Below are 72,089 nucleotides of genomic sequence, written 5' to 3'. Positions count from 1 at the left end.
TAACATTTTGTCAGTTTACCTTTCAAGATTATTCCAATGTATTACTTGTAAATAATTATGCAGGTACTTATAATTTAAACCGATTTTTCAAAAAATATTTGATCATCTCCCATAAATCTTTGGAGATCGATAGAATAATATACCTAATTGTACGTACAATGTATATATTTAATATTTATACTCTTTTAACGGGCGAGTGAACTAAAATCACTTTAGCAATGCTAAACATTTTATTTCGAGTAGTTACGTAATCAGTGTTTCAAATTAAAAACAATCTCGAATCGCAAGGATTTTTACAGGACGATGTTTACACTGTTACCTAAATGTGCACGGTGTCGGTATGGTGCACACGTGTGGATGACCTTCGTATACTAGACCACCGCACAGGTTGACGCAAATTCACGTACAGAATAAATAATACGTATATTATTTCGTCGGCTGTCTTCAAAACGTAAGCAGATATTATTATATGCTGTACACCCATGTCGCGCGTTGTTCCACAGATCTCGGGCAACGCGGTGGAAAAAAAATAGTTCAAACTCACTTGGGCCGAATTGTAGGTACCTATACGCTGTACATAATATACAAGTGCGAAATAGTGCACGTATTTTAAATTATATAATATGGGCACTTACGTTATTATATTATATTTATTTCTCGTGTAATTCAATCACGTGCGATAAAATTAGCGGCTATAATATAGCTCGTAAGTAGTATAATATATACGTATACGTACAACAACTATCGTCGCAGTGGCTTTGCTTGCTCATTATAATAAATCTTACGATATCGAATTCTCCGGTGCTTATAATCCCGCTGCATAGTGGACGTCTATACCTGCAGCTATAATATAATACACGTCTGCGTACATTTGTTTCATTGGCTTCGACGTTAAAGTAAACGACTGCACGACCCAACTTACACATCACTGCGTATATAATACGTTGTACGTATGGTACGCCACATAGTATTGTACAGTTGCGTGTATTTTTACATATTCCGTGTATAATAATATACTACCGGGGCGACGTAACCTGCAGCGGGAACAGCATTTTGCACTTATATCTATACGGACGTACTGGCGTTCAAAAATATACGGTCGCGTTTCACTGACAATAAAATACCTGCAAAAGGACTAGTGGAGACCGGCCTTGTCGTTTTCGACTAACGTTGGGCATTATTTCCGTACCGCACTGCAACAGCAGTGTACTGCACCGCTGTACAGTAGGTTTCATTCATAAATCGGACGTTGAAAAAACAAAACGTATTATTATATTATTGTGATCGCATAACTCGTTGTAGCTTTTGCGGTCCACAGAGTATACAGGTACAATATACTACATTATTTCATAATATAAAATTAAATCAAAGTAGGTAAATTACGGCTCGATTCGTCGTACCTGTACAGAGGTAGTGAATATTTTTCAGCAATAGTTTATTGTAATACAATATTATACACGAGAGTACAAGACGTACGGGGGGTAAACGATAAAATCGAAACAAAGAAAACGATCGCGGCGGCAGTCACGTTATCGATACGCAATACTATTATTATTACTATTATCGTAATATTATAATAATATATGGACGCATTAAGTGTATTGATGGTTTGTGCGTTGCACGTCGAGAAAAACGAAATAATAAAAAAAGACGGTAGTGCGGGATGTAGCCCGGGGGACACTGCCTGCACTTATATATATATATATATACACATTATACACTAGAATAAGATATAATATTATATGTGTACATATATACAAAAGCCATCACGGAAAATCTTTGCGTAGGTCACACACACACTCCCGTATATTATATTATAGCACGTTGTACTGGTCGGGTGTTAACGAATCCGAAACCGAAACACGTGTTAATAAGCTACAGTGTCGGGTCGATAATTAATGACGTGCGGACGACGACTACGACAACGACGACAGACGGACAACTGTAATGTGCGCTATAGACGACGCGGTCGTGCCTATATATTATTATATCACTACGTGTCCTATAACATTATATTGATATGAGTAATAGTCCTTTTATGCTCTCATAGCGCTCTGCCACTGCGTCTGGCTGGTCCTCCAAGTCTACATCAGTCGCGTTCCCGCGAGGATTTAATGCGCCGAACGCGGTAACGACAATAATTTACGTATATGAACTCACCGAGGGGGCCACTACACAGCCAACGCGATTTTTATGCGCACCTATTGGCCTTACAAGAAACAGTCGCACCTTACCGCTATAGATGTTACGACAGTGTGCGCTCAAAGAAAAAAGTAACATTGATGGTGGCAATATTATAGTTTGGTATCGATAATTGATACTAACAAAAAATTACCATAGGCACGTACATTTCAGGCCCGTTTCACGTGTGCCCGTATCATACGCGACGTATCGTACTCGCGCTATTTTGGTTACGTTGGTTAAATACATACGCGCCACTCCGCGGCGATGGCTCGTTTTCCTCGCCGGTATGGCGCGTATGAACTCAATCAATGTAAACTAAAAATGCGCGCGTATGATACGCGTCCGCGTGAAATCAATAGTAATAATTTTACTGAATTCGTAACGATCATACACAGTAACCTCAGCTAGTGTTCTTCGGGTACATTCCGTTCACTTATTTTAGATTAAAACACATATTACCTATTACCTTTATATATCTACGTGTACAGGGCCCGTTCATTTCCTTATTATCTACACGATGATGATGATGATAATAATAGTATGCACTGTCGTCTGTCTATGTGTATAAAATAATGCCAATAATATATATTATATTCCTTTGGACGATTACCGCGCGCCGGTCGCAATCCGTTTACGCGGGCAGAGGCCGGAAGTAATTCCGCGCGCGATTGTCCGATATTGAATTTCCATTTGGTTCAATCAGCTGCCGCGGACCGGTCGGGCCTTTATATTGTTCGTTCGTGTCTCGCCCGAGACACTGTCGTGCACAATCCAATATCGGCGACTCGTTTATTTATATTATTATATATATATATATGTATGTGCGCGCAGGCAAATGATGTGCAGTGCTTCAAAGGCGAACGCGGTCTATTTATTTCCCAGCGGGACGAGACGCGAATTCGGACGGTCGCCGTGTGCCCGCGACAAATTGCCGGAGCTCTCGCGTGCTCCGCTGCCCGCGTACGCCTCACCGCCATATCTCATCGTTTGCCACGCTCGCGGTGAGGTTGTGCGTCGCTCGTCCCGTGTGTACGTCACATTATCCATATGCACGTGTCTCGCGTTTTAATATTTAGAATCGGGAGGAGGGGGGGAATTCTGATTTCGTTCGATTTTAACGCGTGATATATGGTATCTGCACGCAGGCCCGGATTAATACAATCGTAGGCCCTAGGCAAAGCCGTAGCTGAAGGAGGGTCCAGACCCCTCAAGATTTTTTTAAAAATAGAAATATTTTATAGCGATGAATAGAGTTAATTTTCAGTGTTTATATTTAAAAAAAATGTTGAACCCCCCTCCCCACTACGAAATTTTTTTCAGTTGCAGCCTTGGCCTAGGCACAGTGCTTTTAATACCTATGCGATTTACGCCTTATACAGCACTGCGGTGTCCAGTATTTAAATGGGCATAAAACCTTCTGTTTAAGAGAGGAAGTGTTGAATTTCGATGTTAATCCTTTAAAAACAAAAAATTATCAAATCTATACTTGTAAATGATAATAAATCTTAAAAACAATAATTTTACTCAATCTACAAATATATATAAAATTAAATTGTTAAAACCATAAAAAAAACTTATTTTACGCCAATTTGAATATTTCTTTATCCCTCGTATTTAAGTATTAAACAAGATAATTGTAACAAAAAAAATAGTAGCCACACATTTTATTTTTGTAGGCCCCAAAAATGTTCGTGGCCCTAGACACAGTGCCTATAGTGTCTATGCGCTAATACAGCCCTGTCTGCACGGCGTTCGGATTATCACAGAAACCGAGATTTATGCATTTTTTTAACGATTCACTCGTATGCACTACGGTCATTCGGCGTTATGCTCTGACGGTCTGTGTCTGCCTGGACGTCCGGCGGCCGCTCAGATTTTGTTTATTTATGTAGATATTATATTATTATAGTATATTATAACATCGTAATATTCAGTGTGTGTACTACTAATAATCAAATGTGATTATAAATTCATTATAATCTACGGTAAATAAACATAACTGGTGTAACCTTGAACCGTTGTGTGGCAGCGTAGTGCGTTGCCACTACGGAAACCCGAATTTATAGCTTTACACCTATATTATAGCTGACGTCATAATGTAATGTATACAACGATAATATATTAATAATAATAGCAATTTTTTCTCCAAAATTGCATTACTCCGTAATAATGGACCGAAATTATTACTTTGCAGGCCGCTATTATTTATATATATTTATTTTTATTTATTATTATTGTCCAGTTGCTAGTTAGTTATTACTGATTAGTATTGAGTATATTGATTCATAAATTGAAAACCATTTACCGATTTGCTTGTTTAATTCGAAAAAACAATCACATAAATAACTACCAAGTTGTCCGATTTGAACCCGCGCATTTTTAACGGTGGAAGTCGGTACCACGCGTAGGAACTGCATATACATATTTTTATCATATTATTATGTACAAATATACTTATTATATGCAACAATTAGATTTTTAATTAAAAATAACCACAAGACACACGAAAAGTACTCGTTTTGAATTTATCGTCGTCAATGTAGTGCACCCATTTTCAATTCCACATAAACTCGTTGAAGCTTGTGATTGTATTGTTTAGCTGGACTTGAGTTAATATTATATAGGAGGTATATATGGATGCTATCGTTATACCTTATACCGTTGTGGTAGAGATAATCGAATTGAAATTATTACGTTATTCTGAGAACGCGAATGATCAAAATTGAACTGGGATAACGGAAATAAAAATGCATAATCATACTTAGCAATGCCGATAAGCGTGTGACATAAATACATAATGCAGCCGGTTGCGCTTATCAAAATATTTAGTGTGCATTTTGTCGTTTCATCCTATTTTCGCCGGACCCGCGTACCGCCACCTTCGCAGTCGTTCGGCGTCGTATTGCCGGACGAAACCCTATACGATAATGTATTATACATTCGCCATCGAAGACTAGTTTCCATTTAAGGATATATGTTTGGTTTCGTGTTAATTTATCAATACACGTATTAATATGTTAATTATATTATATTTTTTTCATGGGTTCAATTTGTATGTGTTTCGATTGTATACGAATAAAAATCGATTAATTATCACCGTCTATATAGGCGTATAGACGTATAGCGAGTATCTATTGCCAACAACGAAATTAAATACAAAATATTCACGTTTTTGTTTATAAACGACGTCAACAGTTTTGTTTTTATTCTACAGAAGTGAAAAATGAGAATACTTCAAACTCGAAAATAAAATAATAATATTATGATCTGCTCCAGCTGCAGGGTATAATAATATAATAATATGCTTATGCGTATAATAATACGAGTATGATATGAGATCAGTCGTAGCTTCTTTAAATGTGTCGATGAAAAGTTTTCGGTGTAGGTAGTTGGTACCTGCATACACGTCTACATAAACGAGATACCGTAAGAATATAAAGTGATTGTATTACTATGATGAACGAAAAAAAAAAAAAAAACCGAAAACGCAATTTTAGCGTTGCATCAATTCATATTTTAAATGAATAATAAATGATTTCGTACATGTATTATATTATAAAATATAATCGAATACTAGAAAACCAAGAGTACATTTACTCATAAATGTTTAGTCTTGACGTTATTTACTGTAAAGATAAAAAAATAAACACAGTATAAGGTACCTTGTAAAAATGCATTTTCTTTGATATTTTCTGTTAAATTTGACTTTATAAAAGTGTACTTTTATACTGCAGAGCACTTATATTTAACATAAATTATGGTCATTTAAACTTATAATGGAATATAACTAGCACATTTTAAACATAAACGTAAAAAATTGCCCGATGCTGATTTTATAGGCCATAAATTCAAATATGTTCTTTTTGTATAAAAAAATACAGAGGCTTTTTAAGTAACCGGTGGCTAAATCATGATCAAATTGGACGCTCAAATTATAACAAATGATAATAACACGAATCCTATTTACGTGCAGCAGTAGCAGCATCAACAGCAATCGCTTTTGATTACACGTATTTTTTTTTTCTCCCCGAGTCCCCGACCTAATCGATTATTTCGATATTTTCGTATCCGAGAAAATATTTACGTAAAAATCGTATACGTCAGAATTACTCGATGAAATTACGTGGGTCGGACGAACAAAAACAAGGGTTCCGTCATACCGTTTAAATTTAAAAAGATCGCACCCTTTTAATGTCGTCACGGTGGCGACCGCCCATAGCAGGGATTAGTTTTCGATGAAGAAAAATCGAACATTGTTCGAATTTGACCACCCATGCCACCGAATTTATTCATTCCGGATGCAAAACACCACACGTATCTTTAATTTGAAAACGTCGATTGACGGTTGCCGACAAACACGCACCCGCACACCGTGATACAATAATATACGGTCCCGTCCAAAGTCAAGTCCGTCATCAATAAGCCGAGGGATATACCTGTAATCGCGGAGGAAGTCACTCGCAGATTTAAACAGATGCCCTTGTATATACCGAGGTAATTGTGAAAACATGCAATACAAGCAAATCACATTACCCCCTCCCGATTAAACCAACGAGTACACAACGTCTGCACCGTCCTCCATATAATATCGCAATTACTTTTCACAAAAGCATATTTATTTTTTCCACTCCCGTAACGGTATATTATCCTTATCTAATTACACGGAGCAAAAAACACGAGGGAACCCGGGAACGTGTTGTTATCGTATCGTTTAATTAATCGAAACGTACCACGTAAACGCACACTGAGTAGTATTTTTAAATATTTTAAGCGGAGAACAATATGCCATTATATTATTATATCAAAGTAATATCCGTAATTTGTATATCGAACCAAAATATCTCCTGTCATTGCAGCCGAATATATTGAGTCAGGAACAATAGGCGGATTAACGACGAACTATCGATTGTTTCCAAAATTATTAGATTAAATTTTTACATTAATTTATGTATACATATAAATTATTGTGCGCCAGTGTCACTCAGTGTGTTGTTAATATGGCATGTTCTTTAACCTCTTCACTACTCTTCTCTCTAATATAATATAGTTATATAAATATTATGATGTTTTCAACGGTGATCCTTTGGATTTAATTATTAGGAAAACATTTTCAAAAACATTATTTGGTGTTCAAAAATCGAATACCTAACAAAGAAAACATCTTTGATTCAATTGGAGTATATAATATATAAAGGGTGTAAAATGTTAGTATTAAATAATTCTTATCTATTATTTTATAATTTAATTCGCACTCAAATTTTTTATTAATTATATAAGCCACAAAATATTGTATTTCAAAGTTATATCTTATACGGTTCGTTGATTTTCACATCCGATTTTTTTTTCAAAATAATTAATCAAAAATAAGATTATTAGTTAGTGCACTACTCAGTTTATTCGGCGGATCTCGATTTTATAATGTACCTCAGTCCTCAGTTCACGTGAAAATCGGTATCATTATATAAAAATATAATTGAAAAAAAAAAACGACGAATTTCGTTCCGAACGTAACTTTCCGCTTACCGTTACGATTTATCGAAACACATGAAAATAATTTCTATACTATAATTACTGATTATTAATCAGCTATAAAAACACGGCGTAAACATCACTATTTTCGGTATACGCAGATATGTATTCTTAGTTTAAATGCAAACTTCACACGACCTATTTAATATAAATTTTAAAACCGAAGTATTTCAAACAAGAAATTTATTTAAATATACATATTGCATAATTATATAAGCGAGAGAAATGAATTTATCGTAGTTCAGTATCAGGTGCGCTTGTATAACGTGAGTGCGTAGAAATATATATATAGGTATGTAAACTTTTCTATTACAAAACGAAAGTTGACGATTCTTTTTCATTTAGCTTTCCGAGGAAATGTACTCGGTTTGGTTTTAATAATTGAAAACTTTGTAACAGTTTCAAACAAGTTGACTCGCAACTTTCAAAAGCCTTGAGAAATTCATGAAAATTTTTAGTTTTCAATGTAGGTACCTTGTTGTAGGTACATTTAATTAGTACACTCACTGTTATACACGAATAGTATTATATCAGATTTTTAATTTATTCATGCGATTCGTGATATCTATATATTTACACTGGCGAGCGTGTAGTTCTTGAAATAATTTCCTATTGGTGTGATATTTTAATGGATCTAGATCTAGACAAATTTTTAGAATGTTTATGTATATTATATTCAATTTATGTTGTCTTCAAAATTATGGTATCGTTTTTGGCACCCGTCGCGACTGAAGTGCGTTTATGTGTTTTTCTAATGAATTAAACTTAAATCGTATTATATTGACGCAACTGTTTGAAAGTACTGCAAAATGACTTTAACGATCTCTCAAAAGTCAGAAAAAGAGGGTTAAGCTCCATAAAATTACAAGGAAAGTATAAAAGTTCATCCGTCTACATAGTAATTGTTATGAAAACTTTACCTTTTTCTAAAAATAAATGTAATTGTATAGTATAATATAATAACATAATAGGTATATAAATATATACATAAATATATATTTCTACGAGTTGACGTAATAGTTAGATATATTTTCAAATGTATTACGTTTAATAATATATTCGTTGAATATTGATCCATTACCTACCCATGTAATACTAGTTCTTTTATATAACTTTGATCTATATAATCACGATTGAACTACACGTTTATTAAAAAAAGTCGAGAAATCGTAACGTCATAATATGATTTTAACCAATACTTTCAGTACATAAGAGATTTCACACTATACTAGAGATTTATGGTTTAAACAACGAATAACTCAATAAAAACAATAAAATAATATATTATATAGAATAAATTATGAATATTATATACATTTTATAGAGCTCTCGAGTCGTAACAAAAGTATATATTCTTGATTATTACGTACGTACGGTGATAAATTATTCCAAAAATCGGTACTAATCAATGTATAAGTAGTGGTAGTGGTAGTGTATAATATAATATATTTATCGTGCACGATAAATCTGACCACTGGCAATCGAACGAAGCATATATTTATTATTAATCGGTTCTGCGCGAGTCCCGTCGGTTTTAACAGCTCGTGAAGTTTATTTTGTCAGAGGGGATATTTCGATGCTGCACCCGTCAATAACCCTACATGCAGTGACTGTAGTTGTGATGGGCCACTGGCGGACAACATTCTAGTTTATAGGTAATATACCTATGTAGTTGTAAAACTATAAACTCACAACACTGTACTATACATTGTGTGTGGGCACGTTTTTCGGGTTGGCCGGCGCACGACATTTACACGGAAGTGTGGATTTTAATTCAGAATGATATGAGACGTGTGCACTGTGTGCGGGTGCGGTTCTGATTTTTTTTTCCGGAAAAATGTCGATTTGACGGACGGGCGGACTCAAAGGGTTGACCGCGTTCGTGCGGTATTATATTGTGGTGACGCGATTGACGCTCAATACTTGGATAACATAAATACGAAACGTATGATGAGTACATATTATATATACATATGTTTATTGAAAGGAAAGAGGTGTCAGGTCAAACACGACGGTCATCACATGTGTGTGTATATATATATATATATAAGCGGAGGATCACCCGCGTAGTCGAAAGGAAAAAAAAAACGAAAACGATATAATAGGAAATAATACAATCATTGTATGTGTCTGCCACAGCGATTCTACAATATGACACGGTAGGTTATATTTCCCAGTGTACACGAGATGTATCTGTGTGCGCGCGCGCTATATAAGTCTGCCGCGTGCATCGTGGGCAAATCACTCGGCTTTTATGTATGAGTAGGATACAAGTTGGTTCACTGAGCATGCTCAATTCCATTTTTATTTTCATAATGTATTTGTTCGAATTCAGATATTTGACAATTTTAAGTAGGTAGGTATAATATAACATATATATATATATATTATATCTACTCGAAGACCATATTTTCAAATACATACATTTTCTATGTCTGTTTAGTGTTCTGTGGTAATTTTTTCAAATTAAAACAACTTTTTTTACTATGATTTGTTTGTTAAGCAGACAGTTTTTGTAAAATGATTATTATAAAAATAATCAAAATTCGAACGAGTATTTTCTGAATTATTAAACTTTATGTACTGAGAACAATAGTCTGTGATTAAATAAGTTTAAAAAGATGTGGGAAATATGAATAATAATATTGATGGTTTGAAAATTATGATAATAATAATAAATATTTTATTAGTAGTAAGTAGACTAATATAGACCTCTTTTATATTTGATGTAAAACCATATTATTATCAAGGATTCAAGGATTATTATTAGGCGGGTATAATCGTTTTAATTTAAATTAAGATGTATCAAAAACACTTCTTAAATGGTATGAAAAATCCAAGTATCTGAGAATTATCGAATTATGATGTTTAAGAGGACGCTATATCCGCATATATTGTGTCTGTCTTACTAGCGTACATTATAACAAATTTGCGTAGAGTAGAACACATTTTGTGATGTTAGCTTTAATATTAGAGTAAATGTACCTATTATCAAATTTAAAAGTAAGAAAATTATCTAGAAAATTTCGATAAAAATTAAAATATAATTTTAAAATGAGTTATAGCCATGTGAAATATTACAATTGTCTGTAATATACTATAATATTATATCGAACCGACCGAAGATGAGATCGACTACACGTCGAATCTAGGTGTACCCTATTATAAGCTCTCTAATTATTATTTTTATTTATATCAGACTAGTGGACGCGAATTCTTAAAATCATCAAATTACATTAACTCAATAATTGGTTAATGCATTTTGATGATGTGGTTATTATTATTTTTTTAGAACAGATTTCCTCCCCCTCTCCTTTTGAACTCACTGTCGTAGTCGCCACGATCACTTGCAATGACGCCAAAATATTATGTAGTGTTATAATATTATTTCTTGTATAATATAGCTGCTGGGTTGTGTACCCTTCCCCTGACCATCCCTCCCAGCACCTCTGCAGAAACTTTAGGTGTTTTATTAACTTTTCTCATTAAACATCCTTCGGGGGACAGTTGATGGTAAGTCGTATACATATATATTTTTTTAATTTCTTAAAATCACTTCTAATAACGAACCACAGTATAATGGCGACAACATCTCCATCTGGTCTTCATACTTCATTAATTCGTTATAGCTATCCATTGTATACTGCGCCGCGGTACTATACACCGTTCAAAAACGACGATAACTGTACGTGAGTTCAAAAATCGTTTTGACGAACTTGGTGAGACCCGAGTGAAAAATGTTTATACCCGAATTTATACAGAGGCGATTATACGACGACGGTAAAATGAAAATCCAAATCACCAACGCATCACAGGGTATCTGCAGTTAATACTTCTCGTAAGCGTAACGAGTTTTGTCGATGATTTCTATTCTACACTATTATGATAGTATTATATACGACATATACATTATAATGTATTGAATAAATTGTCAAGGACGAACGTTAATTATAAATAATGCGATGATTTTCGGTCCATAATTATACAAATAATGTAATACATGACTGAAATCGATAATTTTGATCAAATATCGTCTCGTCGTCTGTTATTAAAAGAGTAAAAGACTATCGTAATACTTTCAGTTATACTCGTCCGAGAATATAAGCTTATACCGTATATATATATATACATAGTTATAAATGTTATATTTATTTCAAAAACTAAAACCATTCAATAAAAAAAAAACCTCATTAAAATAGACGAATAGGTTTTTTTTTATAGTTTTTTATGGCTTATAAACATCTACTATAATAATATATGATCATCTCCCAATACGTATAATATTGACATTATAATACTTACTTTTCCAACACATAATTGTTAATGACTTTGTAAACACTGAATCTATAGGTCACAGGTGCTAAGGCGTATATATATATATATATATAGTACGCGTTGTTTTTTAATCTTATCAAACAATATTATTTCGTTTCAAATTTCATAATTATTTTCTTCACACCATTTCAATAACCGTTGTGTACCCGTGTTTTATTATACAGCCATATATTTTATAAAATTCTGTTTGTCTATATTTTTTAAAACTGTAGTCGGGATGGGTTTTACAACAAAGCATTTTTTGATTTAGATAAGTACACGTTTTTAACAAACGTGTTCTAAAAGTTAATGTAACAAAAACACTTATTATATGATAGTTCGAATATCAATTGTGACGTTTATCAGAATATTTAAATGTTTTCTAGTGTCAACAAATCTCAACCAGTATGAATGTATAATAATTAATTAATAAACATTATCGACTAAGAATCGTAACAATAAGAATATCGAAAGCCGAACCATTTTTGAAATTCCTCGATTAATGGTTATTGGATTCCAAAAGACAACGTCCAAACTACAAAACAGCCACAGTGACCTACTCAAAACGATAATAAATTTTCTAATACACTATATAATGCATGTAAAATGTACACTGTACACACGATATATATCATTATTTTTACAAATATATAATTAAAATAATATTGTTTGAACACGGCAAACGCGTTCGAGCCTTATCGTATAATATGTAATATATATTATCATACCCGCAGTGTCAGTATACTCTGCAGCAGTGTACACACAATATATTATACTTTCCAATATAATATATTATATTTTATATGTGTACATTATTATAATGTCGTACTGGGAATAATCTATAAACATTGAACGTATTACCGTTTGATATAATCTTTTTTTTTTAAAAGTGAATTTATTACCATTTAAAGCATTGGCGTTGTGTTACGTATTCAAAAAATTATTCATTATTAAATGATTTTTTATAGCGCACGCGTATAAACTCACACGCACACAGACAGACTTTTGTGTTCGAATCGTATATTACCATTTATTTTTATTGCGTCTATCTCATAAAATTAAATACACCTACCCAATTCCAAATAATAAAATGCAAATTTCCAATAATTTAACTTCTACAATTTAAATATTCGGTTTATCTAAATAAATAGTCCATAGCTTAGAGCAACGTTCTATAGTTAATTAATACGTCGTCGTTGTTATTAAATAAAAACCATCAGTCGGCAGAGCGAGTTGTACTAAATTATTGGTGTCATTGAGGGGAAAAAACCAGTTTTTGTAATTTGACTGGTTACAATGAGTCGAGGAAATTCAAGAGGACACACTTTTAAATAAGGTGCAAGAACTGAATTTAAATTAAACTTGTCAATCAACTTGGAGTGCGTGTATTTATAACGACCGCTATGTGTAAAGGGAGAAAATAATGTATATTTTAAAAACTTCACTCACATTACTACGTATGTATTATATTGTATACATATTATTATTATTACGTCGAACGAGAATATCGCTTTATACATAATCGGTGTGCACATCAAAACAAATATGCGTCTGACTTGTCATTAATAAATTAAAAATTTCAAATAGTCTTTTGAAACCGCGTGTAAGAAAAGTGAACGGACGTATTATTATGATAATAATATTTACCTATACGAAACGCACTGCACACATTTAAATATTCATGTTACAGCGTATTCAAAGTCGATAAGCGAACGTAATATAATAGTGTTATACCACGACTTGTGCTCGATTAATTTTTATTTCATTTCGTCTTAAACATACATGATACATCAGCATGATAACATTATATGTTAAAGGTAGTCGTTTTAACATCTAAAATACAAATTTCAATACATATTTGTTTAACCTAGTATATTATAATAATACAGTAATATTCGAGAGTGCCCGTGAGGCGTTTGCGCCTTTTCCGTAAAATATATGTACATTAACCCTGTGACGCGCGGGTCCCGTCAAAAAGAAAATACGTCATGGGCGACCGAAGGTCAATCGGATTCGGAGTTCAAAGGTGAGATCAGCCGGAATTTACTAATACACCGTGAGTTGGTCGGTCGACATCCCATCACGTTGATTTTTTGATTAGTTATTTTGACTTTATTGACCCACCGGCCACCACCGGGTGACTTAATTTCCCACAGTCCCAACCTGAGCTCTCCTGTGCTCTGCAATCTAACTCAAACACCGCCACCCACCCCTCCTCCACCCTGGTTACTGGAGGATAAAACAAACACACACACAACAAATCGTGCCTAATTGCGAGAAAAATCATAGATACAAACACACGCGTGTACACACATATGTGTGTGTGTGTAAAATGCATACATAAGTAACCAAGTAGGTAGCTTCCCCCCTCCCAAATAAAAAATAAAATTGTTTGGGCACGATTCCGGTGTGCACTTGACCGTCTACGTCGTCACCCGTCCACGTCGTCGTCATGCCCAGTGCAATTACCGCGTGAAGACCGCGAGGTAGGTACTTACATAAAGTATATATATATATATATATATATGTATATTGTATATAGTATATAATACATATATATATACATTTTTTTATTCATTCTCTTTATTTTAAGGATCTCATTTCAAACGAGTAACGATAATAACAGGTCAGTGACGGGATAATATCCTCAAGTCTATATACGATGATGAACTGTGTGTGTGTGAGTGTATACATACCTTGTTAGCGCACCGCCCACAGCCGGTCAGGATTTTTAGGCCACACGTCGCCGTCTTGTTACTTTTTTTCTGTTTTATAATGATTCCCTGCCCGGGTTAAGCCTCATCACATACTTAAATTGGTAAAGGTTTTTTTTTTTTTTTAATAATATTTTTTTCCGTTTATATTACGTATATATGTGCGCAGGTACACCGAAGGACACGATTCGAATTCAATAACCGATTACTCTTGATTGAGCTCACCTCATTGGTATAGGTAAATACCGCAGGGTGGTGGCTGGTGGCGGTGGCGGACTATATCGTAGCACATCATCATCATGATGACTTCCCCAACGACGAGAGTAACTAAACATTATAATATTATAAGTACACTACACAAACAATGCGCAATTGAAATCGATTCGAAATAATATATGTATACATAACCGCGGAATTATTATCATTATCGTCATTACCATTATTACCATTATTATTATTATTATTATTATTACTACGGCGAGGATGACGAACGTCGGTTTTGTTTATTCCACGTGTACCTGATTCGTGTCGTCGTAAACTATTATATATAATATTATATATACATAAATAATATACGTGGCCGGTCTTCGAATATTGCTGTTATAACTTATAATATCATTATTATCATCATTATTATTATTATATTAGCTGTACGAATATACGCGAGACGCTGCCGGGCCTCCAAACCCTACAGCGATCTATTGAATTATTATGCATAATATGTGTATACGTTACGATATTATGCAGTGCGGCGGCGGCGGTGCGTAGTATTTATGTAGGTATTATACGCGTTACAATATTATATCTTGTATATTACTATGCGTATAAATAAAATAATCGATAACGTTTGTTTTTTTTTCGGTACCTATACGGAGAATACGGTTTTTTGTTTTTCTAACGCGCTTAATAGCCCCCGAAAACTCGTATCAAATAAAGTATTATTTTTATGTAAATCGTTCTGCTGTGTAAATTCTTCGGCCGTCGTTTGCATAAAATTAGACGACTCTATATGGACACTTATATGCACGAAAACCGTTTAAAAAAAAAAACAGTGATATTTGATTTCAAAAATTAAAATAAAAAAAATATATATTGATGAGTTTGAGTGTTATCAGTAAAACATTATGCATTATTTTTCATTCGTGATGGCCAATAGCGCCATCAAATAAAATTTAAATACAACAATAACATTATTAAATTTTGTATACGTAATAAGTAATATGATATACAATTGTATATTACGAAGTTATTATTACATATTCGTGTCACCGGTAGTCTGTGATGATATTGTTTTTAATTTGCAATCGGGTACATAATGTTATTATTTGTTATTGGTTTATTACTATAGAAGTTGTCTGCTTCACGGAACTTCAATGAGGAAATTGTCGAATAGTTTTTTTTTTTTTTTTAATCGAAACAGTCGGTTTTTTGGATGATAATTTCGAACAGATGTCCGCCAAGGGCTTACCGCGGGTATCATTATTAAGTCATTAATATGTATCTCTTTGCAGCGTATGCGCGAGCGTAATACTATACCATTACAGCCGGTAGTGTAATAACACAAACGCAATTGAAAAGCCCACCAAGAAGTAGTAATGTCTACATTTTTGAAAATTAAAAAAAAATAATAATAATAATAAAAGGAGAAGAAGAAAATTAAAGAAAGGGTGGACTACACGCTGTCATCAATTAGGATATCAAAATGCAGATGGTGTCTGCGGACGTGTGCGTCGGTATTCTACGCTATGCGTATAGCGTAAAACTCGATCGATTAGACACGTACTTACGTGTATACGTATTATTAGGTATTATAGGTATGCATAAAATATGACGTGTTGATCTGTTGTTTAAAGATTTACATTTTTTTCCAGGTAAATTGGGAACGTCGTCTGATACGATCGTTTCGACGGGTTTGGGAAAAAAAATTAACTAGACAAACACTATACAGGTACATGCACAATACATAATAGTACGATGTACGAACGCATTACTTCAAGGTTGCAGTTAGTCAATTTCTGATCACTAACGCGGGTGGTCATCATCCGTTGCGGACGTAACTCGTTATTTCAAATAATAATTAAACCATAGGTGGGTACTGGGTACATACATATATATATATATGTATACATCTACCTCCTAATTCGAATACGTATAGCCTCGGCCCTAAAATTATCTGCTGGTTAAAAAACACCCAGATTGCGTTTTTCTATGTTATTTTAAAATTGGTATTTTAGACAATTGGGCGTCGTATAACGTAACGCTATACCCATATTTTACTCGGTTGTCCCTTCAGTGCAACGGTGTTATTTCGAGTTTCACCCGAGAATACTATATAGGTACCTGTATAATAGGTGTATATTATATACATACATAGACAATGATGATTTTTAAGCACCAACACGGCATCGTAGCAATGCGGTAACACGATTTTGAGTATATTTATTATGTTCGTTGTTACTGAATTTTGTTATTACATTTTTTTTTTTCAGGAAATTTACAATGACCGTAAAATCCAATGAACTGTGTAATTTCGAATGGCGCCGGGAATCTTATATATACGCGCATGTGGAAAAAACATGCAAAATAACGTCGGACCGAAAAACGGTTTTTATTTTTTTTTTTATTTTCATCCTAAGTCGTGAGACATTATGTGAACACAGAAATTATTGGTTTGGCTGCTATCCAGACGGTCCCTAGTGCGCTCCCAAACTTGACTTTTTTTTCGTATACCTATAAGAAAAAGGAGGTGCTAAAAATTTACGACCGTTTACAAACAGTGATTTTTTTGTGTTATTTTTTTTTTTTGCAAACGAACCCGTACATCGATAACATATTCATGTAGCATAGCCCATAGTTAAAAAATGGGATAGAGATCACCTCGAACCGTTTTGAAAATAATGTCGAAAATATATTCGCCTTGGAAGAAATTTAAGTCAATTTTTCTTCGTGATGGAATATAATCACTATTAGTTATTATGTTTACTTATCGAATGTACAAAATACTAACGGTAAATTTTACCATTTAGGCAAACTTTCAAAAGTGCTCTGCACACTTTTTATGGTTAACTTTCTAAGCGCGTGGCATGTACCTCAATGTTTTTTTTTAAAGTTTTAATTCTGTTTAAAAACTTGCGAGGTTCTTATAATATAATCTCGAAAAGTATTTTTCATTAAAAATATCATTTACCGACATATAAATAATGTAAAAGATTTTGTTTTTTAACCTCATATCTATCTTATGAAGTAAATAAAAATCGAGCCGTCTTAAAACGTTCAAATATATTTATTTAAAGCATATATTATACAGGTATAGATTTTCTAAAGAATTGTCATCAATTTTAAATAGTTTTACTTATACACATTACATATACCTATACAACTTGGTATACTTTCAAATATTGTATAGACATATTAGACATAATATTGCATTATAGACTTTAATAATAATTATTTTACTAACTTGTTTTTATACTCGCAATCAGTATAGTATTACCCAAGGCGAAAAATTCGTTTGTAAATAGTAGGTACGAATATGTAAATATGAAGTATAAATTAAATGTATATTTTACAACTTTTATTAATACTTAAGACATGTGCGTATTATTATTTATTAACGTTTTCCTATTTAATATTTTTTTCAGTACCTTTTCAATGCATCACTTTTGACATATAATATTAGGTTAAAAAAATTAAAGTAGGTAGATATTGAATACATTTTTATAATTACTCAAAATTTTAATTTGATAAATAAGTTTTTTTGGCCCACCTTTTAAGTAAATAAACCTGAATAATAACATAGTAAGATTGAATTTAATTTAAAAATAAATAAACAAACAAACTCTGCATAAAGTAGAAATAACTATTTAATTTAATTTTGTGTACGTTAGTCAAATTATTTATTCAAACCTACATTTTGTTTTATATATATAAGTAATTAATTTAATCTATATCGTGAGCAACGTCTAAGACTTCAAACGCGTTCTAAATAATTTTCGTTATCACTTTTTTCATTGACTTAAATGGGTAACTATAGTCAATTAATAATATAAAAAGTACAAATACATCAAAGAATTATATAAATCATATAGTAATAAAATTAGTTTAAATCATTATTATTATAGTATACTGTTTATTGTGAGTTATTATTGAATATAAGATAAATACGGCTATACGTGTATCTAGTTATAGTGAATTCGGTATATATTCTCGTTATTTGGTAAGGGTACCATCGCCAATTAGGCGATTTAATTTTTGACATGGTTTTCATCTAATAACACCGATTTTCGATAATTAGTCGATAGCCCCTGGGGGGTCTATGTTATATACGGCGGCCGGCGCCTAAACTGGGGGAAGATTATAAAATACATTACCTATAAAGAAAAACAAGGTTGTGGTTAAAGACTACACTATTGATTTTGGATCAAGAAAAAAATTCAAAATCACGCCCATTAGTATGTACACGTAATGAAAATTAATGTGGACGTTTACGTCAGCGGAGAGTCGTAAAAATACACCTATTGCCAATTTATGTTGTAACCGTGCAACGTGGTAAGTATCTCTTATGTATACTATATATAAATCAAAAAAACTTAAATCTAAAACAATAACAATTATTCTGAAAATAAATTAATAAACCGTATTTCATTAAGCACAATAATACTATTAAAATACGTATCACATGTTATAATAATATATTATGCTTTAATGAGTTACTATAAACCTATGCTGTAAATAAAAATTTATATTTTATTTTAATTCTTGTATCTGAATAATAATTTCAAACGGTAAACGTAACTAATTTAATAACTGAGATTCGATGTATATTCATATAAATTATATTATCAAAATTTGCGTTCAATTATATTGTATACTATTACATAGGTATTATATTCATAGTTATTTGTTATGTTTATCTAAATATACCACCACATAATATCATAAAATGTCTCAAAAATATGGATTTGACTTTTATTTTTAAATGCTCCCGTTGTGTAGTAAATTAACAATATATGACGAGTATAGATTTATCGGTACGATCACAAATCTTCGATGCGAACACTCTGTATGCCTGTATACACAGCTATTCGGTGGAAAAGAGATTTTGGTCTATACGTGTTATTATGATGTACACACTCCACTAATTACACGGCTGTATAATAAAAGTGCATATTATAAAATCCTAACCTAACCATTCACATATTATATTATACTGCATACATTTTTTTAAATGCTATATTATCGCTATTATCGATAGTCATTACTGTTCCCACTTATATAATTACCGTTTTCCTTTCAAAACTCCGGGACCTATATATTATATTATTTTTTATCGATTTTCATATCACACGTGATGTTTCAATGGTAAACACTAAATGGTATATTAATATTTTAATATATTACTATTTACTACAAAAAGCCACTGCCGCTATTAGCCATTATGCGTTTGAATATTAAACGAATAGCTTTTAAGAAATATTTCTTTATTCGTTTGTATTTTACATAATAATAATATATACGCGAGCAGTTCAAGAAAAATTATTAGTAAAACGTGTATAGGGCTGTTGACGTATACTAAAGTGTTCAGGCCTTCTATTATGTAGTGGGGTGCATTTTTTAAGTTACTGAAATATCACCGGCACGGCTGCACATATTACGTTTCTAGTGCGTAAATAATTTTTGAAAAATTGTACACGGTTTGTATAATATTTGTTTTGGTATTCAGTTAGACAAATGGGAATTCTTGTTTTTTTTCATTTATAAAGAAAGTATTTTCAGAAAATTTAAGTCCAATCATATTTTTTTCACAATAAAAAAAAACAATTTACCTGTAATGTATTTATTAGAAATTAATTTTTAGCATAATAATAATGACTGAATTCAATTTTTATTTACTATTGTTGTTTTTGCTTTTCAAATAAAAACCCACGTTTAAAAAACAAAAAAAAATAATATTTATACTTTATAGTTACTCATTATATTTAGTTTATAAACTTCCAATGAAATATATATGGTTTTTTTTTCAAATATAATAAAATATTATATAACAGTGATATAATATGTTAATATAATGTTTATATAATACAAGAATTGTTTATTGTTGCTGTGTCATTAGACAAATGGATCGTTTCACCTACTTGTTCAATTAATTTCAAGTGTTCTAGGAAAAGATTATTACTAATTCTGATAAAAAACAATATTCAAGCTAATATTTTGTGTTCAGTAACGGATAAGATAACGCCACATTAAGTTGTTTGAACGCATTATATACCTTTTCTATTTTTTAATTTTGTTTTTTAAACAAATAAAATTTATAATATTACTACTGGTAAACTCAACAGTACGTTATTACTTAGTAATAAATTAGATTTGCTTAGAAACTTTCCGCGTACCTTTTTAATTACCATGTCGATCACTAAACACATTAATTACGGGAATTTGAATATCGATTTAAGTGATTCAAAAAATTTTTGAATACAATGCATACTTACATATATTGATGTTTGGGGAGCGTGAAGCATTTCGAATAATATACAATAATATCTTCATGAATCCATAACTATAATTAATCAAAGCTTACATTTATTTATTGAAAATGTATGTTTAAACAGCGTCTCGTTGTTATTAGTCATTTCGTGCATATCGGTACCACGGACACTCGATTATAATTTTTTTCCTTTGTGGTGGAAACTAATGAACCTTCGCTGGTCAATATATAACCTACAAATACCTTAACTACGCTTCTCCGACAGCTGTACACAAGAATGAACACATACACGCAAAATATGCAATAATACTAATTACGTATATAAGTATATTCAGACAAACACGAATCTTGAGGATACGTGGATCACATAATAATAATGAAACCATTTCTTGAACGGCCTTTCGCAATTTTCGTGTCGCACCGTAATTCCTATCAAATATTTCATATATATATATATGACATATGTATACTAAATATCCATATAGGTAGGTGATGAAATTCTGCACAATAATATAATGCTTGATACGTTTACCAGGTAGGCAAGCAGGCAGAACTTGTGCGAGAAAACGTTTGTCGTCGTCATACATTATATAATATTATCTATACATATTATTATTGATCGCAGAAGTACGACGATCGTTTAGTTAGTATTCAACACGGCAGATAAAAACATGTGCACATTACAATATAAAATATATTATGTGTATATATAACAATATGTAATATGACTTTTAAACACAGAACAAAATCGATGGTGTCGCGCTTAGCACGCTGCATGAATATATATACAATTTACGAAGGAAAACCGAAAATAATAGGTCATAATTTAGGTAGGTACCACCCCGGCAACTGTTTATTATTATTATTATATACGTATAAAACAGTATGTATATAGATAGATACAATTGTATATATTATAGATACCACTTATACTAGTAAAATCGATACAGGAAAACGTCAAAACACAAGTGAGATTGATAATCAAAAATTGAAATGCGACCAAAACAGTTTTTTGTCAAACAGACACAAGTACAAAACATATTTACCATGTACGTAAGCACCAGATTATATTGTTTTGATGGATTTGATAAGTTTTTGGAAATATTTTCTTTTTTTGTATTACCGGTCCAAATAATATTCTATTATATCTACAAATTTAAATTAGGTATGCTGCATTTTTTTCTCTTTCATGAAAAATGTATTCAAATTCTTATTTTTGGAATTTGTAGCTATATAATAAAGTATTATGTTCTCAATTACTTAGAGTTTTTAACTTTTTAAGGAGTATCTTGTGGTAATATTGACTTTTTTAGTACAAATTAGAATAACTTTTTTCCTATAAATTTGTTAGCTGTATTTTTTATTATTTTGAAAATTTGGTTCTGTATAAACCATTGGTTATTATTACGTATTTATAAATTATAATCATTAATCAATGATAATACGAAAACCAAACGAGTAGTATTTATTTAACTTAGCAGCGTACTAACTACTAAGGGTAATAGGTCTATGATAATGAGTATTAGAAAATTTAAAGTTGATAGTATTTTATATTAATCTATCAATATCTTTCAAAAAATAAAAAAAAGAATCTGCTTAAAATATGCACGGTATAGATAGTAATAAATAAAGTTTGTACTTATTTAAAAAAAAAAGAAGTTTGTAGCGCCACATGAAACTCTTTAAATGGTATAAAAAAATCCAAATAATTGAAATATGGTCCTTAAGTATACTTAATGATTCTAAAAGTCAGAATTTGAATTAGCTCATTATTAAAGGAAAAATGGAGTGAGCATGCTTGGTGAATATATGTATAGGTACTTGTTTATTCAGTTAAAATACAAACAGCATATAATTAAAGCAAACAATTTTATTTTGTATAGGTACATTATATAATAACAGTTTGATTGAAAAATTACAAGTACACAATACGCATCAGAATTTTCAATCATATTCAAATCCAGATGTCACTATACCATAATAATGGCATAGTTTATATAGTTACATTTTCCGTTGGACGTGTTTATCAATACCTTTATATAGGAATAATATAATATTATTATAGATAGTATATAGTAAATAATGACGGACCGTTTATTATTATTTCTACTTTGGACGTGCGATTTTTCATTTTATTTACACGTGGAGCACACAACCACACGACGAAAAAAAATACCGTACACTGTGTGCATAGCCGGTAAAATATTGCATTTTCCGAATAGTAATTTGTAGGACTCGGCACCGCAGTAACTGTGTGTATGTCGCGCGCGGCACCGATGGGGAGTAAAAGACAAATTGATAGACGAAAATGGAAATGTCACCAAGAACATATTATTATTATTATTATTATTATTGCATTCGCTACAACCATACATGTATTATGTGTGACGTACGTGTTCCACTTTGACGTTGCCAATAGTATTTAATCTGAAATTTCGATATAATTCTAAGAGCGTTTTATATTATATTTTTGGAAACTTTTTATGTCGAAAAATGCTTTATAGCCTGGTATAATACAGGGCATTACAGACTTTAATATCTTTGTAGTAATGATGATGTAATTTACGTCATTTTTAAATTAACAAAATAATTTTGCTCTAAAAATATCTCAAGTAAGACTATTTTTTGTATTTTTTATTTGGTTCACTGTTCACTATACTATTTTTTCATCAGTATTTTTTCCTATCTTTATTTTACTAGGTACTTATATTCAATCTTCATACTGTAACGTCGGATTTTTTCCATATAAATTCGCTTAAATATATTGGTGTAGAGAATTTTACTAGCTGATTTATATTTTATACCACCTCAATTGTATTGTCGAGTCGAAAGAGTCGTCTTATTCACCATTCGAGATATTATAAGCTCGTTCCACGCTGCAGTTTACACTGAAGGCCCGCGCATATATATATATATATATATATTATGTAGGAAGAGCAATCCATCGACTCTTATGCGGTTAAACCTTTCTGCTATTAAAGACTAAGTGCAATCGAAACGATATCTGCAAGATATATAGTATACAACCCAGTTTGATATACACAGGGTGTAACAGAAACAACTGACTAATGTAATAATTTTTATTCTCATCAATATTATAATTTTTTTTAAATATTTAATTAAAAATTAAAATAATAAAATGTATTATATAGTAAGTTAGTTACATCTGTCAGTTATTTCTGTTAAATTCTGTATAATCTATGCAATTTATAATTCACTGATTTCGTTAGAATTGGTCAAAAAAAAAAAACAAAATCATTGTTAATTTTGCCAGTCTCGCTAACCGCGCCCGTGTTAATCATGACTACATATTTATATGGTACATATTATTATATGCAATGAATATTCGATTATCGATAGTACTAATAATATACTATGTAGTCTTGAACAAACCATTTATACGGTTTATATAATGTGTAAATACATATATTATAATAAAACACCAAATTATATGCCAAGCTGCTCAAAAACATGTATTGGTTATAAAATATTAGACATAGCTGTTTATATATATATTATATAATATGTATATGCAGTCGATATATGTTATAAAATAAACATCGTTATTTTATTAAGAAAATATCTAAACAATACTGCCAAATTCATAGAAACCTTTTATTATTATAATATTATGTATAATATAGTCCTAAATGTATTGTACGAACAAAAAAACAAAATCAATACTTATGGTTTTTTACTTTTTTTTATATATAGTAACGCGTCACGTCGTCACGGACATATTTACTGCGTTTACAAGTAAATAATTTATTTCAAAAAAGCCGTCTGGTTATAGATTCCTATTTTGGGCACACTCGTTTATATTAGGTATACTGTTTTGCTCATTCCTAGACCACAGAACATTGGCGGTGAAGGTGTACTGTTTATTTTTAATTGGAAGGGTACCTATACAATAATAATGGTATCATATACGGATATACGGTATATAATTCAGAGCCTGACAAAATATAATATTAGATTTGCAAGAAAGTTGCAGTTATTGGGTTTTTGAATTTTGATACAGAATGTATGAATGTAGCAAGTGTTTCTTTTGAAAATGATTAAATAATGTATCTAAAAATAAAACACATAATCATAGTTAAGTCAACAGCTCTGTTCTCTCTCTCTCTCGAAATCTTAAACGACAAGTCGTTAAAAGTTCAACAATAGGTTGTCAAGTGAAATGACATTGTTCTTTTGAAATTTAAACCGAAATTCTAAAAAAAAATTTTTAAATTAACAAACATGTGAACATTGCGAACGATATTTCTCGTGTTCTTATAATAACCAGATATGCGTTGAAAACACGAAAAGAGCTCTGATGCAGCTGCAATGATCGTACATTATAAGCGAACGTACGCAATATAAATATAAATATATATATATATTAAACGCACGCGTGTGTATAGTAGTACTATACGTGTCTCAAGTGTGTTGGCAGCTTATTGTCGTCGCATCAGACGTAGTACACGCAGACAACTATTATACAGCACAGCTAGTAAATTGGCAATGGAACAGAAAAAAAAATTAGAGGAGCGAAAAACCACTAGTCCCAATTATCCCGCAGCTATGGCACCGTGTGCGACGCCGTAATTGGCTGAAAATGACTTAACCAGACACTGTATAACACGGCATAGTAGTACTTCATCGCCAATGTATATTGATGTGGGAAACGAGAATTCATCACTGTGTGTAATAATATAACCACTATCCGTATATATATATATTCGTCTGGCGCGAACGAGCAATGTTTTACAGGCGGCGTTCTCATCCCTCCAAAAAAAAAAAAAAAACAATAGCTATATATTATTGTTGTTATTGCGGTCATATGATTTTACACGCAGATAGTTTGTCGGACGTGGCTATGTTTTTTTCGTCCAAAAAGCTGCAGTGCGTGTTTATTCAGTCATTGAGCAAACGCATCCGTCTTATATTATATATTAAACAGTAAGCTCAATTATTATGGTATAGTATTGACACGCGCTATCTGCGTGCACCTGCTACAGTACGATATATATTGTGCTATAGGTGGACGATGAAACGCATAGCTGAGCTGGGTTAGGCAAGATTGATAAAATGCCTTAGGGTTTGTTTTTCCTAGCGCCGGGCGCAGACTACCGGACCGGGAAAACGCTGTAGGGAAACCGATCAAACACTGACCAGTACGGCGTAATGACGTCGACCATGTCGGGTCCGGTCCTTTCGTTTGCTGCTTGACACGACCGCGTCCGGACGCGGTAGGGAAAACAAACCGGGAAAATCGTATATCATTAGCTAATAATTGTTGACTTCTGTCGGTTTTGTAAATAATTTTTCAGTTGCATGTGTGAACGCCTCGTTTACAAATAAAATGTATTGTACTATATTTAAAACATAAACAATAAATTTATTGTAGGTAGATACCTAATTATAATAACATTAATAACGTATACTGCGGGGAATGATTGCAATAATATAACAATACATTTTATGCCCGAACGTATTAACCGCTACCTATTGACATTTTGTGTTTCAACTGCAAATAATATTTTCATCCGTTTAAATTTTATAAGTTAAAATTATAATATATATAAATACAAACAATCCAGCTCCAATACGGTCTCAGTATATTGATATAATTATAGGACATTTTGAAATTTAAAAATTATCGTTGTCGTATTACCATAATTCAACAATCCTTATAATGTACAATGCTCGGCCTTTGTACAGACATTTTCTTTGTCCTCAATTTCCTACTTTGCCCATGTGTAATAATAGTATAATTTGTCAATATGTCATACAATATGCATTAATTCACTCTGTACATAGAAGATAGAACATATAATATGTGTAACCTATATGAATTGTTAAATTATGTATATTATTTTATAATTTTGCAATACAACTAATGTTTCTGGGCACGGAATATATATTTGCATTAATAAAAGAAAATTTTAACACATATAACAATGTTATACAGTTTAAAAATGAATATCGCCTTTTAGAATAAATTCATAATTACGCCACCGTCTGTATACATATTTAATTAAGCCAAACCAGTTAGTTTAAACGAAAATGTTCTGATATCCTTATTAATGCATTTTGAAAACGTCGTTAACAATTTATTAATTGTTAATACGCTAGGCAATAGTGAATTATCTATATAAAAACACCATCGTTAAAGAAAAAAATCTAAAGAGAGAGCAATCTCCTTGTACCCTATATTGGTCATCGACTGTGGTTAAGTCGTCATGTCATATTATATACCTATCCATATTTTTTTATTTTTTCCTAGGTACGTTGTTATCAATTACAGTGGTATTTCTATAAATCTGAGTATTTCCTCGCAATAATGCTGCGCCGTTTGACTCTCCATTTATAAATAACTGCAAATATTATCGTCCGAACAATTATAAAGTGATCAAGAGTGTGGACTAGAATATTATTGCTGCCTATGGAGTATATTATATAATATACCTATATATAACTGCAGCAACACTGCATCGCCGGACGAGAATCATGAGAACTGCATTAACAAAACCGAACGAGTTATTAACTATTTTTTTTTTTTTTTACCATAAGTAATCGAGTTACGCGCCAATATACCAGCACAAATGCCGATAAATGATGTACAACGAAACTCGTATTACAATATTATAATATGTTATATCGTGAGTAAAACTTTGAACGATATTTGATTATGAAATTATTACTGCTGTGCAGTAAACGTACCTACATATTGTTATAATACGTTTCGTATAACAATTGGGTTGTAGACGGATAGTATAGTGCGTAATATGTACCTATAATATATTATAACTTTTATAAAAACATTAATCTTCGTAAGTGTGTACATATATTATATGAATTATATTGAAAGAGAAGTATACGACGAATATATATACAATATACACACATATATATACGCGCATACAGCAACGAAATACGTCAACGATAAAATAATATTAAAGTAATATTGCCTAGTTTATGTATAGCATAATATGAATACTATTATTATTCTCGAAAAGCTACTTTCGATGTTTAATTTCAAAGTAATAATACAATTTATGTTCATAAAAATATGACGTAGGTACGAAAATCTATGTGCAATGTTTACTCAATACATTGCATTATGCGCTTATGTATATCAAATGCTCGTCTAGAGATTATTTCGCGTTGAAGTCAGTCCGCTGCTTACCATATAATATATAGGTAGGTAAAATAAAATATTTATTCATAATATATTAATATGACAAACTATAAAAATAGTAGGCTAGCCTAGGCATAAGCTGACGACGACGACTACGACATTGACGTAAAATGTCTCAATGAATTAACGAGAAAATATTATACAATATAAATATTATATTATTATTTCGACACATATATATCACGATGACATCGTCTGAAATGAACGTTTCGCTATATTTTAATATTTCAAAATGATGAAGGGTCTAAAAGTCACAATAAAGATTTACCATAGGTTTTTTTTTTGCCTTGCATGAAAATATAAGATAGTATTAAGGAGTTCAATCAATTACGAATAACGATTTGATATATTTATTACGGGTAATAAATTTCACCAAAACGGTACATTGATGGGTTCATTAAGACGTCTCTTTTCGTGAGCCCGCAATGATGAAAAAAACGTGATTATTATATTATTTTGTTTTTATTCAAAATGCGTACACTATTAGATAATTGGTATATTATTAAAATATATAATATATACCTACCGCGTGCTGTCGTTAAGACGGCTAATAATGTCCAAACTATCCAGCGCAAAAACAAATTTGAAAACCTAGTCATTAGATTTTACCTTAATGACAATCTTAACCTTTGTGCTAATACTCTTCCGAGTTAATTCGAGTTTGTTCGTTCATTAAGTATGAAATATTGTATTTTTTTCACGTAATAATTTACGTACTTTTAAATTATAAGGATTATCCTTAAAATACATATAACGAGCAACAAGATTAAACTAATAGTTTAAATAGTTATATTTTGTTTTATTAATGTATAGAGATACTAAAATTATTATAGTTTATAATACTGAGCTCGTTTTTATCTTATTTTTATTACATTTTATTTATTTTAAAATTAAAGAAACGTGGTGACAATACGTTTTTACATCGTTTAAAAATACTACCGGAATGTAAGTCAAGAAAATTTTTACCGTCTTAAGAATACTACTAACTAGTGGTAATAATGTATGGCAGATAAAACAAACATCATAGATATAAATCACTTGCAATAAAAAATAAACAGATGTTATAATCAGAAGGATGGGTAACTATAAGAACAAGATACTTAAATAAAATTATCTAGCTACAAGATACTAATGAGGTAGTTCAAGTTTTACCTTTAAATACAAAATATAATAGATATACCTGTACTTTTTTACTTTTGGAAACGATATATAAGTTACAGTTATCTATATTAAATTCTAATATACAAAATACGTGATTTCAAATAATAACTGAAGTAAGTAAAATTTCTATAATGCAAAATAACCCAAAATTAGGTATTTAATATATTTAGATTAAAGAATGAGCACCAGAACTAAATCCCCCTTCACCATAACCTTAACATATTATATGCCGATAGGTATTTTGTAGCCATTTTTCTGCGTCCGATACTATATACTATGGTTTTATTTTGCATTACCAATTCAAAATAAAATATCTTATATATTAAGTACTAGATGCAAGCTCTTAAATAATGATTTAAGATTTTAATTTTTCTATTTCGTAGTATCATACTTAATATCATTACGTGAAAAAAATAATGCATTTCAGATGCATCAAAGATGTCAAAGAATACAGTATTTAGATATTATAAAATATATTACAGAAACAATACTATAACTAATGTCAAAAAATACGAGGTATGCGTATCTATAAGACATTGACCCTGTATGCTGTATGATTTGTCTAACTCAATATTGCATATCAAAGTGGATAGACAAGAACTATTATCTCCGAGACAACAAACCGTACATTATAATGCGATTTCGTTAATCTTCTATTTTCGCAGCTTACGCCGGGGGTCACACTGGTTTTGGTGCGATTAAGAAGTGGTGAAAAAAAAAAATTAAAATCTAAATCGCTAAGTATTCCGATCTTCTCCGGAGCACATCGTCGCGCGCTGTCGTCATGACCCCATCAATCCCGTCGGTCCGGTTGCAGCTGTACTGTTGCGACGTATACTTACATTATTATTATTATAAAGCGTGTGTTGACTGTTACGAAACTCTGCGACCTTTTTAAGTAGCCGAAACAGAAACGTTTCGCGTCGTAGGCGGAGGAGACTGTCGACCTACCTATATATTATAATGACCGTTTGTAAACACATATTACGCGTGTATATTATAGTACAAATATCGTGTACGGTGCCGTTATGACGTTATATGTCGTGGACGCCCGTACGTGCATAATAATAATACATATATAATGATATAATATTAAATTTTTTCATCATTATCAATCCGTATACTTACGTCTTGTTCTTAAACATTTATATATATCGTAGGTACAACGGTCACGGCAATATTTTACAACGATAACAATATTATATTATTGTAATACAGTAATATTGTTAATTGCGCTGTAGGGTCGTAGTGGTCCGGCCGATGTACATATTAATACGTTACACACACACACACATATATATATATATATATATATGTTATATTATATTCAGTAAGATTCGTTATTGCGTTGTTATATAATGCCGCGTTAATTCCGCTGGAGGCCAACCCTCGGACAATGATACAGCAATAATAATAACACTAGTGTAATAACATTGTATTATTAAATGCATGCGTGCAGTGTGTGTTCACTGTTCACAAATAAAAAAAAAAAAAAAAAACGCCCGGAAGCCGACTCGACAATTGTTATATAGGTAGACTTATACCTAGGTATAGTGTATACAGATAAGAAACGTTCTCGGAGAGAAGCGCTCAGAGTCCCCCGGGCACCCTATATACACGACTAATATGACTGTCGTGATGGTTACCCGCAGAAGAAGAACGGGCAGCTAGACGAGAAAATGGAATTACAATATTATTAATATTTTTTAATGTCACGGACGGACACGCCGATAATCTCTACTGTTCTGATGGCGGGTAACGAAGAAAACCGCCATCATCATAATATTGTAGAGGTACCTGTACTATTGTATAACGAGTGTATCTCATCATCCTCAAAGCGTCGTCTTTGACCCGTCAGTATACATACGAGTGTCGAGTATACTTATAATTATCAACATAAATTGTACATAAATATATTGTCTTCATGCGGTGTAGTATATTGCAAGAGACAAATGTCAATAAAACCGTGATTATGGAGAGGTCAGATCGGCCCAAAAGGACACAAGGAAAAAATTCAAACATAAATTTTGAGCATTATAAATTATGACTTTTTATTAAAGCTATTTTTTTTGTACACATCATTAAATACATCATTAAATGTGCGTCTAATATATATAATACAAAATAAATCACATAAAGACTAAACACTTATAATACAATAACAGAGGGAAATATAGTTACACGAGGGGAGAATAGGTTTCCCATATCTGTTAAGCATTTAGAGCCAGTCCGTTCTTTTTAAGTACACGCTGGGTTAGTATAAAAAAAAATGTACAAAAAAATTCGATAACAGTATAGTAATAATAATAATAATAATAATAATAATAATTACACAACGTCGAGCTATAGTTTTAGGTCGCTAGACTCTAAAAAGCACCGGTATATGTTTAAATGTTTAATTTTTTTTTTCAAATATTTTACTATAGAAGAAATTAAAATTACAGGAACTTTTCAACACCGTAGAGCCGGCTGAGCCTATACATAATATCATCAAAATAACAGACGAACAGGATCAATAATTGAAAATTTAACCAACGACGGTTAACCTATCGAGTGCATCATATTAAGCGCTAACAATTTTATATAATACAAAAAAAGGATAATGTCCCCCGAATACATTGTATTTTTTTTCATTATAAAAATATGGCTTTTTATTAGCTACAAGGAAAAATGAAACCTCTCAAGGCCATTTCAGTCTTTTAAAAAATGTCTAGCCTGTATGTCATCTTTAACGAAGGTTAAAAAAAAATATTAAATGAATATTTTTTTTAAAAAAAATAGGCTTGTATAAAATCTATATAAAATTAAAACAAAACGTAAATGAAATAACAACGGAGGTTATTTACAAAATAATTCGATTTACACAATATATTATAATTACACATGGTATTTATCGTTTAAATATTACAGAAAAGAAGAAGCAGATGGGTGTCGTCCAGCATTACAGTCCACGACGACGACGGCGGTCGGTAATTTTCAAGTTTATCTGTAACAAAAAAATAAAAATTCATAATTAGTATAAACGAATTAGAAGAGGGCGCGTTAATAAATAACAGAGACACAAATATGAAATAGTTAATAAGATTTTATGGTCGAAGGGCGACAACGTGACGATGTAGCTAGTTAGCAGTTCCTCGTGTAATTCTTTCCCCCAATTTCGCTATATTATACAATATAATGTATTTTGTGTATACAATAAACGGTTTGCACATAAGATAACAGCAGTGATAATATTATTATACGGTCATTAAAAAGACGGAAATTCTCGCAGGCATCTCCTATATATTTATATACCAATATTATATATATATTATACATATAGATAATAAGATAAAATACGACAATTGGGCGTGGTGGGACAAACGGTATAAATATGGGGAGAATATTTTAAAATTGCGGAGACGCCGTCGGTATTAATAATAAATTCCCATCGGGTATTCAAGAGGCGGAAAAAGTAGTTTTCTTCTCGGGAAAAACAGGCGGCATCGGCGAAGGGTGACAGTGGCGGTGGCAGAATGAGACGATTTGTATGAAAAACAACGACGGATCGTAAGAAGAACCCCGTCCACCTCGTCTCGTTCTATAAATCTCTCTCACTCCCTCTTACTCCCTTTCTCTCTCTCTATAATATCTTTACCTCGCACACCAACTCTTTCAATGCAGTCTCTCGCTCACTCGTTCACACATCGACTAACACTCCCTGTTTCCACTCCCTCATAGCAGACAGCGGGGAGCGTATAACACTACGATGACGTGGTGGGGAAACAAACACAACACTATAAAGCAAAGATAGGTGCGGTAAGTTTATGTAGGTTTTATATAATATAAATAAATGTATACACAAAGGGGGCAACAAATAAAACTATATTATATTATAATAAAGATCGCCATTTCGTATCAGTTTCTTGAGTGAAACACTACACCATTTTTATTATGTATGTATAGTATATATTTTAAGAGAGTATCTGTGTGTAGACGACCGACGATGTAAAGCATATATGAGGGGAGCAATTGCGGTTTAGTGACAGTGTTATAACGTGTTAAGGGTATACGTGATTTGTATTTTTTACTAGTAATTTTTTTTTTTTAATATTGAAAAAAACTGTTTTCTAGTAGGTTTTGCGAAACGGAAATTTGACCAGAGCGCGCGATACATGTATACACCTGCGGCAACGACTCAGAGGGGGCACCCACTCTGCGACGGCAGCCATGGCCGGACTTCCGGTCGGTGCACCATTGGTGGACACCATTTTGTCGTGAAAACGACAAAAGCAAAATTAACACATAAAAAAGGGAAAAAGTAGATAAAAAACATAAATTAATTTTAATATGTCTGAAACGGTAGACGTATTTTTACGATGTAGATAACGCAGATACCCCGTACGCAGTTTTCAACAACTATGGTTTAAAAGTTTTTTTCTACGCGCAAATTGTCGTGGACGGTGCTGCCAGTTTAATGTCTTAAGAGCTAAGTATAGAAGTATAGTATTTCGTATGACACAACCATAGGTATGATTTAGGTTTATTTATCGTTTTAATGCAATTATAATTAATAGCCAAATTAAATGTATAGGTACTTTACAAAAATATTACCTATAACATTAATAAACTCAATGAAGTTCGAGGCCAAAAATAATAATACACTGTAGTCGTAAATTATTATATAATATGATACAAGTACTCAGTTTATGAGATACCTACTCGGTATAAAGGTATGTATAATTTATGTTAATATATTGTTAACGCGTTATTATTTTAGTGACGCGTATGGTGTGACACATCGTCCAATAAATAAAAGAAGAGAACGCGACATTTGTCACCTGGGCAAGGTGTTCGTGCTGAGTATTATTAAGACTTAGAATAATAATATACTTATGAAAATGAAAAATACTTGAAAAAAAATTATTCGTGCGTATTGTTACAGAATAGGGGATAACAGAACGAGTCCATCGTTGAGTGGTGAGGGTGGAGGGGCTGCGGTCACTTCTCGAATAAAGCGCGACTATAACCACTCTCTGTGTGTGCGTAGAAGATGAAAATAATATTCACAATCGTAATACAGGTAAGTCACACAATAATGATATGACACGTTTTATCGAAGTCTAACCGCGTGGCTTTATATTATGGTAAATTGTAATAGTAAACACGTCCGTACCATAGTTGTCTCGAAATCGTTATCCATCGCAACGACATAATATTATTAAAACGATAAAACTCCGTCTTGCTAGTCTATGTGCGCGCGTAATCATAAATCGACTTTATGTTGTTATTACGTCAACACTGCCGCCGCAGTCGATAAATCTATTCATATTTCATATACCGCAGTCCATTTAGGATCTGGAACTCTGATAAGCTTAGAATTAAAACGTTATATTATATTATTATTATTATTGTTATTTGTTATTAAAACGATTTAATTTGAATAGTTTAATTTTGTGACTGTCTCTTGATTTGCATATTTCTGTACGTTTGAGATTAAAGTTGGTTAATTTAGAAGAAACGTATAACACAATAATAGGCTGGAAAAACTTAACAATTAGGAAGTTATCTATCTATATACTATAATATTACCTACATGTATTTCAATTTTAATTTTTTTACTTTAATGGATCTTATGACTGCTTCGAATGCATAATAAATATATGCGTACATAACATATTATATTATACTATGCATTATATATAGGTACGTTCGTCAACTATTATTTTTTATATGCCTTTTGTGTATATAGTACGTTTTTACCTATTTTATTTTTATTTTTTTTTACAACCCAATCGTTATACAAACGTATTATAAAGGTACTATCCTACGACGACGGCGAAGGCGCCATCATGGGCTTTTATAATATGATATAGAATAATAACGCGTCGAATAAAATACTAGAAAACTAGTTATGCGTACGATAATATAATACACCGTCGTAAACTGTGTTCAATGGCAAGTTGTGTATTAAATCTCTTCCTCCCATTGAGGTGTACTGCTATGGAATTTTTACCGTCGTTGGCAGTAATATACAATAATAACATATATAAGGTAGGTATGTATATAATGATATTGTTATAACGAAATGTGCGTTCCTATCATCGGTGTAACTCGCGCTCATGTATTTTTACATCGTGTACATTATATAATATTTATATGTATATCGTATGCGCGCGGGAATAATGCGCAGTCAAGTAGATAAATCGGACGTTTGGCTTTTCCGTGACCAGCATATGAAGCAATGTGATACGAAGGCCCGTGGAAAAGAAGGCAAAGATAATATAATACCTACAATATTATTGTGTGCTGCGGCGTCGGACATACGAATAGCCGAACAAATATTACATTAATAAAATAACTTTTTTTTAGAATATTCTTGTTACTTTTGTTTAGTATACAACAAAAAATACATCATCAATTATGTTTATGGCTTAATATGTTGGAATACTTATATTCTGTATAGTATGCATTTGCATTATTTTTAGAATATGTAAAATTAAAAATAGATAATTTATGAAAGTATGAGACGATTTGTGGATATTATTTACAATAATACAGGTACAAAAAAAAAAACATACCAATGCATATAATATAAATCTTAGCTCTAGTGATGATATTAATATACCTCATATCCGGGGAGTACTTCAACCAGGCCGAGGTGTCGTTGTGCAGATAGAGTCGGAAAAGGTCGACCGCGACGGACGTCGTGGTTATTACAAAACGATAAAAAAAAAAATAATAATAACAATAATACCAACGATAACAATGACGATAATTATTATTATCATTACCTATTATTATTATTTATTACTATACGTCGTCGTTTCAGCAGTTACGGTACTTATGATAATCGGAAAGGAAAGTCCGCAACTATAATACTATATTTACAGGTGTAACATGGTTGTATCGGTAGGAAGCGTATACAGTCGAGACCACAGTCGAATACCAAACCGTTTTATGATATTTTGTCAGATCGCCGCAGATTGTTTTGTGACACGACAACGTGCTATACATTTGTTATCTGTAGTTGTAGACAACTCTAAACCTTCTGGAGTGACTTAATCCCTCATCAAATCTCGCCTTATAACCACCTATATAGAGCGTGCTATTTCGAAAGCTTGTGTTTTAGGGAGACATTTTTGTGGAATGGGTATGATATATATCATTATTCGGACGTAATTCCAGACGATGATTGTAAAATTGGGATTCGTATACGTAACCTAGGGTATAATATATTATATAATCGCATTATATTTTCCTCGACGACGGCGACGACGTACAGCAGCAGTTCGAGAGTGCTCAGCGACAGCGGCGTGGAAATTACACTGCACTCGAACGGGGAAATAAACCCCCACCCACTGAGGGACTATGTTGATTTTGAAAAAAGGTCAAGTGTGTGTGTGTGTATATATATATATTATATACGTATACAAAGCACATTCGATGAATTCAAACGTAAAAAAAAATATGATAAAATAGCTTATATTTCTATTTTTTTTTTGTCGAGTTATTCTTCGCATTTACGATTTTTTTTTATAATCATAATATACGTCCATGTTGTGTGAATCGGTAGTGCGGTGAAAATATTTAAAAAAAAAAAGTAATAATAATAATACAATACAAGCATATTCGGAATTATTATTATTATTATAATGATATTCTAATCTCGCGTGTGTATGTGTCCGTTCCACGGCGCACGGATGCACGGTATAATGCGGTAATTGCAAAACATCGTATTTTCGTAAAAGTATTATAATATCGGTCTCTTGGATCGTATTATTATTATTAGATATTTTATTATAATATATTATTATTATTATTCAAAGTCAGAAGAAGACGGTGCGCCAGGCTCAGCAATCCAGGACGCCGGAGATCCTATTCTCGCACAGAGTAATATAATGTTCTCGTGTAATTCCGTTGTCGTTGTTTTTTTAGATAGATAGTATACGAATAACATAATATCATTATAATAATATAACATAAACTGCGGGCAGTCGGTGTGCCCACGTTCCAACAGCCCGCCGTCCGTTCCAGATTAAAATAGCTGTCGGGTTCGTTTATCTTTCTCACGAACGATACCGGTCACGTTACTTCGTAATAATAATATTATACTATATGGTACGTGGTGATATCGCGCGTCGTCGCCACTGCTGGACAGTGGTTGCAGTGGCGCCTTTAAGTATAATGTATAATTATTTTAATATCATGTACATAGATACTCGTATATGACGACCTCGCGTCAGGATAGTTGCTTTAGCTGTAAATCAGTTCGATCGACATGACGGTATTGCATTTAAGATTTGTGCACAGATAATAATTATAATTATTTTATAAAGTATAATTATAGTAAATAGTCATTGTGATTTAGATGCATAGTCTTATGCGTGATTTGAGGCGCTATACAATCTCTCGATTATATATTATTATAATTTATACGGGCGTTGGTCATAGATTTATATTTTTTGAAACACCAATCGTGCACTTACGGTAACGATTAATTATTATTGTCATCTCAGTATTATTTCAATTTAAAATAAATCGCATTCACCGGAGTTAGGGATAAATATTATATAATTTAAAAGTGATTAATAAATAGTATCTTCAGTGCATTTCAAAGTATCAAAATTTGAACTTATTTACGACGAAAAAATGATGGTGTCACTGACGCTAAATGCTACCACGGGAAAAAATATTGCAATACCGTCGCTACAACCGACCACTGAATTTATAATACATATTACATTATACAGACGTACAAAACCAGCGAAATAATTTACCGATTTTGTTGGCGTGGAGGCGGTGACTCGTTTAAACTCGAGTTGAGTTGTTAATTGACGATTATTGTTTTCGTTAAACGGATTGCGGCTCGTCGCCATCACCGGCTCGACGAGTTGAACAAATGCCGCCATTGCCATCCCAACTTTTGTGCGTTAATCGCGTTATGGTCGTTTCACTTGTATTTTGCGTACATCGTGCACAACAATATTTTACAACCGAATCGACCATAAAACTCACAGCGCGTGATATATAATAATAATATTGTTATTTTACAAACGTTAAATTTAGACGTCCATAAGCTGACGGAGCGAACGCGGTATGCATTTTAAACGCACAGTATACGAGCAAATATGCGATTACCGTATGACCGTGGTAGGTATATATTTATATGTACAGGGTAATTCACCAAGAATGCTCACCCCTTTTTTCTTCAATAATGCAGTTATTTAAAATCTCTACTAATTTGAATTTTGAATTGGGTACAAAAATTTTAATAAAATTAAAGTAAAATAGGAGGATCTTCTTTGAAAAATAGAAGTTTGTATCTTAATAAGACATATCTTAAGTTGTACGAAAAATCTCAATAATTTGAAAATATGCGGTCTTAAGTATATATTTAAAAATTTAAAAAATCAAATTTTTATTAACTGTATTACTATATTAGTATTTATTAACTACATCAAGTTTTATGGGGATGAGCATGCTCTGTGATTCACCTTGTATATATGTATTATAGAGAACGGCTCAGAATCACTTTAAAAATGAAATAAATACACTGCAGTGTTATTACTATTATTATGATCGTTGCAAGCCGCGCTCGGCATACCGCGTACATAATATTTTAGTCAAATAGTGAGTGTGTATGTACACATATTATACTATTATTATAAGGTTACGTGTTTCGGGCCGTGTGTATTGTTAATGAGCGCTGTACACATAGCGGAGGTTAGGCTATGTTCTATCTTCGTATAATAATAATATATAGTAATCCCGTTTTAACGAACTCGTTCGAATTGCACGGTTAATAAACGAGCTCCACCGCGGGCCAATCGTCGTGAAAAATCACGCGAGAATATTATATACTTATCGAAGTATATTTTCACATTTGTTCGGCTTATAATAAAGTAAAAAAAAATAACCGTTTAATAAATGCGTGTATAGGACGCGAGTAAAAACAAGTAGTGTTGTGCTGCGGTTCGTATCGCGAATACGGATGGAAAAAAACCATAATAATTACGTAGGTACAAGTTACCCATTGTGTTCGGAAATTAACTAGGCGGATTAAACGGTCTTCGACGGCGGCGTCCTCTACCATTCCACCCACCATTCCCTCGGGATGGCTGCTTTCGTAAAACAAAATTTCATTATCGAAACATCATTACCGATACTGTATAAAGTATAGTCGTTAACAATGGGTGCCGCTGAATATTGGTATACATATCTATTATATATGTAGGTAGGTACGTAAATGACGCGAATCGATTTCTAAAAATGTAATAAAAAAAAATATAGACCATAGAGTAACCCGGTCAAAAAAAAAATCAACTATACACAATATTATTCAAATGAGAGACAGTCCTGCGACTTTGTTATAGATTTACAATCGTTGATTTGATGGCGACACATATTATACAATGCGATAATTCAATTAATATTGGTATGTTACAACAGTACTAGATGGACGGTCTATTATAATCGAAATGGACATTTCGTATAGCGTATAGTGATGATGATAATATTAGTATAATAATATCATAAGTACGCCTACGACATATACACCACGCTAATGGCGTAATAAAACAAGTCGCAAAGTGGCAATTCTGAGGTGGGTATATTTTATACCAATACACCGGGTGTGAAAACAAAAATGTACGAGTACACGTTTTAATAGGATTTTTTTATTTTTTCGTAATCGCGCGACCTTGCTGCGGAATTTATAAAACCCGAAAACCCGACCGCACTAAAACCAACATACAACGCACAGCCGCACGTAGTCTTCCCATTTCGCCTTACCGTCGTCGTGTGGTTTGCCGCAACCGAAGCAGCAACAGCAGCAACAGCAGCAACAGCAGCAACAGCGTATAATATACACAGCGCCGCCTTTTATCTTTATATATATATCATACCTAACGAGTCGGCAAACCGACAACGATTGCCAGGGGATTATTATTATTGTTACGCGGCTAACAACGTGTGTGTGTGTGTGTGTGCGTGGTGTGTGTTTATTTACTGTTTTTATTTTTTTTTTACTTCAATTCGTCATTATATTATTTGCGAGGAAAGCCGTCGACGTTGTCTTACGGCGCGCGCGATTGAAAATTATAGGCTTCACGCGCGATCGAAGGGTGCTGTCTCTCTCTCTCCTCTACTTTGCCGTCCGTCACGAAAAATCGTGTTCCCGAAGGCGCATGTGCGCGGCTTCGCCGACCGAGCATCCGGCCAGACCGGACACGTGATAATGCATTTGTGCGGAGACGCGTTTTCAACAAACAACGCGATATATTTTACAATATTATGTAGGTATATAATATATAATATTTCCCGCGTCTTCCTGTAAAGCCGTACGTACACTATGGGGGAGTTGTACGGCGACCCCGGACGGAGAGGTTCGAATCTAGTTTGTTTGGACATAATATCGATTTACGGTTGTCGGCGAGTATTTCGCGATGACGCACACCCTGTACTTAATATTATAATATACTTTATTCGTGAAATATTCCACGGTTTAAAAGGTAAAGGTTTTAATGGAAATTGATTTGGAGGGAGGGAGGGCTCCTCCTTTTATTGTATTGTGTTATTCGTTGGAGCTTTCTTATTATTCTTGAAAATACGATGATGATATTATGTGCTTCGTGTGGGCGACACGAGCATTCCTAATGACCGTTTAATTATTGTTATCGATACGTTCACGATTTAATAATATTTTTATACATGGAAAATAATAATTTATAATAATATACCGATGTGATATTATGAGGCCCGCAGAGGGATAATTATAATATTTATGTCTCATTGTTCTTCCATACGCGCACATAATATTATTATCATTATTATTATAAAAAACTGGTACCTACGTGCACGCATATATACACCGCCGTAGTCGCCACTACGACGGTTTGCGGGAAGAGGAGACAACCACGACGACGAAGACTCGACTGCCGCACGTATTGTTTAATTTTTTTTTCGTCGTACCTTTTATATATTTTTTGTTTATATGCAAATCCTTTTGGAGGCGACCCAAAGAATTTATTATTAACTCCCCCGATTTACACGGTGTGAGTTTGTAGACGTCGTAATATTAATAATAAATATATATACCTAATATTGTAGAATATTATGCATATCGTCCGATTACTGCACTCGGGTACACGGTTATACGCGAGTTTTATAATAAATTTAAAGCGTAGGTAATAAACGAATAATAATATTGTACGAGCGTGTAAAAATATACCAATGACCGATGAATATTGATGTGTGCGATCGTTTATACATATCATCGCGATAGTAATATATTGTAGAAGACTTTTAGTGAATTGATAAATATGCGTGTGTAGGTATGTGTAGACAATATCGCAAAAATTAATATATTATTACTATTATTATCATTATCATATTATCGCGGATCTCTGATTTCGACTTAATATGCACACTACGTGTTTCGCGTACCTAAACGTAAGTTTTCGTGGCTAAATATATCTATTATATTTGATATATGTATTTGCAAAGTGTGTTTTTGTGAGTACGTGTATGACTTATCTACAAACCATCTCGTATACAGACGACACGTGTTGGAGCATTCAGTTACGTCAGAAGCATTACGTACTCTATAATATAATATGATACCTTATTATAATACAATAATACAACATGCATAAATATACCTTATCCGATGTATAGCCTCCGAAGCAGAACTTTTCAATTTCCTAGCCGGACTAGTTCTCAATGATATACCTATACATAACAGTAGTATACTTAATAATCATAATACCATATAGTGATAGGGCCTGCAGTCATCGTCATTATTATATTATTATTATTATATATATACATATAAATCGTCTAGGTGCGCGGTATCGTAACAATCATAACTGCACAGTTCCACCAACTATGAACAGGAAACTACAGTATAATATTCTTATCCATAATCGTGAACTGTGGGCGTACGATGTGACAGTAGCTTGTGCTCGTCCGACTATACAATAGACGTACTCCACCACTCCCGCCCCTCACATAAGTACACCCCCTCCACAACCATTCCGCTTGCCGTGCCTCGTCGAAACAGCCTAGTTCCGGTCAAGTGAAATAAATTGTAATATGCGTGACACGGCCCAACAATGCTTTTTTCTTCACTCTCTCAAATTACCGCACACTGTCCTCTTCCCGCCCCTCTCATTTAATGCACTGAGAGGTATACACAATACACTGCGGCAGCAGCAGCGTATATACCATGTATACCTATAGCATAATATAGGACATAAGGTTAGCGCACGTTTATTGTCTCTATATGTTACGTTATTATTATTTTATTATGAGATATTATTATTTTCGTTGTTACTCTTCGATTAGACCTCGGGGAGACACACGACCTTGTGACTGAATAGTTGTTATTATATTATATTAAATTCTGGACGATGAATAATAAAATATAAATACTGTAGTGTTGGGAGCTCTCGAATAGTGTCTGCGCCCGGGCTTAGAGATTATAATTATATTATTAATTACTATTATATATTTATTTTTCGTAACCGAGGGGTTTTTCGCGGAGGTCTATCAAAATTTATAGACGATTCCGGTTCGTTTAACTGGTGCCGCAACGAGACGCCGTCGGTGACGGCCAGCGCAGGGGAACGATAAATAAAAGAATTGCACGATGTTTATTATAATGTTTCGCAAGATTCCAGGGTCCGATACGCACAACTGGCGTGTATAAGAAAATTAATTAATGGATCCAGTAGTCGGTTTCAGGTGTGTTCATATTTTAGAATGCATTTAATGTTATTTACATTAAAAATTAAATATTAATTACAGTTTTTAAACCCCAAAAATCCATCAAAATTAACCACGTTGCAAGAGTTATCGCGAGATAAAAATCTCTTTTTGTTTTTAAAAACAAAAACAGCATAGGTACGCTAATTTTATAATATACTTTATAATATGTTTGGAAGGAGGTGCATTTTATATTTTATTTAGGATGACGGACGTACGTGATTGTACCAAAATGTATCGATAATTTAATTTTTTTTTTCGTGAGACAAAATGCATAATGACTAATGACATTAGAAATCGACTTAAGATTAAACGTAAGAATCAATATGTAGCTATATATTATATAGCATATATACATTTTTTTTAAAAATCCTTCGACTACACACAAACGACGCAAAGAATAGATTTTATACCGTTCCCGATTCGCCATGCACAACAGCCGTTATTTTTCATTAAAAATTCAATATTGATGTTTTTTGGCGGAAAAAAAATATAAGATTTTTATGATTGAAATTCGTCGATATTTAACGTTCACGGTTGCCTGCGTCTTGCTATATAGTATATATTTTACTATTACTATTACTGCTACCACGATTAATGTAATATAACAATTATTAATTACTTTATTATATATTATTATGTAGGTCTATTGTGGCGGGCACGTGCATGACTTTGACATCGATCGCGGGTAATTAATAATTAAGCGTTGACACCGGAATTTCTCGATTTCAAAAACAATTAGGGTAAACATATAATGCGTACCTAGGTATATACAGTGATAAAGAGAGAGAAGGGGAGAGAAACTGAAGGCAGTTGCGTAGGTTATATAGATAACGATGACATAGCGGTATATGAAAATTAAAAAAAAAAATCGTTACGTTTGGCGAAATCAAACGAATGTTTTGTCCAGACTGTAGTATCAATACAATATATCAAGTTTAATAATGCATTGTATACATTTTGAATAGAACCGCGATATTGTGGTGTACTCGTGTCCGAAATAAACCGCGGTATGTCATCCGACAAAAAAAGGAATAATAAGAGTGAGCGAGGTCGAGGGTGAGTGAGAGGACCGTATTTTTACTCGAGGGGAAGGAACGTAGGTGCGAAAACTCACGGACAATAAATTATAAATTATATTATTGGCGTGTATGGATTTTGACGCGGACGACCGCGCAATAGCTCTTGTAATTTGAACAATATGCGCGCGAGGGCGACAATGGACAAGAACCACCGGACAAATTTCTGTTTCTAAGAATCCGCGCCGCGACTGCAGCCATTCGATCCCCAGTCCTCTCCAACCGCTCAGCTGTTTGTTTTCTCCCCGTGTCCACGTCGAATAAAACACTTGGAGCGCACAAAAACCGGCCCCGGCGGGTCCGATTACCGCACACATAATGCGGTTATTCGCGGCGGCGGTTTAACATCATATTTCAGTATTTCACCTGAAACACCTCACTGGCATAAAAAAATAATTGTGACCGGGTAACCGAAAACCAATATAATACCGAAGTCCGTCACTAATAAGCCGCACTCGAATCGAGAACCAGTTTGCGTCTGCAGACACACGTTCCTTTCGGGTACCTATACCTAACCAACCGTACATACCAGAGTATACCAACCTTCCTACCAGTCTGTATACCGGACGGGTGTGTGTGTGTGCACGCGCTATAATATTATAGCTGCTCATTTAGCCGCTGCTGCCACCTCAAATCGAACTCGCTAGTGTAATATTATTATACACATGACTAATGTTATAACAGTAATGATAATATTATTATTATTATTATACATTATGCAGGTATACATATTATATATTATGTGTGTAAACTCGACGATGATTTATGCGCGGGAATAATGACCAATTATTCCGAAGCCGACAGGTGCGTGTAAACACTACTCGTTGTGGCGGAGGATGCCTCATTCGATGTTTATCGATTGCACATAAAATGTATCGGTACCGCCGTCATCACGTCAAATAAACGACGATTTTTAAAATAAATTTTAAATAATATTAATATTGGTTAAACACTTAAACGGAATATTTTCGTAATACAAACGTGTCGATTGAGAGAAAGAGAGTAGGTATTACATACCGTGAGTGTTATATTCAACTTTATACACGTGTATTATAATTAAAAATAATAAAAACGGTCGAAGGAGGTCTTCACATCGGAGAGAAACATATTATTTATACTATAGTATTATAGTAATATTAATTATCATTATTATAATTTACTAGTGTGTGTTATGAATTTATGAGAATTTTTCTCGCGGTTTTCTAGTTTTTTAATTTTTTTTTATCATTTCCTACTGTTATTATTTAGTATTTTCAACAGTCGTTTAATATAGTGTGGCGGTCGCAGTCATGTTTGTTTACCAGAGCCGACTATTATAATAATATGATACGTACCTACTATACCTATATATACATGTGTGTAAATTGAACGGCTCGTTAATTCGGACCAGAGATAATTACGTGCGTGCCTAGTTATTGTGCGCTGTGTCCGAACAACCGTTGTCGTGGTAGTTTTACACGCATAAAATGCATAATATATATACATTATAGCATTAAAATTATATTATATTACTATGGAGTAGTATGATATGAGGTATAGTGGATACGCGCTTCCGTGTGCATATGACGGACGACACGGACGTGCATATTGTTTATTATTATTACGATTGTTGTACTAAATAGCCGAAATCCAATGAAATGTTATCTACTGCTGCACCAGGCATATAACGTGCAGATACTCGACTCACCGATTGCGCCGACGACAAGGTCATGACGTGTTTGTTACGAGAAAAAAAATCGTTTGGATTTATTGTTATTACCGTACTTCTCCCACGGTTAATTTTTCTTTTTTTTATTATACCCATGTATATACCTACTATATTATATTGATGAGTTTCGGCATCGAATATTTAAACGACAACGTAAAGTGCAATGCACACGGTCGCGATAATAGAATGACGGATTTAACGGTCCAGAGATATTATGTTATAATTACGACCATAATTTTAAAAATATGAGAAAAATACACGAGTGTATCAGATTTCACATTTACATTTTAATTTTACGACGGCGCATAATAATATAGGTTTATATATATGTGTGTTTTTGTGTGTGTGCACATTAAACAATATCGTGGACACTATTCATTTTAATATAATGGTACCGACGAAGTGAAAATGCCATTAATCGCGCGAGCTCATCAAAAAATATTATGTCATTTATTAAACGTTTTAAATATCATGAGCGGTATATTATTATGATGATGTCTTGGTGATGTTTTTTTTCTTTTTATGTAAATATATAATATATACACCGTGCGTGTAATCAGACAGAATACTGTTAATTGAGTTATAAAGATGAGTCGATTAGCATTGAATCGGAGGATTTTGTTTTCGTTCTCTCATCAGTATATCATGATGATGAGTAGGTGAAATAGTTGGTAAAATGGTTATCGCGCACTGATCGAGTTAAAAGGCGAGGCGCACGGTCTTCATCTACACACAAACGAGACTTCAACGAGTTCAATGCGACAAAAACGAATTCCTATACAAAAACGCACAACATTACGGAAATCTATACGCACCTATAGGTGTATAGGAAATTATACGGCCAATAGTGTTTTATCTCATCTCTTTAGGTATACTAACAATATTTACACACACAAGATATGCGGAGATTTTTCCGTTAAGGGCAAACCGTGCAACGATCGTTGTCTGATTAAACTACCTATATGAATAATAGCGCGTGCGCGAGGGACCGACGCAAATGACTATATTATTATATAATGTTAGAGGCGACAACGATATGATAGTAATAATTATCCGGAGAGTCGCACGAAAACACGGTAATTTAAAAATAAATGGAAAAAGAAAAGAAGAAAAAAGGCCTCGCAAATCGGTTGCATTGTTTCCCGCGACGGTGCGCGCGATAGAAATCGGCGAAAAACCTTTCGCGATGAGCACACCTCATTAGTGCCCTGTTCGGGATCACGACCGACTTCATGAACATATTATATAGGTACATTACACACATAATATATATATATAAACGAAGACGAGGGAAAACGAGTCTCAAATTGACATATCAATTAAGCCGCACGGCGTACGATAGTAGCGGAGTGGGGGGGGGATCTAATCACACACATACACACACACACAGACTCAATACATATACCGCCGCCGCTGATGTCCTTAATTGCGAAATGTCGGTATGGAGTCACGAGCGGAGAGAGGGAGGAAGAGGATGATTTACGAAGGAAAATGGTATAGACAGAAAAAAAATGTATATAATATATAATATAAATGTATAAATGTGTATGTATGCGCGTGCGTGTGTATATGGACGTTCAAAGGGAGGGAAACTGTTAATTTTAACGTCAGGACGTTAACGAGACGTTAAAAAGATAGAACATAACTCGGTAATAATTATGTACACCCGTCCTCCCTGTCGGCGGCCGCACCGCGTAATATATATTATATACATTGGCGCTCGTCGCTAGTCACGGTTTCGAGAACATTTTTTTATTTTGTCTGTTTGTTTTGTTTTCGCCAGAGACCTGCAGCTAGTGTTCGCTGCTAATTGCAGGGAGGATACCGTATTATTATATTAGATGCGTACACTGTGTATACACGTTCTCTATTTTTTTTCTTTATTACTTTTTAGTTCTTTCCTTTTTTTCCCAGTCGGTCGCCTCTAGTACCTATGGGTCGTATATGTTGTTTTTTTTTCTATCGACCCCCCATACACTATACACACTAAGAAACGCGCACACTGGGAAAATTCGGCCTCGTGCGCATACCGTCCCGCGGTCTTTCGTGTAATCGAATTGACCGCCGCCACCCCACGGAAATTTCAATTAACAAACAATCCAATTCGGTCGTAGATAGACCCCTCTGCATAGTATACGCCTTTCGTGTCTACTGTCTAGACGGTAAGACTTCGGAATTCTCAAGACAATTCTATACGGAGAATATTAATTTAAAAATAAAAAACACATGACAGTCTTAAATAAAATGATGCTGTATTACGTCGAACATAGCTTAATAATTCTTTAATTTTTATTTGTTTAGTCAATTGACGAATTAGCAATCTTGCAACGGTAACGATTTTTTATAAACGATAAAAACTACTTATAACGTTTACAAAATATTAATATTAATTTCTATGATTTATGAAGTAATGTTTTTTTTTTTATACACAAGGACCGTAATAATCTTATTATAAGGACACGAATCGATTTGCCCACGACTTACCTACATAAGCAAATAACGATTTTTTTTTTTTAATCAGATTAGCCAGGTTTGGTTAGTAATATAGTTATATTAATTTACCAAGCTCGTTAAAAAATGTTGTTCACGCCATACATCATCCGCCAATTTCGTGTACACGCATATAGAAGATGATTAGGTATATTATTATTGTATACCTGAATTCGTTATGTAACATAAAATATATAATTGACATTTTGGGAGTGCTTGGCACGTTGAATTTTCAGTAAAGTATACCGGCGTTGTCTGTACAAAATTATAAATAAGATGGTTAGCAGTTAGCTGTAGGTATAAATGTATACATACACACACACATTATATATATACAAGTATATGCAGCGGCAGCGTCAAAAACAAGGAGCCCCTGGGAGGGGAAGTTAATAAAAATTACACGGTCGAGAAAGTAGCGTGGAAATCCGGTGTTCTTTTTGTTTATTATTATTATTTTTATTTTATTTAGTATACCTACTGACAAGCCCACTTAAGGTATATCCGAGGGCCCGAAGGCGACTGGTACATATATAATCATAATTCGTGCGTTGTTCGCGAAGAACGAAATCGAAAATATCTCGACGACGGGACCGCGCGCGCGCGCGCGCTAAGACTAACATTATATATAATATAATAACATGACGAGGTATTATATAGGTAGGTACACGGGCGATGAGACGACGATTGGCCGGAGGAGAGAAAAACACGTGGTGTGCGCAACTCGCACATTAGGGTCACATTCTTCTTGAATGGACGATCGAAAAAAGCACCCACGATTTCACACGGACAAAAACCGACGGGAATCGCGTTTTCACGGTCAAAATTATATTATAGTCGTCGTCGTCGTCGTGAGATGCAATAGTGATTTTTTGTCCGTCTTTCAGAATTTGTTGCTGAACAGCATCGTGCGTGCGTGCGTATATGTATGTAATATTATTTCGTAAAGAGTATAATATAACAGGTAAAGAAGAAAAAAAAATGCCCTTATTGTAAATAGGTAGCCGCCGTATGCACACGGCGCAGACCGTTACTAATCGTCCGTTCGTCATAATAACAGTAATTTTCATCACGGGTTCCCTATACATATATTACACATAAACAATATGTATATATACGAATTGAAAACCGATCCGGCCCCCGGCCATGCATACATACACACACAGCTACAGACAAGAGACAACGGCGGCTGATACGATGGACGAGGGAACATTTTTACGCTCTACGTGCATATAATATATACTTATATTATTATACTATTTATATACGACTATATATAAATATATATACATAAATACATCCACGAGAACGCTAACAAGATGTGCACGACCGGACAGAGGAAGAAAAAACAAACAGACGAGTAGAACGGCGGGAGGAGAAAGCTATACAGCGCAAAGGACGCGTTGTACAAGAAAGGCGTTTTTTTATATTTTTCCTTTTCCCCGTCGACCATTACCATAGCGATGCAATTTCTACACTACCCGCGGTCGTTGTCGTACGGAGGATTCAAATTAAAAATAAATTCAACTGAACGAAGACTTTGGTTAACTTCGGTACCGGTGATTATATATTAACGAGCGTCGATAATACGATGTTATAATATACGCGGTTAATTTAATGTTACATAGAAAAAAAAAGGGAATACGTTCAAGACTTAGTTACTATAAAACACGAGTGTAATATTAGTAAGTACTACAAGCTTGTATATATCTACACATAATTGTTATTTATCACATGGGTTTTTGTTCATCTCCTTGTACGATAAAAACCGTCGAACTCGATTATCAACATCTCATAGAATGTCACAACTATTTTTTGTACGTGTAAATCACACGAACTATAAACTCGATCGATTCGTTTTTTTTCCACCGTGTGTTCAAATTCCAGGATAACAACATAATAGTAATACCTACCAAAGCGTTTGCACGAATATTGCATATTATCGTTCTATATAGGTATATACATCATACATGTATATACTCGGTAATGATACAAATAATATAATTTATTTGTACATAGCAGGACAAAAAGACGTTATAATATTTATAAAATGTGTAAAAAAAATTACTTGAAAGAAAAACTTGCAGGTAACATGGCAAAAAATCCTTTGTAAACGTAGTGTTGGAACAAAGATATGAATGTGGGTTCATAGGTATACCGAAGGTCAGAGGACATAACAGAGTAGGTACCCAACGTTTAATTTCTTTTATAGTGCTCATAAAATAAATACACATATATTTTTATTATTACTTAACAAGTAACTGCCATCAAATGATGCGTTACCGTTACACGGTCCTTCACGACAGGGAGTCAGTTGCATCTTTTTTTTTACGTTTATTTCATATTTGTACGTTTTTGGTGAGTACTTATATTAAAAAAAAATTAGCGGGCCTCGGAATAGTCTGCGCCTTGTATGTGTAAAACGGTTACCACAAGTAGGTAATCGCCGTCCATATATAACTGGCCATCATTCATTTTAGCTACTTTACGTTCCGTTAGTTTGTTTAAGTACCAATTTCCTATAGTCCTATACTATACAGTCACCGCGCGACAACGAATCATAAACGTACATATATTGGTGTGTGAAGGGTGGGGGAGGAGCGCGCCGAAAAATCGGCCGATCATAATAATATAATACTATAATATACAAAACCTATACCCACAGTGTATATTATAATATACATGTATAAATATATATTTTAAATTAATATTTGATCAGAGAGAACCTAAGTAATCGGTAAAAAACAGGATCGGGGCAATTAACGTTGGGCGTATATCGTTAAAAAAATAAAAATAACGATCTACGGGCAGAAGCGAAATTTCTGAAGGAAAAAAATGGTGGTGAAGAAAAAAAATAATATGTAGAGAAACCGGTTCGACGTAAAACCAATAATTTCCGAACTATGTGCCGTCGATATATACATGGACGTAAACTGTTGTGTAGATATTCGGGATTAGTTGTGTTGGTTTTTTTTTTTATTATTTCACTCCTGCTCGTACCTATCGCGTATTTCGTGCATGCGCACTGCCCACACACTATCGTTTTTGGATTTTTGTCGCGCGTGTTGTTTGGCATGAGACCGCGGCGGTCGTGATTGTCCGGAAATATATTATAACAGAGACGAACCGTGTGTGTCACCGTGGTTTGCGCGCATATCTGACGCATCGCGTTTTTATAACAATTTACGACTTGTGCGACGTAATTCGTACCCAAACCAAAGTACATGAGGTGACTTATAACGAATAATATAATAAGGTAATAACAACCGCGCGAGACGATCGGAGCGAAATAAAATGAGAAAAATACTACATCAATTTAATTAAATGTGAGTGAACAATTAATCGGTGTGCAAATAAATCGTTTAACTATTACCTTGGTACGTGTGTAGCGCTCACGCAATTCGTGGCAATTAGAATGTTATTTTTTCGCATAAATTACACGATTTTTGCGAAACGCCAGAGTACAATAATATTATGTTTTTTTATACGAAAATGTACAAATAATAACAATATTACGACGGCAGCATCGATGTTATTAGCTTTACTCTATCGGCGTAATATGATTGTTTATTGTCTTTCTGCTCAGAGAATATCCGAGGAAGAGATATTACGCGAGGTGCCGTTTAGAACATTTATAAACAAATAAAAAACGTGACTTCTAGACCGCAAGTTATCGAGTGCAGTAATTTTCGGTATAAGGAACACTAACCAAACTGTCGTCGACATCGTTTGGTATCGTTATTATTACTATCGCCGTCGTGCCCCCGACTATTATAATTATTATATGATTTATATTATTAGTTGTTGTTTTACTCACCGATTATAATTATCACGTTCTCTAAACGAAATAAGTCCTCCCTCCGGCTTGATTATAAATCGGATCCGGTATACTACTGTACACGTGGTGCAGCTTATGCCTTTGCTGGTAGTCGATGGATACGTAACTGTGATTGGACGGGTCTTCGTCCTCGTCCGTGGTCCTTTGAGACGATTCCTCAGACATACACGAGCTCTGCGTGGGCGCCTGCGACTGCGTCACTGAGGCAGGACTCATGCGTATCCACGCCTCCAAGGACGTCGGAGCCGCCGTGTACCTGGCTACCGGCCGGCCGTCGCATATCACTTTCTTCAGGTCGCCACCAGCGCTGGTCATGGGCTTGGGGTCGGGCATCAGGTACCGGAGCCGGTCCCAGAACCGCTTCTCGCCCCATGTCACCACGTCGCATGACTTGAGCAGCGTCTGCAGCTCGCGGTCCGGCGTGATCGTGGTGGTCAGCAGCACGACCACTGACTGTTTTTTCGTCTTGGCTCGTTCCAGGCACGCTTGGAACGCCGTACGGAACACTGGTTTCTCCCATTCATTTTGCAGGAACGACAGCGACAGCACGACGATTATTCGCTTAGACGCGTCCGACGCCCCGAGGAAGCTGTCCATCAGGTACGCGGGGCTGATGACGTGTATGTCTCGGTAGTGCAGGCACAGGCTGTACCCAAACCGCTCTAGGCTGGTGGACAGTATATGGTTGACGAACTCCTCGTCCTTGATGCTGTACACCATGTACGCGTCGTACAGCTTGTCCGTCTCATTGGACGACGGAGACTTGCACACGCGCACGCCGTACCGGGAATGAGCCCACAGGCACAGGTCGTCGCGGAATACCAACGCCAGGGCCACCAACACGAACACGACGATGAACAGGGCCAGACTAGCGGCTACGAACGGCACGTAATCGGTGCCCAGCACGGACGTGTTGTAGAACGGCCGGTGGATGCTGGGTCCGGTGTCACGCTCAGACTGACACTTTTGTATGGCCGCAGCCACGGGTGTCGTCTTGTCCGAGCACAGCATCGTCGACGGCGGGTAATCGTTGTTTTTGAGCCATCCCTCGAGCCCGACGATCACGTCGCAGTCGCACAGCCACGTGTTGCCCGCCAGCGAGACGGACGTTAGTGTGTTGGCCGCGTTCAGCTGCTGCCACGGCCGGAATTCGTTGATCTGGTTGTTCTCCAAGTGCAGCACTTGCAGCGACTTGAGCGGCGCGAACGACCGATTCGCAACGCTCGTGATCCGGTTGTCGTTCAGGTACAGTTCGGCGAGCTTGGGCAGCGTTTCGAACTCGCCGCCGTTGAGCCGGTCCAGCTGGTTGTTTTCGATGTGCAACACCCGCAGGTCGGGTACACCGTTGAACGTCTTGTTGTGCAGTGACACCACGTTGCTATTGTTCATGTACAATACTTGCAGTTTCTTTTTGCCGAGGAATACGTGGCTGGACAGCTCGCCCAGGTCGTTGCCGTCCAAGTAGATTTCGGTCGCGTCCATCGGGATCCGGGCTGGAATGGACTTGTATCCGGCGTTCGAGCAGTCCACGATGTTGGACGACCAAACGTGGTCGTGATAACATGTGCAGTTGTCGGGGCACGTCATCTCGCAATCGCACGCGTCAAAGTCACAACACTCGCATACGGAAAAGCAGTGCGACTCGTACTCGCATAGGAATTGCGACGGTTTTAGGTCCAACAGTGGTTTATACTTTTCAGTCTTAGAATGTACAAGTCGGCACATGATAGAGTCCATGTCCATTATCCGGGGATGTTGGCGTTGCACACTCAGTTGGTTTATGCGCTGCAGCCATTCGGTGGTACAGTCGCATTTCAGCGGGTTGTCACCGATATAGAACTGCGGCAATTCTTTGTTCTCCGGCACCGGGTCGAGTCGCAGACTGGCGATGTCGATATATTCCATTTTATTGGCGTACAAAACCACCCGAGACAGGTTGGCCTTTCTCAAGAACGTGTTGATTTTGATTTTGTGTATCAGGTTGTTGTTGAGGAAAACGTTTTCCACGCTATCCGGTATCGATGTGTCCGTGATTTCGGTGAGGCGATTGAAACTAGCGTCCAACATTTTTATTTGTATCGTATCGCGTTGCACATAATAGTTACCCAGATCGCTGATGGCGTTCTTGTGCATGTCCAACCACTCAACGCTGGACGGCAGGTACGAATAATCGAAATTGGCGATTTGATTGTCGGACACGTTGAGCCACACTAATTTGGACAGTCCATCGAACATACCGTTTATATCTGATAGCGCGTTTCCGTCCAATCGAATGGCATGGAGCTTATTAGATGTACCGAATGCTTGCTGGTCTACGTGCGTCAGTCGATTGAATGCCAGGTTCAGCACTTGGAGCAGAGGCATCGTGGAAAAAGTATATGCGGTCAAGTTGCCGATTTCGTTGTTAGACAATATTAAATTGTACAGCAAGTCGAGTCCGTCGAACGACGAATTTTTTATGTGTCTGATTACGTTACCACCCAGGTCAAGTGTCTTGAGCATATGCAGCTTGGACAAAGCGGCGGGCACTTGTCGTAGAGCGTTACCGTACAGGCCTAGATCGTGTAGGTTAGTGCAATTTTGGAACGCGTGTTCGTCCACAGTATCGATACGATTTCTGTCTAAAAACAGCTGATTTATGACGTAAAGCCCAGAAAAATGTAGTGGTTCGATGTGCTTAAGTCTGTTGAACGACAACGTGAGCGCGTGCAGGTTGCTAAGCGCGGCGAACGCCTGGTCCGCCAACATTTCGATGTTGTTATGCTCGAGATTAAGTATTTGCAAGCTGTACAGGTCCTGGAACACATGCGAGTCAATTTTCGTCAGCTGATTGTGGCCGAGGTTGAGGACGACCAGCCGGACGAGACCGGAAAACGTATCACGGTTTACCCAAGTGCTGGTCAATTCGTTGTGCGACATGTCCAACACAAGCAACTGATCGAGTCCCTCGAGTAAACCCGGCGCCAGTACGTTTATAGAGTTGTTATGCAGGTAGATTTCGCGCAGATACCGAGTAGAATGGAACAATTCGGGCGGCAAGGCCGAAAGACGGTTGCTCGACACGTTTAATACGTTCAGAGACGTGAGCCCGACGAACGCGCGGTCGGCAATTTGATTGATCTGGTTTTCTTGCAAATATAATTTTTTCAGTGCCCTGAGGCTGGTTAGCCCGTTGTCCGGCATCGAAATGATGTCGTTGTTGGCTAAGTTTAGGTCTTCGAGTGCGGTGTTGCACGTCTTACCGGGTGCCGTGGGGCCGTTTCCCCAGTCCGAGAAGCCCAATTCGAACACGTCCTGTAGCCGATTTTTAGTGAGGTTTAGGTTGGCGAGTCCGACTAGCGGACAGAACAGCTCTTTCGGCAAGTTCCATATATTGTTATCAGACAAGTCGAGTTCGCGGAGCTGGACTAGACCACGCAGACTGTCCGAATGGAAATCCATGGTCATCGCGGACCAGTCGGTGTTGTGGGTGCGGATGCGCAATTTCTTTAGTTCTCTGGACGTGCTGAGTACTGCGGGTGGCACATACTTGATCTTACAGTACTCTAGGTCCAAATGGTTGAGGCGCCGGAGTTGCGTGAGAAAGCTATTCTCCAAGCTACTTTCAAAAAATATCACGTCACTGCATTTGAGCGTCAAGCTGGTAATCATGTCCATCTGGGCTGATGTCAGGTTAGATATGACGCTGTCCGCGTTGTTTATGGTCCGCAACGAGCACTTGAGTACGACGCGCAACGGTTGCGCCTCGTCCGCGGCCATCATGCGCTGCCAGTCGCACACCGGGTCGCCGTTGTTGGCGCACGCGGTGCCCGACAGCAACAACAGCACCGACATCAGCAGCCACGGCAACGGGCCGGCGGCGTATCGTCGACGGTACGTCATTGTCGTGGGTATACAGTTTTTGGCGGCACTCGGTCGTTCTTGGGGAGTCAAAAAAAAAATCACACCCGATACCGTCACCGGACGCACATCGCGTGAGGAAAACCGACAAAAAAATGTTATAATTTTTTTTTTTGAAATTTTCTTCGAAAAAAAAAAATAATAATATTCTTGACACTGGCGTGTCTCCGTTCGCGTACGGTGTACGGCCAAAAAATCAAAAAAAAATCACAAACGCGTAAAACGACGCACGCACATAAAATATACACACGGGCACGGACACGGAAAAAAAAATACGGACACTCGCGATACTCGCGGCGCACGACTAATCGAGCAGAACGTTTACGGACCGAACGGTACGGTCGACGGCGAGAAACTGTCGCGGCGATCGGCGGCGTCCGTGTGTGTGTCGGCCTGTGGCCAGCCGCCGCATTTCGGCCGTAAGAGCGCGCGCCGGGCGTTCGCAGTCTCTGCCGCCGCCGACGCCGAGCGCTGGCGCGCGAAGTGCAACCACTTGTTTGACGGCGGCCGCCACCCCACCGGGATTCAACGGCGGCGGCGGCTTCTGTGCATAAGTAACAGCGGTGGTTACGCCGCCACCGAGTGATATTATTCTTTCGGTTCTGTATTTTCTCTCCTTTGCCCACCCTCCCGCCCGCCCGCTGGCCGACGAAAATATGTGTCGCGCCGACAATAGACACAGGGGTCGGTCGTATAACGCGGGGTCACACAATGGGCTCTCTTCGGGTAACATTATGTTTTCTTTCGGGGGTTTTTTTATTATTATTCACCACTACTACATCTACTACACGACCCGGAGGTTTTAGGTACAAATACATAATAAAAACAACAATAAAAATACAATATCATGTTATGTACGATATTATTGACCACCGCCACCACCTGATTTCGAGCGGTACGCGGGCGCGACAACTGTACCCCGCAACAACAATATTGTTGTGCGCCTCATTGTGTCCGGAATTTCTTTTACTCTCGCCGATCGGAGTAGTTTGGATACATCCCGCCGCACTTATACCGTCGGGCCGCTTCGATTTTCGAAATCGAAGCGGACTACTCGTCGTGCTTCCGGTAGGTACGCATTTCCCGTGATATCATGACGATATTCGGCACTTCGGCGTCCCGTTCGCTGCTATCGCGGTGTCTTATACGTCGTAATCCACCACGCGATCACTGTTTGACGCTCGCAACGCAACAATATGCGACTTATTGATAGTATGCACTATGCATACAATAATAATACAACAATGACATGCGGAAACGACGTCGCCGAGCACCGTTTGGACGTTTACGTCGTAACCTTACCGTCGTCGTTTTCGTAAAGTTTTATCCGTGCGCGCCCACCAGTCACCGGGTTGTCGTAGGGCGCGTGTGTTCTTCTGTGTCAATATTATATTATTAGTGAAACGTAGGAATTAGCGTGCGGCTCCTAGTAATTTGCGGTCACGCAACCAAACGTGCACGCACGATCCTCTTGAACGTCGGAAAAACACGCCCGGGCGGTGCAGAGTCACGACACCGGCAAAACTTTTACAGTAATCCGGCCGAAGAGTTAATGGAAAAACACTATTAAATTCATTGCGAAACGTCCCCGATGTTGTATTATAGTAATAATAATAACTATTCAATTATAATATCATCATTATTAATAGGTATAACGTTTGTCGTATTATTAGGCATGTGTATTATAACGAAGCCGTCCGTTTATACGTTTCATCTTCAACGAGATTTCAATATACGATTATATGCAAGATGTTTATGTGCGTGACATTTGCCTGCCATTGTCGTCGATGGTCCATTATTATTATTATTATTATTATTATTATTATTATTGTTATTTATTTTCGTTCATACAAGAATGGAAACGAAACTAAATGGCAATTTAAAAAAAAAAAAAAAGGATATTATAAAAAGCAGTCTTGTAATCCACAACATAAATGAATGATAAGTGGTGTGCAGTTATTACTTTTTTCAATTTTGAGACGATTGTTACGCAGATGTCGCGATTCGCCACTATTACATTAGTTCAGAAAATCGGAAACGTACCTACTCTGACAAAAGAGTACCACATATCGTGTACAGCTGCACCGCTACTCGGTATATATCATGCACGTGGTGAGTTCGTACACGCATAAAGACATTTTGTAAATTTGATCTTAATCGGCAAAATATATACATTCATTTCATATTGGTACGTAAAATATATATTGTACAACATGATATTATATTATTATATTACTATCATTATTATAACTTAAGAGAATTCGTTTGAAAATAAATCGTGTGCTCGTCGAATGTACTTAATACTTATATTCGTTCAATTCTACATCTGCTGACCTCGATTTCAAAACAATAAACGAGACACGCGATATTGCAATAATATGTCTGACGACTGACGAGTTTATTGAAACGATTACTTTATAGGCATTATAATAAGTTTCAAAGCATTTAACAGTTAAATGATATATTCTTTTAATTGTTTTATAATTATATTTTACTATTATAACTACTTATATTTTTCAAAGACAAAAAAAAAATAAGTGATACAATATCCAGAAGAATATAGAAATGATTGTTTTACTAAAATGTTTTCTAACTATTTTTCTTCATGGCCGTAACCATTTGACGCATTATACTTATCAGTTTTCGCTCAAAAATATAATTTAAGTTTAATTGATTTTTTTCAATAATTACATAAATATATATTGATTTTGACTTCGTATATGTATTTGTACAGCTATACAATGAAAAATGAATTTTTATACGACAATGAATACAAATTAGAATAAATTTTATATGTAAAATTCGTCGATATAGTATAATTTCTAATGTCAGTAGAAAAAAAACATTTAAACATTTAAATATTCTCTACTGAAAACCGTTTTATGTTTCAGTAGTACACAGAAAAAATGCTAATAAATAAAATAATAAAATATACTCAAGCAAAAGTATAAACACTTAAATATAATAAACATTTTTTACTTAGAGTGGTACGTTTAGTATGGATTTTTTTTCTGACTACTGTTTAGTATAGGTTCTATTTGAAAATCATCAACATTTTAGTGGTTTACCAACGAGTGGGTAGCGTATGTGTGTAGTATATATAAACTGTCATTAATTTCAAACTTTTTATTTACAAGACTAAATAAATAGAATACTACGGTATCTCATTATGAAACTATTTTCTCGAATCACTAGTTGTCACGCGAAAACGAAACCATACGGTGGCGGTGGAGGATAGTATATACTGTGATAAATATGTAGAGTTTACATAATTTTGAATATACCATGCATAATAATATATATTATATTATATGAGTTCATGTATAAATAAACGAATAAAAAATACTATTGAAAATATTATTCAAAGAGTAGAATAAAATATATAATATTATCCAGTATTAAAACATTTATCAAAACATTGATTGGAAAATAAAAAATAACAATGATTTATCTAACCTAGCTTTATATAACTATTAATAATTAAGGTATTTGGTAACCGACATACAATAAATATATTATTATCTTAATGACATGAGTATACCCATTTCACCTACCTGTTTGTTATAAAGTGTTTAGGAAATTCAAAAAATAAATATATTCTATATGAGTGTTTCTTTTTAGAAACCCTAATCATCATGAAAAGTTCATAAAGTTTGAAAGACACGGTTATAAAATAGTCACTGATAATGAATAGCAAGACATTTATTTTCAATATTCTTAAATTCATCCACTAATAATATAATATACGGCGTTTTGGATAGGCAAATAAAATACTTACTTATCGAAAATACATTTATTCAGTAATTTATACTCAATATATATATATAAGTTTATATTATACTTCATGTATTATGAAGGAGAGGTCAAATATAAAAAAAATCAAGACAAAAGTTGTGGTTGACTTATTTTCAATTGCACTTTTGTCACCTATTTACTATTTATTGCTATTTGCTGACATTAAACGTCTGTGAAACGATGTTGCTACAAAACTAATTTTCTTAAACAATTTAATACATTTGGGTATTTCGGTATAGTATCGATAGACGAGTGATTCATGTAAAAATATAATATTGTATTATACGTTATATGAACGCGAGTAAGCGACGGATAGTGAAGAATGTTAGTAAATTTCTTTTTAATAAGTTATAGGGTTTTATTATTAATTTTTAGTTACCGGTTTGTTTATGCATAGTGCGTTGTCCTGTCGTCTATACAAATAATATTAAATTATATATAGCATGTACATACACAAAAGTCGTGCGCTTTAAAAGAAGAATGAATGACTACGACGACAACACAGTTGTTTTATAAATTCTTTTTAAAAATGCACCACCTGATCTATTCCCTGCGGCCCGTGTACGCTTATCCTGCGATTATTCTTCTACCCTTGTGCACATAGTGTATGTAACCATACTGTATACACTCGCGAGACATTAAATATTAAATCCAATTTGTCTGCGGCCGTTGATTTGCAGTGCTGTCCGAAGTCAATCGGTCAGCCGTGCTTACTCTGACTAGATACGTGTATATGTCATTACAAATGTTCGGTACATTATATATGTATATTTATTTTGTAAACTTGATCTCGTCTAGGTAGTTTATAAAAGATTTACCTATAATATTTTATTTTATAATAAAAACGGCCATTTTTTTTTATTGTTAACAATAAGATATAATTCTTTACTGTATCGTCTATATATTTTCTTCTTAGAATTTCCTAGTAACTATTAATTATATTATAAAGTTAACGTAATTTTGTTATTTTTATTTACACGGTATTAAGGTAAATATGGTAGTACTAAAATCACATTAAAAAAATATATTTTTTTATGTTATGTGGCTTAAGATAAAGTACAAGTATAAAAGTATAATATCATTTAAATTTAAATTTATTTTTATTTTTTTATAATCAACTTAAGTTATTTTAAAAATTATCTGAGTATTATGTTAACAATTTTGCTTAAGTTGATTTATTATATCTTCTAAATGATTGTATAGGTACTGTAAATACAAAATATTTATTATCTATTCGTGTCCATAGATTTTAACATGAGGCGTGTGCACGGAAGTTCAGTTGGCCATAGTCTGTAAAGATGAAATCCTCGTCAGCCAAAAATAGGTATAGAAATAAAAAGTATAACTCTATAATAAAACAAACAAACTTCTAGTAAGGTACATGCTGTGGGCCATAGCGTGGTACAGTATACCCGTTTATACCACATCAACGGATTTCAGTGACAAAAAGTCAGTTCATTGAAAGTTTTTCATCATAATATAGAACACAATAAAAGACTGATGGCGATTCAAAATTGTACTCCAGGACTAGAACGCAATAACAGCACTTATGGCCTCGGCAATGTCGAGGATTCCGGAAAAATATAGTTTTGAAATTTAATATTCACTATACCTAGTCTACTCGTAGATCCGTAGAAATGCACATATAATACACCACCTGAACGTACACATACGTATATATATATTGTATATGAACACCTGAAAATCGTGTAACACATAAACAATATGTTTTTCCAAATCGCACAAGTGTAATATTAGTATTATAATATAGAGATACTATCGCAGCTGCATGTATTTTATATATTGTTTCGTTCGCCTATTATGGCCGACTTGCCTTACAATATTATACAAGCCAATAATTAATACCCTAATAAGGTTTCAACGAAAAACAATTTTTGCAGATTTTATTACGTTACATATTATATATATATATATATATATATATAGTATATACTATATTAAATAATACAATATAGTACTATGTTATCACGTTTATATAGGGTGGTTCACTAAACAAATGGATTTGTATTTGAAGAAAATAAATTTTTGTCGCCACGATTAGGACCCATCTTAAACGGCATAACAATTCTAAATATTTTAAAATATAATTCTTATAACTGTACTGAAATTTTTTTTCGAAAATCATACATTATTGAAACATAAAAGCGTAATGAACATGCTAGGCGAATAACACTATGAGGTTTACTCACTGTGAATTCTAACACAAGGGCAATATCGGTTGCGTGTTATACATATTATTGCGGGAGTATTGTTCATACATTCTAACAGCAACAATACCATTGCAATTATTTTATTTCCGTCCGTCGTCAAAATTGACGTTTTACAGAATCCTGTGCACATAGTTTTCCTTGTATATAGGTACCTCTGCGGCTCTGCAGTTATATAACATACGTAAGTCGCGTCGTATAGCTAGATACCTTACTCAAACCGGAAACTGTTTTTTCTTTTTATTTTACAACACGCCATGTGTTTTTATATACAGACGTAGTATATTATATTAAATTATATTTTTATCATCGTTCATAATAATAAACAGGCAAGGTATGATGTTATTACCATCGTACCTGTACACACTATAACCACTACCTACATATTATTGTATAGGTACATATATTATACACACTACATATACGGACAACACTCCTCTCGGTTTAGGCACATACCAAGTGATGTGTACAGTGTACACCGGTGTACACTGTACATAATATTAATATTATATACTATATATATATACGGCGGCGCACGTGTCCGACTAGTGTGTACAATATGTATACTATATTATGGCGTACGGATACTAAAACAATATAATATATTTTAATCACTATCATTGTTATTATTGTTCACCGATAACAAAAAAAAAAAAAAAAAATGACTGGACGAAAATCGTCTCTACGACGGTGAAATTGTTATCGTTAATTCGATACCACATTATTATTATTATTATTACCACAGTATATTATTATTTATATATTTATATAATATTATGTATATTGTGCGATGCTTGTGTAAGTATGAACGAGTATATACCTATATATCTCGCCGGATTTATCGCCCGCGCTCGACGCTGTTATCCTGCGATTAACAGGCAAGTGTCGTTTTTCCGACGCAAATTTTAATTAATTTCGAACGCGATGTACATTTCCGTTTATTGTATATACATATTTCTCGAACAAATATGTATATACCATATGATATATTGTGTATATATTATTATTATACTAGTCATCGTTCGGTTTAAATCATTTGTGAAATTCAACGCCTGCAGTGACGTTTACCCTCTCTCGTGTACCGACGTGCGGTATATATATATATTTTGCACAAGGACCTGTTCGTGTGGCTCATTGAAACGACAAAAAAAATGAAAAAAATAAAAATACCGTCCTTGTTTTATGGGGTGCGCTAATTAGGTTGACAGAATTCCGAGGGTTCTCGTATCAAAGGTTCATAAACGCGATGCCGCTACCGCCGAAAATGCGGTAAAATGAAAAAAAAATATACATATAATAGGTAGTATAATAATGATAAAAAAAAAAAATAACTGGTTTCTTTATATTATATTCATCTTTTTTTAACCGTCCGGTTATTTAACTTTGAAACAATTTTTGCTGTGCTAAAACCTCGTGAAGTAAATGTTATTAAAATGTTGTAATATTATATTGCATACAATAATATTAAGGTTATAGATAAGACATAATTGGATTAAAGTTTTTAAATTTCGTTTCGTGTTATCGTCATCACGAGTGATATATATTTTTTAATAAAAGAATCCAATTATAAAATATTATAAGTCGTTTGAGCCAGTTATCTACGAAAAAGGTTTTTTTCAATACTTAGATTTTTTATTAGTATATATATTTTATTATTGTTAAAATATAATAATTACCTATAATATATAAAAATGTTTATATTTTGGTTTTTTTACCTAATGATTAATGTCAATTATACCTTAACAGTTTACATATTATATGTTTACAAAAATCGTATAATAATTAAATTATGGCTCTGTCGCTCTGTGACTATCTGTCAATCTGTTATGATTAAATGTAATAGATAGACGTATAGTATATAAGTATACGCTGAAATTCAAAATGATAAAATTGGTGAATATTTAATACTAACCATAGTGCCGTAAATACCGAGTATGCAGACCGTGTACCACACACGGGCCACAGGCATCATACTATATTGCAAGGCCTTAAAAAGATGTATAACACGGTTTCTAGATTTTGTTTTGCACACATACCTGTATAGTACCTAGTCTAGTTACGGCATTGATAAACAGTTTGACACAATGTTATTAAAAGCAAAATTAATAGGAAAAAAAATGTCTGCATATAGGTGAATAAAATAATATACGAGCATTATTATTTTAAGTTGATTTTTTCGGTATTACTATTTTTTTTAGTTTTTTATAACGTAATAACTAATAATCAAAAATACACTATAATATAACTACAGCGTAGATGCAAGTTAAAACAAAAAATATATTCTTATTGTAAGAATGGTGTGTTTATAGTTATTTATAATATATTATACACTATATACAGTCATACGAATTGTGGTTTAACTTTCTAATATAAATTGAACAACCAATTAGGATTAAGGGATCTTTTTGCTATCTACACTATATGTACGAATATAGAGACCATCAATAATTCAAGACAGTCTTACGCCATCGATCGTACATTGGAACTATTCCTTTACTATCGAGAACCAATGGCATTGAATAAATATAATATACCTACGCGTTTCTTGTACAGTCGTCTACGATTAATATGTCAAAGATTACGCATTATATATTTGCTGAATTGTATAGTCTTTAATGACAATTATTAACATTGTTAAAAGTGGTTTGACACTTCGACATGTTTCTAAACGTTCACGTTGCCTTTCACGTTTCACGTCCAAACACGATATAGTTTACTGGTATCCTAAACTGTTATATTATAATACATAAACAATTCGCAAGAATTAATCATTTGTAAATATTTCATTCTAAAAAATATCTGTAATTTTTAAATATTAAACAGCAGAAAATATGCTAAAAAAAATTGTTTACATTCACTTGCCAAAGACTGTTTAAGTGTATACTTACGTTTGTACTTTTTATATTTTAAAACTTATATTTACTATATTATTAAATATATGTAGGTATCAAAAGGAATATTCAAGCCCCTGCAAGAATGAAAGCGTAGGCAATGACTCATTTCTTCCCTCATAATTAAATATACGTAAATTAACAAAAAAATAATGCAAATATATATCTCTTTAGAAGATATACGTGCGAAGTACATAATAATTTTTCAATTCGCATATGTTCAATAAGTGAATAAGATGTGTATTATAATTAATTATAATATAGTATAATGTATATATAGTTAGTCCATATATATACCTGCTGTCAGTCATCAGTAAGATAGTGTTCAGCTTGTATCTAATTGTCTTCTACTATGCGTATAACAGTTTCTAAGTTTTTGAGAAAATGATTAGATATCATATATATGAACCTAACACTTGAGTACTACTTTGTACGTGTAAATGCGTCATATATATTTTTATATATTATGTACGTTTCACTAATGGATTTTTTTTTTTTATTAAAAACTATTAGAGTCGAAACTTAACGATTAAATATCTTCTACTCATCTGTATAGGTATAGGTACCTATGCACATACATATATGTATATATGTATATATACCTTGTTTATTATACCTTTATATATGTTTTCCGATTTCAACTTTGGGCCACGATAAAGTTTTTTCTTTACAGACTTCACATCGACCATTATATAGTATATATAAATATAAATTTTACTTGGTAGATTGGTCGAACATATTATAGCTACTATAGTGATTATATACATGCCTAGAAGTTCTATAATATACCTAAGTACCTACCGTCCGCGTGCATTCAAAATAATTTCGATTTCATACATATATTGTAATATTAAATATTTTTTTTATCCGACCTTCCGGGTAGTACGGTCCAACTTATGTGTATATAATAACGTTATTATTACGCCCCCGTACATACACTTTCACATTTACAATAGGTATATTTAAACCGTATCACTGTACATAGTGAAAAACTTACTCAGACAGAAAAAAAATGTGAGTGTAAGAAAAATTTGTGACACACGTTGTTGTATTATATAATATTATATATACCTATATAATCTATATAATAAATAAATGCTGCACTTATATGATATTATAACTGTGTTTATAACGTTTATAGGTGCCTACATGAGAATTTTAGAGTTTGTTTTTTTAACGTCTAATATAACATTCGGTTACACAATCATATAAATGAAAAAATTGCAATTTTTTTTCAAAGCCGCCACCATTTTGTCGGTGTGATCTGAATTAAACTATTAATTACTAAGATATATATATATATATACTCTCACACACACACACACTATACCTACAAGATATTCAATATGTATGTGGCTATAGCAGTATTCTTAAACCTTATTAGACTCATGACTCATTTTAACTATTATTTATTTTTTGCGACTCAATTGATAACATTAATATTTATTTATATTATTTTTAATAAAAATTAAAAGACGTATTATACGTTGTATTCAAATACAAAATGTATACGCAACCTAAAATTGGCTCATAACTCACTGATTACTATATAATTACAACCATATATATATATATATATTGTTTATCAGTGATAACTTCCTTGTCAGATGCCAATAATATATTGTGTGATATACATAAATATTTTTAATTATTATATACGATATTGGCACAAACATGATGGGGTTTATATATACATATATTTATACCACTTGAAAGAATTTTAATTTTAAATGATCATAAGTCATAACCAATTAGATATACTATATTACAATGGTGTTTGGCAGCATACGAAGCTTGATAAAATAATAATAGCATAACTATTTTTTTATTTTAAATTTATTTGATTTTAGTCCTTAGAATTCTTAGATACTATCATACTGGTAATAGCAATGTATTGATTTTAGAATGTTATGGATTTATTTTTTATTCATCGGAGTATAAACACTCGTGTGATTAAAGAATATAAACAATCTACGGTGTATAGTATAAATATATTATATAAAGTTTCAAACAATTATTGAATAATAACACTTATAGGAAGTTGATTTAAAAACTTGTTCATACGAAGACAAAAAAATTATCAACACCAATAACACTATAGCAGAGATAACTATGAAATTATATGTATACTATATACCTACGAATTATGATAAGTAAGATAAATGACTTGCAATATTTGCATATTTATTTTATATTTGTATACAGCTACAAAAATAACAATTGCGTTTTTCCGAGAATTGTTGTGAGTGGGATTCCGATGCATTTTGTAACATAAAATGCTATTTTGAGAAATAAAAGTTAGGTTCACGGCGAAAAATCGTCAATAAATAAAAATAATAAATTCAATTACAATAGTAATATTAGTGCTTGGAATATATTTTATCATTTTTAGAGTTGCAAGTCCACCTTAAATTATCAAGTAATGAAAAAGTAATATAATATACTTAACCAATTATTATGACAACTGGATTGTCCTGGTGTAGTGTAATACTCGAGATCACAAATCTAAACACACAACTTAAAAAACAAATAATAAAAAACACAAATAGGTACATACATTTTTGCTTGAATATAAATTTATTAAAATTAGTTTTAATTAATAATTGGTAACACAAGATATTAGTGATGTTAGTATTTAATTTTTCATGTACGTGACTATTTTGAATTAGAATTTCAAACAAAAGTACAAAATTGAAAATATCAATACGTCTAGACAAGTTATTTTCATTTTAATGGCTTTCACCTACATCTACAAACTTTTTTTTAAAAAAAAGCTAGTCAAGAGAAACGAAGTTTTAAGGCTGATAGACTTCTGCTGAAATGAGTATGCGTAGATTACAATAAGAAAAATCTCAACGAGTATAAACAATAAATAATATAAATTTTATAATTTGTATGGTGCGCCATCTGATATTCACTCGAGAAAAAGACCGTACACGTGTGACATATACACGACAAGATTATAATTGTTAACTCAATGAGGTGTTCTACAAAAGTATACTCTACTCGTGGTTAAAGTAAGATATCGTTGTTTTAAAACCAGATCAATTTAATTAACATTAAACAGATAGGTAGTGCATATTATAATTAAAGAATTATAGGTATACAATAAAAATAGTTACTGAGTTATAAATTAATGTATCTATAGTATAAGTCATTGTTATGATATAAGATAGCTAAACATTAAATTATAAGAAAACGTAAATCAATTGTGTCAATAATTTAATAAATCATATTTTATGCGGTTGCTTAGAAATGACCAGGACACCAGGTTCGCCACGAAATCTGTGTCAATGCTGTTAATAAGATTCATATATTGGTATTAATAATGAATACTTAATATCTATGTAATAATAAATATGATTTTAAATTATCTTATGATATGAAAATTTCCGTGCAATACTAAGAACAGCAAGAACATATACACGGAAGAGGATGATTTTTAAAATTGTATTTTATATAAATATAAAAAAATTGTGTTAAAAATAAAATATTTTAGTCTTCAAAGTTATTATTACAATTAATTAGCACTTGTAGGTAAAAGCAATAATAGTAATAATACAACCCAAATCAATTTTACTGGACAGAAGTATTTCATATTTCTTTTAAAAAGAAATACACTATATTTCTAAATCCTATAACCTCATTATTTATTAATCTTTATGATATCTCTTGCAGTATGAAACGGTTTTATGTTTGTAGCTCAAAAATAAAATGTACAATAAAAATAAATAAACAGAATACAAAATATATATAATATATATAGTATATACTACTTCCTTAATTACAGTCGGCAGTCAATAGTTTAATTCAAATTATCTAATATCTATAATCTACATAATACTCTTCAAATTTCGTTTTAATTTAACTAAATTTTTCCTAAAATTAGCTCATTTTAAAACTAATTTTATTTAATAAATACAATTTCACTTTCTATTATTATTATTTTTTTTCTATTGTTATTATTAATAAAATAACATGAAAAAAATTAAGTGGTTTTCATTTAAAAATCAAATATTAATATGAAGACGGGGAGAATATCTTTAAAAATATTTAAAAAAATATGTGTATTGAAATTCAAAGTCAAAATTGATACAAAAAAAAAGAGCCAGAAGTATGAATTATTAATGGCTGAGAACGCTTTATAGTAGTACATTTAAAAATATAAAATAGTAGTATAATCCATACATGTTGACCATTGAGCACTCATTATTTTATGAAATAAAAATATGTCGAAAGAATAATACGTTATCCTGAATTTTATATATACATATATTATATAATACATAAATAATAAAATTAAATACGAAAAAAAAACAATAGTCATTATCCTTGGCCGAGATGAAAAAACGGCTAAATATAAAAAAAAATTGTATAAACGTGTCTGATCATTAAATTGTTGGTGTGTGAAACATTTGGCCAATTAGAATGGATTTTAGTTTTGGTGCAAAGAGTGCGCGCTGTATATTTGTATATTATTATATTGTTTGTGTTCTTATTCGTTTTTTCATTCAATCTCATGAAAGAAGAGTAGCTATTATTGCAATATTTTTTACTTTTAAATCTTGAAAATCGGCTTGTCAAATTGATTAATTGACCATTGTCAAACGGTTCCTAATTGGCTATAGTCCCTGAGACAATGTGTACCGTGCAAAGACAAGCATGTGATTGCTATTATAATATTATATTATACTATCACAGTCCACAGACTATAAGGAATATTTAACTATATTTCATATTGTCAGGCGCGAACGCAGGAAAAAATTTCGGTGGGGGTTTTTTAAAAAATGTACATAAATATGAAATATCATACTATTCATTTGTAGGTCAGGTAATTTATTTTTTGTTTCTAATATTTCGGAGGGGGTTTAAACCCTCAAACCCTCTCATCATCTGCGTTTGCGCCTGCATATTGTAGTCTGTGCAGTGTGTATGCATTATATTATTTATATATTTATAATACGTCAAATAGATATAACATGCATATAGGGACCAGCTAGGTTTTCTAATTTCGTAGAATGCCCAAAATCTTTTTTTATTTATTTAAAATAGTTTACAATCTATACAATAATTACAGTTTAATAAACAAATTTGATAGTTAATAATGGTTAGTGACAGGAGATAAACATTTATGGGCAGGCACTCAGCAGTGTCACCCGACCTGGTACTTTTATCTTTTTAGGTATTATTGTGATTTTTTTTTTATTATTATTTTCATTTTAGTAGGTCTCTTAGCCACTGTCTTAACCTAACCGAGAAGTAAAATGGAGGATAGTTGTTTTATTAATAGGTTACTGATTACTATGAGAGTTTAAGTTAGTATGCAATTTAAGGTAATATAATATCGCTAATTGATTAAGTGTAGGAATTCTTAGATCTCCGTGAAGATTATTGTTTGTGAAGTATCTACCAAGGAGAAGACCTAAAATCTTACAAATAATGATTTTAAGCAAAAATGTCAACGTAAAATTTGTTAAGAGGACGTGATATTTATACGTGTTGTATTATAAAATTGTAGAGATTTTTCGTAGGTAGGTACGGCATAACCAATTTTTTGATGTTATATAATAATTGTTTTTATACATAATATTATATTAGAGTGAATTGATCAATTACCAAACTTAAAGGGTAAGAATATAAAATTAGAATATTTTCTGTGTCTGAATGTTGGTTTTCTATAATATTTTAATTTTGAAATATGCTACAACTTATAAGTAAGATATTAAAATACTCATAAATCGTTTAAAAATCAACATACATGATATTATATAATTATTAATATTTACTTTTTTTTTTTTTACTCATATAAATATTGTTCTTACTTTTAAGTAGAATATTATAATAGGACAATTTACTTCAACATTAAAACTAACAAAATAAAATAGTTTCTGCTGAGATCAGAAATTTTATATTGACTATGTTCGTAAGGCGGAGACAAGTGTGCCAAAAATAAATATATAGTAAATTATATTTTTAAATAAATAGGATATACCTAACACTTTTTTTTTATTTATTAGAATTGAATTGGAAAAAAATTATAAGGTACTTCTAGATACATTTTAAATTTTAACAATTAGATATTAATGATACAATTAATTTTTTTTTTTGTATTTTAATAATTATATATTATATACTATGAACTTACTATAAACATATACCTATTTGTATTTTCAATTTTATTAATTATTATTTTATGGGAACATTGACTCGAGTTCGTAGCACCCGAATAGATGGAAATCATGGACGTTTGCCGTATGGATTATTGTAAAATCAATATATTGTACATGTCATTTTAACTTCATTGCAAATTGTTTATTAGTGACGAACGTCAACGAGTAGATAGTCATTTTACAGACTACTTATTCGGGATTCAGTAACCGAAATTATGAAATCCCCCACAGATGGTTATAACTTGTCAGTTATAATATGTAATAAATTATAAAAAATAAATATTTTAAAAATATAATTTGTTGACATTAGTGTACGTATACCATGCACATAAATTATTGTATTCGTTTGAAATGATTAATATTTGGATCAGCGACGGCAGTATTAGGTTGAGTAACGTCTAATAATACGCAATAAAATGGCTTGATTTTCGATTGCGTGCGCAAGTTAACACTATCAGATAATTTTTAAACTTTTTGTTAAAACAGAAATTATATTTACATTTTATAAATTTTGATAGTTTTGACGCATCTTAGCTTGTGTATAATCCATGGGTACTTTAGACTTGTGGTATCTTTTCGATATCAGATCGACATTTTTAGATCAGTTGAGTTCAGAGGCGTATTTGATTTGACGTTATGTAGTGGGGTGAACTAAGGGTAACTCAAGGAGGGCGG

General features: G+C 33.5%; 1 protein-coding gene across 1 annotated transcript; it reads right to left on the bottom strand.

The window, feature by feature from the left end:
• Positions 1–31,614: 31,614 nt before the first annotated feature.
• On the bottom strand, positions 31,615–56,676 carry LOC113554976 (toll-like receptor 6). The gene is made up of 2 exons (XM_026959212.1): positions 52,410–56,676; positions 31,615–32,558 (listed from the first exon to the last, which is right to left on the bottom strand). The coding sequence occupies exon 1, from the start codon at positions 56,310–56,312 to the stop codon at positions 52,431–52,433; it is 3,882 nt and encodes a 1,293-aa protein (XP_026815013.1). The 5' UTR covers positions 56,313–56,676; the 3' UTR covers positions 31,615–32,558; positions 52,410–52,430.
• Positions 56,677–72,089: the final 15,413 nt, after the last annotated feature.

This window comes from Rhopalosiphum maidis, chromosome 2 (genome assembly GCF_003676215.2).
Source record: "Rhopalosiphum maidis isolate BTI-1 chromosome 2, ASM367621v3, whole genome shotgun sequence".
Lineage (NCBI taxonomy): Eukaryota > Metazoa > Arthropoda > Insecta > Hemiptera > Aphididae > Rhopalosiphum > Rhopalosiphum maidis.
This window is presented reverse-complemented; position numbering and strand designations above follow the sequence as displayed.

Coding starts and splice junctions, on each gene's coding strand:
- LOC113554976 (XM_026959212.1), bottom strand. CDS start 56,312: ATGACGTACCGTCGACGATACGCCGCCGGCCCGTTGCCGTGGCTGCTG.